Source organism: Chenopodium quinoa, unplaced genomic scaffold, assembly GCF_001683475.1.
Source record: "Chenopodium quinoa cultivar QQ74 unplaced genomic scaffold, ASM168347v1, whole genome shotgun sequence".
Taxonomy (NCBI): Eukaryota; Viridiplantae; Streptophyta; class Magnoliopsida; order Caryophyllales; family Amaranthaceae; genus Chenopodium; species Chenopodium quinoa.
This window is the reverse complement of record NW_018743448.1, coordinates 1,570,967-1,643,055: the sequence shown is the minus strand read 5'-3', so window position 1 is coordinate 1,643,055 and position 72,089 is coordinate 1,570,967. Positions and strand designations below refer to the sequence as shown.

The 72,089-nt window shown below is 38.2% G+C and overlaps 4 protein-coding genes and 1 long non-coding RNA gene across 6 annotated transcripts; 3 read left to right on the top strand and 2 right to left on the bottom strand.

Moving 5' to 3' along the window:
• The first annotated feature begins 17,775 nt into the window (after positions 1-17,775).
• On the top strand, positions 17,776-19,910 carry LOC110739194. 2 transcript variants are annotated; one of them, XR_002514751.1, is made up of 5 exons: positions 17,779-17,900; positions 17,997-18,165; positions 19,067-19,146; positions 19,334-19,440; positions 19,516-19,910. It is a non-coding gene; the product is annotated as an uncharacterized LOC110739194 (long non-coding RNA). The 2 variants fall into 2 exon arrangements; XR_002514750.1 differs by having other exon boundaries at positions 17,776-17,900; positions 19,067-19,440.
• Positions 19,911-50,954: 31,044 nt separating this feature from the next.
• Positions 50,955-52,442, top strand: LOC110739192 (translocator protein homolog). The gene has a single exon (XM_021919651.1). It carries the CDS (start codon positions 51,657-51,659, stop codon positions 52,218-52,220), a length of 564 nt encoding a protein of 187 aa, XP_021775343.1. The 5' UTR covers positions 50,955-51,656; the 3' UTR covers positions 52,221-52,442.
• A 958-nt stretch (positions 52,443-53,400) lies between these two features.
• Positions 53,401-55,302, bottom strand: LOC110739261 (xyloglucan 6-xylosyltransferase 2-like). The gene has a single exon (XM_021919728.1). It carries the CDS (start codon positions 55,091-55,093, stop codon positions 53,741-53,743), a length of 1,353 nt encoding a protein of 450 aa, XP_021775420.1. The 5' UTR covers positions 55,094-55,302; the 3' UTR covers positions 53,401-53,740.
• A 2,619-nt stretch (positions 55,303-57,921) lies between these two features.
• Positions 57,922-61,878, top strand: LOC110739332 (protein FAR1-RELATED SEQUENCE 5-like). Its single transcript, XM_021919799.1, has 7 exons — positions 57,922-58,054; positions 58,614-59,206; positions 59,455-59,768; positions 60,117-60,837; positions 60,880-60,983; positions 61,080-61,495; positions 61,793-61,878. The coding sequence occupies exons 1-7, from the start codon at positions 57,922-57,924 to the stop codon at positions 61,876-61,878; spliced, it is 2,367 nt and encodes a 788-aa protein (XP_021775491.1).
• Positions 61,879-66,279: 4,401 nt separating this feature from the next.
• Positions 66,280-68,192, bottom strand: LOC110739331. Its single transcript, XM_021919798.1, has 4 exons — positions 67,908-68,192; positions 67,584-67,640; positions 66,333-66,980; positions 66,280-66,291 (listed from the first exon to the last, which is right to left on the bottom strand). Exons 3-4 carry the CDS (start codon positions 66,969-66,971, stop codon positions 66,280-66,282), a joined length of 651 nt encoding a protein of 216 aa, XP_021775490.1. The 5' UTR covers positions 66,972-66,980; positions 67,584-67,640; positions 67,908-68,192.
• Positions 68,193-72,089: the final 3,897 nt, after the last annotated feature.

Below are 72,089 nucleotides of genomic sequence, written 5' to 3'. Positions count from 1 at the left end.
TTCAAAAAAGAAAAGAAAAAGTGCAAAAGCAGAAAGAATAAAAGAACAGACGGTTACCTAAAACTTAAGTTCTGAAAAAGCTTGATCGAAGTAGGCGCCTAGTAAAACAGTCGTCCTGGCAAGTCAGAAGTTGCAAAGTGTCAGAGCTCAAGTTCAGGGGTCCGAGAGTTCTCTTGAAAAGTTTGCAAATGTGAACAAAAGACTTGGTCAACATCTCTTTATATAGGGCAAAAGAGAATGTGAAGAGTCGCCTTCAAATTCAAAAAATGAGCGGGAAAAATGCTCGGCTCGTCATAGGGCGACTCCTGTAGCAGGCCGTCGCCTGTTACAGGCTAACACCTGTCACAGGTGACATGTGAACAGTCACATGCCACCTGTAAGGGGAAAATGATTAGGGGATTTTTCCCTAACCAATCATCGTCTGACAAATGGACCAATCAGGCCCTGCCATGTGTCCGTCACATGGGCCATTAGGAGTCTGCCACGTGTCAGGCATTGATCGGTCCACCATGGACCATTTGTGTCACGCCACGTGGCCTTCCCCATGCCAAGTGGGAAAACTGGCCACCTAGGCCCAAAGGCTTGTGGAAGCCCAATCAGTCCAAGGTTGACCTAAACCTAGGACTGGCACGCATCCCAAGACTATAAATACGTTTGCTAATCCTCATTAAAGGGGGGGACGCCAATTAATTACTCTCACCTAGAGAAAACACTTTACCTTTTTCTGCATTAATTACTCCTTAAACAAGTACTAACTTGACCGTCGGAGGCGAAGCTCCTACCACGCGGAGTCTTCGTTGTTTTGCAGGTACAGGCGCCCGGTTCCAGTCTCGGAATTGTAACTCTCCCGAAGGACATCAGAAAACCCCAAAACACCTATGTTTTTTTCTTTAGCTGTACCAGATGGTGATTGTGTTTCATGTGTCCGGTTTTGGAGGGGTGTTTGACTATGTTATTTTGGCCTTTTAGAATTCACTGCTTGTTTAATCTATACAGTATGGGTAGTTTAAGAACTTAAGATGTTTTATGTTTAAACTCCATATTTTTCGAGACATGATTATGCATCATTTTCTACATGAGAGGTCAGATTCACGGGATGAGTATTTTGATTGTGAAAACTATATTGCTTTTGGGATGAGTATTCTGTTAGTTGTCCTAATTGTTTCGAGAATGAAGAACAATTTGAAAGAATGTATGCTTATACAAGCAGTGGATTCTTCTGCCTAGTATGCGAGGGTCCGTTTACAGAAAGAAATATTTGGAGATGTATATGAGTTTAAACCTGTTGTTGCCTCTTCATGAAAATGTCTTTCAATTAGCTTGTAGAAGCCTTATTTTTTTTAGTGGAAAATATGAATCTAAAATCTTTGTTGGTTTTAAGCCTCTACATTTTTGGCATGTTGAAAACCTATTAGCTCAATTGGTCGAGCATCGTGTAATCACGGAATGTAGGTTATATACATATATACATATATATATATATATATGTATAGAAATAGGATCATATGAGACCACCCCTCTTATGTGAGAACCCTATTATATGTGAGGACATATTACAACCGTTGGATTAATTGCATCCAATGGCTACAATTTATCCCAATCAAATGTAATGTCAAATACAAACTTCCAGCGCTTTCGCTCTCCTCCTTCATTCGACGCTCCATTTTTCTTCCTCCTCCTTCAATTTCTCTGCTCAGCTCCCTTCTTACTACTCTCTTCCTTTGCTTTGATTCTTCATCAATTCTACTTCTAACTTCTTTGATTCTTTGACAAGGTAATTTTCGTTGATTTTAGTTTGATTTCGGTTGATTTTAGTTTGACTTTCATTGATTAAAGTTTGATTTTCTTTAATTAAAGTTTGATTTTCTTTGATTAAAGTTTGATTTTCGTTGATTTTAGTTTGATTACTTAATGTTTTTGTCAATTTTTTTTGCGATTTTTGGCGATTTTCGTGCGATTTTTGGGGATTTTCGAACTTATTAGTTGATTTTAGTTTTAATTTTGCTTCATTTGTTAATTTAGGGTTCTTTATAGTGTAATTCGAACTTTTATTTATAATTTTTGAGGTTATGAATGGTTATAGAGATTGATTTTGTAAATATTGGTACTTGCATTTCACTAATTTGTGCTTAAATTTTGATGCAAACTAAGTGTTTGACAATATTCCCCAATGAATCCTACTATTTTATCAATTTCAAATGTAGTACATATTTAATTGATGATCTTCTAATTTAATATTTACTAAGATTGTATTGAGTCTCGGCTTAGATCCCATGACCAATAACGTTGTACAAGAATTGAAAATCGAACCTAGCAAAGTTGTCTCAAGACTGATTTTGTTTTGGTGGGTATGGATGTGTGATTCTGGTGCTAAACAAGATTGATGGACAATCTTATGTAGTGAAGAAAGTCAAGCTTAGTGTAAACTTGGAAATTCGATATAATGATGTTGTCAGGTATTGTGAATCTTTTGGTTGATTGAATAGTATTAATACCGTAATCACACATCTAAAACTATAGTACATTAACAACTATTCTAATATTTTCTCAAACAATAAACTAGTTTACAAAAATAATATCATATAGTTTATTCTATCGTATACTCTAGCTTCTAGGTGTTGTGACATTTACAGCATCAATTTCTACGGTTGTATTGATTGTGGGTTGTCTTACATGTGTCTTTAAGTTTTGTTTCCTATTGATGTATGAGGCTTGTTATCCTCGTGGTGTCTCTGGCTAGTTTGGGTGTTAATTTGACCTTAGATAGTTGGATGCAAATATGTCAAGAACTTTTTTTTCTGCTGTATGCTTGTTAACTTTGTGATTATAAGACTAGACTTGTCTATAACCATTTAAGAATTTTCAAGCATGAAAGTGAGCTACATTAGACTGGTCACATTACAATATAATTTGGTCTTCAAAGTAAACATGGGCATAATATTACAGTGTATTTTACTATGTTTAGTTAAATATCTTTAGTTTAGCTAAATATCTAAATTGGATAACGGTTGAAAAGAGATTAGAAACCCAAGCCATTATTTCCTTGTCCTATCAGTCAGCTGATTCATTTGGAGCCTTAATATTTTGCTCATTTGTCAAATGAAAAATTATTTTTTGCTCATTTGTCAAATGAGCAAAAAAATCCAATGCTCCTTTGTCAAATGAGTAAACTATTTAATGCTCATTTGTCAAATGAGCAAATGATTCTTGCTCATTTTGTCAAATTAATGCTCATTTGTGAGTGTATTTGAATGTTTTAAATACGTTAGCCTACTAGCTCAATGGTAGAGCATTGTGCACATGCACAAAAGATGTGGGTTTGAATCCCACGTAGGTTCATTTAATTGTAAAAGTTTATATAGTTATAAATCATTTCAAACTAGTTTTTTGCTCATATAATTTAGTACGAATTTAATTTGTTTTTTTTTTTTGTATTAATTTCGTTTGTTTATAGAGATAACCTATATAGGAATTGAACCTACATCCCCTATGCATTTGCATAGTGCTCTACCAATTGAGCTAATAGGTTATATAATATGTTTTAAATCATTTTCTATGTTATAAATTTTTAATCAGTTCATTTGATAAATCAACAAAGAATTGTTTACTCATTTGATAAAATGAACAAAGAATTGTTGCTCATTTGATAAATGAGCAAAGATTTGTTTGTTCATTTTATCAAATGAGTAAACAATTCTTTGTTGATTTATCAAATGAACTAAAGATTTTTTTGCTCGTCTAATAAATGAGAAAAAAATTATGTGCTCAATTGATAAATAAGCAAATAATTGCTTGCTCATTTGACAAATGAGCAAGATCTTTTTGCTCATTTGACAAATGAGCAAGAATTATTTGATCATCTGACAAAATGAGCAAAGAATAATTTGCTCATTTGACAAAATGAGCAAAGAATAATTTGCTCATTTGACAAAATGAGCAAATAATTGCTTAGCTTGCTCAATTGATAATTTTTTTAATAGTCAATAATCATAGGTCATAATCAAGAAGTATTCACGAATTATATTTCTCTCCTCAGACTTATAGATTAGAAGAGACCAAGCATTCAATCCTAAACCATACACTAGAAAGAAACAATGCAAAAAAACCATGATAGCATAAAATATGAATTATAGACATTTATAACCTTAGTTCTTCTTAAAGCTCATAATTTGTCAGCCATGAGTTGACAATATGCATTTGACCCCTCTAAAGAAGTTAAACAAATTTGCAGTAAGTTAGCAACTTAAATATTTTTCATATGATATATTTCATTTGCACAAAAGATTTACTTTAAGTGGGCTTCCTGATGGCTTTCCTGTATTGAAACTCTCCTGCCTTGCTACCACTAACTAGATATTTACGATTAGTGGACCATGCAATGTTATCCAGAGTACCCAAATTTTGTGTCCTATAAAAGAAAAAACCAAAGTAGCTTAATGATACTAATAAAGAAAGACATAAGCAAATAGGAGTATCACACAAATGAAATACACACAAGAAAACAACACCATTATTAAGACACAAAAGCTCCCAATTCACTGAGCATTACTTCATTCACACATTCACAAACCTTTCTCCCCAAGTTTCCAAAATTTTGATAATAAAATCTTACTACTCATTTATCCTACACAAACATCTCTGTATAATGAACCAACAGACACAAGAACACAACACCATTAAATTTGCTACGGTTGCATAATGTACATGTCATTTCCAAAGTTCATTTTCCGCATCAAAAGTAACTGAAGCAATATCTACGAACTCTTTCAAAACAAATCATTGATAATAGAGTACCAAGTCACAAGATTTCTAACAAGCATTTTATCAAACACCTTGTATGCACTATCAGGATATTCATAAGTGTCATAAAAATGCCCCAATAACCCCTTTTAAACCAAGTTTTAATTGCATCACAATTACAGAAACAGTCACCTCCATCTCACGCGAACCAACAACAATAGCACATGTTCCATTTCTGCAAAAATTAATTTCCGAATGACTTGACACCAAAACGAGAACATTCAATAGGAAATTTAACAAAAACTAACAAAGATTAACATGCAATTAGAAAATGTTAACGAAAACCCTAAATTAAGAACAATCAAAGTCAAAAATCAAGCAAAAATTAGAATATCAAACTCGAATAACCAAAATTAAGAGCATTCATTCGAAATTTCAGAACACAAAAATCTAATGTTAGAACATCAAATTAAAAATTATACTAAAATAAATTAAGATCACTCAATTTGAAAATTTTAACGAAAATCTAAAAATAAAGAGCATGAAATTTGAAAATTACTAGCCAAAATTAAGAACATCACTTACTTGTTTATTGTTCAATGAAGCTTGTTGATTCTTGTTGTTACTGAAATCTGACATAAATTAAACGAATTTGTGTTCAAAATCCTTGAATCTCATTGAAATTGTGATTGGAGCTCATAAGTTCTTCTGCCTAGGTTCTTTTGATGAGCAGTAAGTAGTTTTCTATATAGGGGGAAAAGTTTGGTTTTATTACTATTTTGCCATTATAGAGGTGCGTTTGATGTGAGCCGTTGATGACGTTTGATCTTAAGGCCTAGATTTGTTCTCATATATTAGTAGTGTTCTCACATAAGGACCTGTTCTCACCGGATCCCGACCCTATATGTATATATACATATATATATATATACATATATATATATATGTATATATGTGTATATATATATATATGTGTATATATATATATATGTATATATATATATATGTATATATATATATATGTATGTATATATATATATTTATGTATATACATATATATATGTATCTACATATGTATGTGTTTCGGGGTTTTCTGATGTCCTGCGGGAGAGTTACAATTCCGAGACTGGAACCGGACGCCTGTACCTGCAAAAGCACGGACACTCCTGGTGGTGGGAGCTCCGCCTCCAACGGTCAAGTTAGTACTTGATTAAGGAATAATTAATGCGGAAATTAAAGTGATTGGGTCTCTCTAGGTGAGAGTGTTTAATGTATGTAATCTGCTTTTTTAGCGTGATCAGCATGTAATTCATGTAATTCATGTAATCCCCCTTAATGAGGATTAAGGGAGGTATTTATAACCTTGGGAAACGTGCCAATCCTAGGTTTAGGTTAACCTAGGGCTGATTGGGCTTCCCTCGGAAGTTGGGCCTGGGTGGCCGGTTTCTCCATTAGGCATGGAGTATGCCACGTGTCATGACATAATAGGTCCAAGGTGGACGAATAAGCGTGTGCCACGTGGCAAGCCCTGACAGTTCCAACTGGGGGACACTTGGCAGGACCTGATTGGCCCACGTGGCGCATTCCGATTGGTGGGAGCAAAATCCCCTAATCATTTGCCCCTCAAAGGTGGCACGTGACTGGTCACGTGTTACCTGTGACAGGTGTCGCACTGTAACAGGCGACGGCCTGCTACAGGTGTCACTCGGCGAAAGGCCGAGAGATTTTCCCGCCCAAATTATGAATTCTGGAAGTGACCCTTCGCCTTCTCACTTCGCCTATATAAGGGAGTGTTGACTTTAGTCATTTTCACACTTGAGAACTTTGTGAGAGAACATTCGGACCCCTGAACTTGCTCTGACATTTTGGACCCTTTCTGCCTACCGCCTGCTCTGACAAGCCGACTGCACAGGATTTTCAGAACTCCATCAACGTCACTCGTTCAGGTAACCGTCGGTTCTCTTACTCTTAATTTTCTCTTTATTTTATTCTTTTTTGAAATGGCACCACGGAAGCACACGACACGACCTAGGTTAGTGATCAGCCGGTCACCGGGGACGGCTGAATCTAGGACTAGGAGTGCCGCCTGCCCTTTTCTGGACCCATCTTTGCCCTTTATACAAAGTCCGACTGTATCTGTGTCTATGCAAAGTATGATGGCCAGAACAAAAAAGACTGCCAGGATCTCAAACTCAGACGGCTCCTCCCACAGGGTGCCGATTAGTGAAACATCTGACCAGGCGCCAGATGTGGAAGTGAAACAAAGCGGCTTGAAAGCCGACAGTTCTGAGGGAGGAGTCAAGGTGACCCCTTCCCATTTTACAGTTGACAATTCTACATTCTCTCCTGCTCCTTTTGAAGGAGAGGAGGCGGGCCCCTCCGGGAGAGGGGAGGAGTCGTCCTCTTCGGACTCGTCAGAGGACGATTCCGAGTCTAGCTCTTCTGGCCATGCTTCTCTGGACACAGAAGAGAAAAACAGTCGCCTGCAAGAGGCGAGGCTTTCTCACGCAGTTGAGAAGGGGGACGATTGGGCGGAGCCATCCGCCTCTCACCGAGAGCAAAATACCCCCTACTACTGCACGGTACCTCGGGGCCGGATCACGGCCATGCAAGAGAAAGTGGAGAGCTTTATCGCAAACCACACAATGGGCCCCGGCTTTTTAGTGTTTGTGTCGGATCCAGAAGACACAGTCGTCTGACCGGCTGGTACCAGTTATGATAGCGCCTGCTTTGGCTGCTACGAGGCGGCCATCAAGGCTGGGTTGCGCTTCCCATTACATCCGGCTGTTCAGCGGATCTTGGATGGGTATGAGTTGGGGTTATGGCAGTTAGCCCCGAACTCCTAGGTCAACGTACTCGTCTATGTGGCCGGGTGCGAACTTACGGGGTGGAGCCGAGCTTCGAGGCTTTCGCCCACATGAACTACCTCAGCCGGACCCCTAAGGCAGGCGGTACCGGCTGGTATCAATTGACGAGCCACAGGGGCTACCTCATGACGAGAGGTAAAGCAAACAAATGAAAGGACTGACGGTGCACCTTCTTCATCATTGAGAGTTCAGACACAGAGCTGAACAAGCGCTTCAACAGGTGGAACAGGAATCCGCCCCTTCTTGCAGGCGGCCGTAGCATGCCGCCTGTTCCCCCCAAGGCTAAGAAAGAGATTCTAGATAAAGGACTCTTTAAAGTAGAGTCGAAGGTGAACTCTACTTCAGGGGTACGAGAGCAAGTACCCCTGCACTGCGTCCCGAGCTTCAAATGGCTCTACGACGAGTACTTTTTGGCCGCCTGTGGCCTCAGCAGTCAGTGCTCAAGAGGTAGTCGGCCTGTCGAATACTCTGTTGTTCCATACATTTCTTGTTATCTTTTATTAACTTTGCTGTTTGTTTTTGCAGCTAACGCCATGAGCAAAATCACCGCCTCCAAGACTGCGGCGGCCATGTTGCGGGCCTCCATCATGCAACAAGCTTTAACCGACTCCCCCAAGAAGGGGGCACCCTTGGTGAGCTCCGAATCTTTCACCCTCTTTTTGGAGTTGTGTTTATGCATATACTGACTTTTTTTCTTCTTTTTTAGGCGGGTGCTCCAAGAGCTTCATCTTCCCAACAGCCGGACCCCAAGGCCCGGAGGACGACTGTTGGGAGCTCTCCTGGTTCTGCCAGGAAACATGTGGCGGCTGAGAAACAGCCGGCCACTTCTTCTAAAACTCCAGCTGGGCCGCCTAGAAGTATGAAGTTGTCTTTGTAAATTTTAGACTTGCTCCCTTTTTTACTAGGTCTAATCCGTTTGTTTATGCTTGATGCAGCCGGCCCTCAGGAGCCTGACTTGGTCGAGGAGGCCAAGTCTATGATCAAGGCCGTTCCTCCAGCTGAAAGGGAGGCGGTCAGGGGTGTCGCACCCTTGACCTAGACGGGATTGCAGGGGTCCTTGCTGAGGTATACATCATACTTTTGAGTATTTGAATTCCAGGTCGCCTGTTTTCTTTTTGTTTGGAAACTGACGCCTGTTCCTTTTTACTTAGGCCCTGCTCTGAGTGAACTACCTTCGCAAGCCGCTTGACCGGAAGAACAAAGAGGTAAAGGCTGCAAAAGCTATGGTCGCCTCTGACTGTGATAAGGCAATGTTTCAAATTGCCCAAAATGAAGTTCTGACCATTAATATTCTTTATTATCAGGCGCAGGCTACCGCCGCTATCCGGGCTCAGTTAGAGGCGGCCCAGAAGAGGAATAGCGAGCTGGAGGCGACCATCAACAATCTTAAGGCCGAGCTGAGACCACTTCGCCAAAAGATGTCCTCATACGAAGCCTTGGAGAAATCCTTGGCCAACGTAAAGGAACGCCTGGTGACCCAGGAGAAGAGTCTTACTCAGGAGCTCTCGGAAAAGGCCGAGCAAAAAAAGAAAGAGCTGGTCCGGGAGATGATGGAAGACTCTGCTCAAATCCAGCGCATGACTTGGGGCCGCCTCTTCCCCAATGCCGACTTTGCCTCATGGGAAAAAACGTACCGCCAGTGTTCTGATAGATATAATCAAGAGATCCTGGCGGCTGCTGAGGAAGAGGCGTTGGAGGACGCGTTGGAGGAGGAGGAGCAGCCGGTAGTGGCGCTTGTGCCGCTTGGGGGTAATGCATCAAAAAAGGATGCAGCTGAAGCCGAGTCCAGCAAGAAGAGTGCTGACCAGGCGGCAGCTGCTAATATTGAAGATCTGCCCCCTTCTTAAGCTTTATGTCTTCTTTCCACGGCCTGCGTGCCGTTTGTTTGTATTTACCCGGCCAGGGGGCCGGGGCTCTGAATATTTTGCCGGTCTTTAATGACCGGCTTCTTTTTAATGAATTTTTTTGTTTTGCTTGCTTCAAATTTGTTTAAGTATTGAATATTCTGATATCCAATTGTACACTACCGACTGTTTTACATGGCCGATAGTTGCAGACAGGTACGGATAGTTAGTCACGCCGCCTATGCCCCTGGACGACTGGTTGTATGTTTCCAGGCTAGACGATCAGTCGGCCATTTATCCAATCGATATTCGAACCATTTTAAAGACTGGATTCCCTTTAGGCAGGCGGTCCTGTCATTTGTAAAATTAACCAAGTAGGAAAGTGGTCTGACCAAGTAAACATGATTGTTACCTAGTTGCCAAGTAACTGAGTAGTAGAGGTATCAAGCGGTGGGTACCGGTTGTTCCCCTTTATTCGCCAATGTTTGTTGGCTTTTAACTCATAAGTTGTTAACCTAGCAGGAGTAGTGGTTGAGAGCCCCTGTTTGCTAAAAACAGGCGGACGACTCATACCTTTTAGGCTCCATACTAAGTTTGAGGGAGTGACTAAAGTTAACATAGGAGTTACTTAGTCTCCGTCACACTCTAGCTTGAGTAGTAGAGGTACCAGGCGGCGGAGGCCGGCTGATCCCCTTGATTCGCCAATGTTTGTTGGCTATTAACCCGAGTGGTTACCTAGTAGGAATAGGGGTTTGAGTGCCCCTGTTTGCCAAAAAACAGGCGGTCTACTCAAACCTTTTAGGTTCCATACCAAGTTTGAGGGAGTGACTATGAGTTAACGTTGGTGTTACTCAGTCGCCGTCACTCTTGCTTGAGAAGTAGAGGTACCAGGCGGCGGAGGCCGGCTAGACCCCTTGATTCGCCAATGTTTGTTGGCTATTAACTCAAGAGGTACCCCCTGCATTTATCCCAAGTAATACAGGCGGTCATCTGACTCAGATGTCAACTACTACCACTGGTTTGGTTAGTGATACAGTTATCCTTGTCTCAAAAACGGCTACGTGGTTGCCCTTGGGGGCAGTCGTATAGGTGCCGTGTAATTAGTTTATAGAGCAATGTTCCACACAAAAGGGAGCTGCTCTCTGCGACGAATTTCATCCGGAGGGATGCCGCCGGACGCCTGCTATGATGTTGGGACAAGTCGTATTAGTTTTGAAGATTGGATCAGTTGGCTGGGCGCCTGGTCTGATCATTCGGCCTGTGGCCTTGGTTATTTCTTGGTGAACGTAGGTGCTAAGTAAAAGGAGGGTAGCCGCCTGTTTAGGCACAGGGTCGGCCATGCCCTGATCATTTTTAGTTAAGTATAAGGGGGGGGGGGTTGCTGTGTGTTTGGAACCAGTCGGCCCTCTTCTATGGAGAGTAGCCGACTATATGTCCAGACGGCATGCCCTTATGGTGAGAAACTCAATGGAGAGTAGCCGTCTGTAAAGGTACAGACGGCATGCCCCTCTGAAGATAGAGTGAAATACTCAATGGAGAGTAGCCGACTGTAAAGGTACAGACGGCATGCCCCTCTGAAGATAGAGTAAAATACTCAATGGAGAGTAGCCGACTGTAAAGGTACAGGCGGCATGCCCCTCTTAAATATGAATAAAAATTAAACTTGGAGAGTAGCCGACTGTTTGTTAGTAGGCATGTCCCTCTTAGTACAAAATTGAATATCAAGTATGCAAACTTTTATTAAGTAGCCCTTGACTATTTACATCATTCAAAAGAAATATTTCTTAAGATTATCTACATTCCAGGTTCGAGGCAACGGTTGTCCGTCTGGTGTTCCCAGACGGTAGGTACCGTCCCTGACCTCTTCACAGATTCGGTAGGGTCCTTCCCAGTTGGGAGTTAGTTTGCCAGACTCATTAGCCCTACCAACTGCTTCCATTTTTCTAAGTACAAAGTCCCCCACTTTGAGTGGACGCCTGTGTACTTTTTTGTTGTATGATCTAGTCATTCTCAGGCGGTAAATTTCATGGCGCAAGACAACATTGCCCCTCCTTTCAGGAAGTGAGTCTAATGCCAGGCGCATGGCTTCCCAGTTTGCCTCTTCGTCATATAGCATTACTCGAAGAGTCGGCTCGTAGTGTTCTATTGGAAGAACAGCTTCCGCACCATAAGTTAGGAGGAATGGAGTTTCTCCAGTCGCCCCTTTTTCAGTCGTCCTAATGGCCCAGAGAACATGTGGTAGTTCATCCGCCCATAGGCCGCCTGCTCGTTCAATCTTTTTCTTGAGACCGTCTGAGATGATTTTATTAAAGGCTTCTACCTGGCCGTTTGCTTGTGGACGGCCGACAGATGCAAAGTAGTGTGCAATTCCTTGGTCACCCAACCAGCTTTTGAGAACAGACGTCTCAAATTGGGGACCATTATCAAAAACCATAGACATGGGAACCCCAAACCGAGTGATGACATTTTTCCAAATGAATGAAATTACATCCTTCGTCTTGATTCCCTTTACAGCCTCCAACTCTACCCATTTAGTGAAGTAGTCAACGGCAACAAGTATGTACCTCCTTCCGCCTGTAGCAGGCGTATATGGACCCAGAATATCCATGCCCCACTTAGAAAACGGTAGTGGGCTATGAATGGTAGTGAGGTCAGTAGCCGGACGGTGAATTAGCTTGCCAAACCTTTGGCACTTGTCACATTTTTTCACCATCTCCATTGCATCTGCTTCTAAAGTAGGCCAAAAGTAGCCCTGCCGCCTTGCCCGTTGAGCAAGCGTCCTACCGCCTATATGAGAAGCACAGTAACCAGAGTGAAGATCGTCTAGTATCTCTCGTCCCTTTTCTGGAGTAACACACTTTAAGAAGGGTTGAAGGTACCCCTTTTTGTGAAGTTCTCCCTTTATTATTTCAAAACTGGTTGCTCGTTTTTTCAGTGCTGCCTCCTGTTGATGATCATCCGGTAGGGTACCGTTTGTCAGATATGCCCTGATTGGATTCATCCAGGTTGAGCTTCTGTCTAGGAATGCAATAAGTTCTTCCTCAATGCTTCTCCTAACCATTACTTCCCAAAAAACAGTTCGAGGAGTATCACAGGAGGCGGATGATGCTAATTTCGAAAGTGCATCCGCCTGGTTGTTTTCTGATCTCGGCACTTGGGTCAGATGGAAATCCTCAAGGGAGCCGACTGCTTGTCGGACCGCCTGTAAATACTTGATCATGGCCGGATGGGTTGCTTCGTATTCGCCATTGTACTGACTCACTATCAATTGTGAATCGGAACAGGCGTCTATTTTTCTTGCCCCTGCCGCCTTGCACATGCGGATTCCGGCTAGTAAAGCTTCATATTCTGCCTCATTGTTTGAGGCCTGAAAACTGAAGCGTAGAGCATACTCGTACTTGTCGCCCTCTGGCGACTGACATATGACGCCTGCTCCACAACCATTTGAAGTAGAGCTTCCATCCACATATACCTTCCAGACTTGGTCTGGAACTTGAGAGTCAGGAGGACGAATCATCTCAACAATAAAGTCAGCAAAGGCTTGCCCCTTCACTGCTTTTCTAGGCTCGAAAGTAACTTCGAGGCTCTGTATTTCTATGGCCCATTTGATCATTCGACCTGACGACTCCATGATGGTCAGTGGCCGCTTGATAGGTTGGTCTGTATACACGACGACTGCGTGTGCCAAAAAGTAGGGCTTCTATTTTTTAACAGCCATGAAGAGTGCAAGACCAAATATCTCCACTAAGGGATACCTCAACTCGGCATTTTTCAGTACATGACTGACAAATTAGACCGGTAGCTGACAGCCGTCCCTTTCAGCAAGGAGAACAGCGCTTAACGCATGATCAGAGACGGCCAGGTACATGTAGAGTACTTCTTTGGGCAAAGGGCTGACCAGCCTCGGCAAGGAATGCAAGTGAACTTTCAATTTCTGGAAGGCCGCCTCAGCATCCGGCCCCCCATTCAAACCTTGCCTTTTTCTTAATTGCCTGGAAAAAGTATAGGCATTTGTCTCCTGATCGGCTTAGAAATCTTTCCAAGGCCGCCAGACAACCTGTTAACTTATGAACCTCTCGGATGGTACGAGGCGACTGCATGTCAATGACCGCCTACACCTTCTCAGGGTTCGCCTCTATTCCTCTCTAATTGATAAGGAATCCGAGAAATTTCCCAGACTCAACTCCAAAGACACATTTCTTGGGATTGAGCATGACATGGTGCCGCCTGAGTGTGGCGAAAGTTTCTCGGAGGTCCGACAGATGATCTTTCTGAAGTTTAGACTTGACAATCATATCATCAATATATGCCTCGACATTTCTCCCAATTTGATCAAAGAACACAGTGTTTATCATTCGCTGGAAAGTGGCTGGGGCATTCTTTAGACCAAACGGCATGACCGTGTAACAGTATAACCCCTGATCAGTGACGAAGGCCGTCTTCTCCTGATCTTTCTTCCATAAAGGAATTTGATGGAAACCAGAGTAGGCGTCCATAAAGCTCATCAAAGCATGGCCGGCTGTTGAGTCGACCAGGTTATCAATTTTAGGAAGAGGGTAACTGTCTTTGGGGCACGCCTTGTTTAAGTCTGTGTAGTCTACACACATTCGCCAGGTGCCATTCGGCTTTTTAACAAGCACCACATTTGCAACCCAGTCTGGGAAGTAACATTGCCGAATGAACCCTGCATCAAGTAATTTTTTAACTTCGGCGGCTACCGCCTGACTTCTTTCTTCGCCATGGTTCCGCTTCTTCTGCCGTATCGGCTTCTTTTTCGGATCCACGGCCAGTTTATGTACCGCCAGATCAGGACTAATGCCTGGCATTTCATGGACTTCGAATGCAAAGATGTCCTTGTATTCTTTCAATAGTTTGTGAAAGTCGTCACCAAGGTCTCTCAGAGCAGTCGTCCCAACTTTGACTGTTCGCTCAGGACGTGAGTCGTCTAAGATCAAGTCCGTATGCTCACCAGCCGGCTGAGGGCGGAATTCATCCGACCGCTCCTCTGCCAATGATTGCTATTTTTTGTCTTTTCTTGCGGCCCCTGTCTGGGATGCCTTTCTCTTCTTGCCGCCTGCTTCTTGAACAGGTGCACTCTCCTTGACATTGTCAAGGTCTGTTTTTCCACCACTTGACCCAGTGGCCATAACAGTGGGCTTGACATCCGAGAGATAGCACTCTCGGGCCATCTTCTGATCTCCCCTTAGGGACCCGACTGTTCCATTATCCCTCTCAAACTTGAGCAACATAAGAGATGGGATTATAACAGCCTTGGAATTATTCAGGGTTGGTCGTCCCAGAATCATGTTGTAGGCCGAGAGTTCTTCTACTACCAGGAACCGGACTACCATGTGTCGTCCTTCCCCTTTTTCGCCCAGGCGGATGGGTAAATCCACTCGTCCCAGTGGGTGGACGACTCCTCCTCCAAACCCTACTAAAGGGTGGGATGCCGGATGTATGCAATTAGTCTGATATTTTAGTTTCGACAGACATTTTCTACTGATGAGATCTGAGGAGCTTCCGGTATCTATGAGGATTCGGCCAACTCTCTGGTTGGCCACTTTACATTCAATAACGATAGGGTCGTCATGCGGCCCTCTTACCCCTCCTAGATCTTCTTCAGTGATGACAATCTCAGGAAATGAATATTTGGAGGGCCGTTCTTGGTGAACGGAATTTACATCTAACCGTCTGATGTTGTCTTTGTTGCCCCTAATAGTGGGGCCGCCTCCTGAGAAGCCGCCTGCAATGGTGTAGACGACTGCATCATCTGTATCGGAGTTGTCGGCCTGTTGATTCTTTTTGGCCGACTGCTTCTTTGAGGAAGTGTTCCCCGTAGATTTCTTGACATAAATGTCAAGATCACCTTGCTCAGCCAGGCGGTCTAGATACCGCATGAGACTGATGCAATCATTGGTGTGATGACCAACATCTTCATGATAAGCACATAATTTTTCTTGGTTCCGGTTGTTTGCAGAACCCTTCATGGGGACCGGCTTCTCAATTGAGATCCGTCCCTTGATTTCCTTTAGGATAAATTGGCTATCCTTGTTAAACGCATACTTTGGGGAGTATGGTTTGAATTCTTTTTCTTTTTCAGGGCCGGCTGTTTAGAGGAATCAGCCGCCCAGACCTCTTTTCTCTTCTCGTCTTTGTTTGACGACTGTTTCTGTCGTCCTTCTCTTTTGTCGAACCTTTTCCCGTCCGACAGTTTTACCGTACTACAAAGATCAGTCGCCTGTATATAGGCTTCCGCTTCAATCAAGGCCTCTTGAAGAGTCGCCACCCTCTTTCGGACCAAATCAAATTTGAAGGTCGACCCGTCTTTGAGACCTTTGAAAAAGTCAGTATAGGCTACTTCATCCGGTAACCCTTGAGTCTGTATTCTCATCAGGTTAAACCGCCTGATGTAAGAACGAAGCCCCTCCTTCTCGCCCTGCTGAATTGTTCCTAAATCAAGGGTCGTCTTCTTCGCAGGGATGTTCATGGCGAAGTTGGAGGTGAATAAATAAGCAAGCGTCTTGAAGCTATTTACACAACCAGTCGACAGGTTGCCGAACCATTGTTGTGCGATTCCTTTGAGAGTCGCTGGGAAACACTTGCACCAAGTGGGATCATCCAACCCTTGAAGGTACATCAGGTTGGTGAAGGCCATAAGATGGTCTTCTGGGTTAGTAGTGCCGTCATAGGCGCCTACTAATACATTTTTCACTTTGGCCGGCCGAGCGGCTTCAGTAATTTCCTTAGAGAAGGCCGACGGCTGTTCACCAAGTCTAAGCAACCGTAGCTGTCAGTCCATAGGTTGGACATTTTTTGCTGCATGTCCACCAAACGGAGGTGGCTGTAAAAAATACTGTTGTTGCGGCACAAACGGTAAGTTTGGTACCACCTGGTCGCTATGAAAGCCGGACTGACGGGAGGTGCCGCCTGACTGACTCTCATGATACGACTGAGTATGCCTCATTGAGGTATTTCGCAGACTGTCTTGGAAGTTTGAAGTAGAGGCCGACGCTGACAATCGGTCACTCTTCTTCTGCTCTAGCAGTAGCCGAGCGTCTGTGTATGATTTCCTCGACCCATCCGCCTGAATATGACGAACAGGTTTCCTATTTCCTGGAGTAGGAAAACGGTATTTTGTTAAATCAAGGGCAGTCGGCTCCCGCTTCCTATATTTAGGATGAGGAGTCGCCTCTCGCCCTTGAACTGGCTTCCTCTTCAGTGAAGTGGAGGGTTTCTTAGCCGACTGCTCCTTGTCAAGAGCAGGCGGCTTCTTGTTGATCAACTCTTGAATTTCTCCCTTGAAGTCCCTCATGAAGGTCATGAGTTCACTCCTTGTGATGGGAGCAGACCCATCAGTCGGCTGTTTCCGAACAGGCGGTGTGCCTGCTGGCTCGCTTCCTGTATGAAGATGTTCCCGTTCCCTCCTTTCGGTATGACGGGTACGTCGGGCCCTTAGGGTCCCGTCTGAAGCTGTGTGAGCTTCAACTTCAAATTCATTCTCAGTATCGTGGTCCGACTGAACTTGAGGGTCGTCTAGGGGACGCCTCTCTTTAGGAGTCGGTACAGACTTGGATGCCATCTCAGAAGTACTCTCCCCACAGACGGCGCCAAATGTTTCGGGGTTTTCTGATGTCCTGCGGGAGAGTTACAATTCCGAGACTGGAACCGGACGCCTGTACCTGCAAAACAACGGAGACTCCTGGTGGTGGGAGCTCCGCCTCCAACGGTCAAGTTAGTACTTGATTAAGGAATAATTAATGCGGAAATTAAAGTGATTGGGTCTCTCTAGGTGAGAGTGTTTAATGTATGTAATTTGCTTTTTTAGCGTGATCAGCATGTAATTCATGTAATCCCCCTTAATGAGGATTAAGGGAGGTATTTATAACCTTGGGAAACGTGTCAATCCTAGGTTTAGGTTAACCTAGGGCTGATTGGGCTTCCCTCGGAAGTTGGGCCTGGGTGGCCGGTTTCTCCATTAGGCATGGAGTATGCCACGTGTCATGACATAATAGGTCCAAGGTGGACGAATAAGCGTGTGCCACGTGGAAAACCCTGACAGTTCCAACTGGGGGACACTTGGCAGGACCTGATTGGCCCACGTGGCGCATTCCGATTGGTGGGAGCAAAATCCCCTAATCAGTATGTATATATATATATGTATGTATATATATATGTATATATATATGTATATATGTATATATATATATACATATATATGTATACATATATATATGTATACATATATATATATGTATATGTATATATATATATACATATATATATATATATATATATGTATAGGATCGGGATCCGGTGAGAACATGTCCTTGTGTGAGAACACTACTAATATATGAGAACAAATCTATGCCTTAGGATCAAATTTCATCAACGACTCACATCAAACGACCTCCATATCCATTTCGTCCTCTCCATTTCCAACTCTTTCCAGGTACTTCCTTTCTCCCTCCTCTCTATTTCCGCCATTTTTGGACCTCAAGCTTTTTTGCAAGCTTTTATACTAACAACATTAGAGCTTATTATATAGACGGAAGGGTACAATGGTCCGAAACCGACCACAAATTTGGTCGCTGACTGGGTCTCTGTCAACAACAATGTCGCTCGTAGCTTGCGAATTTATGTCGCGGTTTCTCTCTCCTCGCCGTCCTCTTCAATCGTATTGTTTCCGGCATTGCTCCCGTTGCCTATGCCAGTAGGTCAGTAATTTGACCGGCGAATTTCTTGAGATTGTGGTTTGATTTAATTGTTTTGCCTGTTGATTTCATTGTATTATCGCTTTGATTTTCGAATTTAGATGATCAATTATTATCTGGAATTTGTATTTTTGTTGTTGTTGCTACGAAAAATTCCACCTGAGATAAATTAGGGTACATGCAGTTTGATAATTGCTGCAGATGATATCGAATATTTGTTGTTTAATCATGTTTCTGATTATTGCATGAATGAATTGTATTATGCTGTAATTGATAGGACTAGTTTTTAAAGTTAAATATTGGTATTTTAGTTGATAATTGAAGGCATTTCAATGGTGAAGGTTATGAGAATAATTGAAGGCATTTCAATGGTGAAGGTTATGAGATGGTACTACCTAGCTTAGAATGTTGTGGAAAATCGTTCCTAACGTCCTATTTGGAACCGAAAACCAAAAATTTGATCTACGGAGAGTTGTGAATTGTGAGTTTTTATAGGAAGACTACAAGCTGTGCAAGTATACTATAATACTGCTAGCATCTGGAAAATTTTGCAAGTATATGTGAGTTACGTCATAAGTTACGTACTTATTTTGAAGGATTCTGTGATGCTGTATGGCACATTGGCATGAGCTAATAACAACCTAGTGCTCTTAAGAATAAGAAATTTCCATCAATGATGTTTGTTAATTGTCAATATCTTCTTCCTGATACGGTAAAAATGATGCATAGCTTGCATGCATTTAGTTTTTTCTGTTTTGAATGCATTCCATTATACTAGACATTTTAATCTATACTTATAAATATGTGTTTGCAGCTCACAGTGAAGGCCAGATCTGTTGGCTCTTGGATTGGCTGTTACACTGGATAGATGCAGTAGCAAGATCTAACAATCTACTATGTACAGGTTATGTAGAGGCCCAACAGTAGACTTGGAAGAGTTGCCACTTCTGCCATTGAGGTGTTTGTTGATGAGGAATGTTCAGGGTAAGTATTGATTATGCATTTTAGTAAAGTGAATGTAAGTTGTATAAATTTTACTAAATAAGTTCTTCAAAGAATTGTAACATGATCAAATACATCATTTTTAAATTGTAACATGAGAAAATTGCAACTCTTAGTTCTTAAATTTACAGTTTGTTGATTGCATGAGAAACCTATAACTCCCTGATAGGCTGGCGATTTATTTTTCACTATCTCGTACAAATTGCAACAAACTGGTGATTTTCAAAGCATTACAAGTTCCCAATTGAAGGACAGGGAAGAGGTTAACCTCAAAAGGTATGTTTTCCCAAACTGTTATTGAAGTGTTATTGATTTGGCATTCCAAATTACAACAAAAATACTATCTTGCAGAGAAACTGAATTACTTAAGGAAAACCCACTGCGTAACTTTCCTGCCAGCAGTTTCCCTCGATGATTCCATTCCTATACGGTTCCAGTCTATGCTCTCAATCTTTGGAGAATCTGGAGAAGGGAACAATAATTTTCCTAGAGCAGTTCCATTTTTAAGGGTGAAATCTTGCATCTTTTTCCTCTTTGTATAACACATGTCTACATCATACGACATAAACAATCTCTATGGTTTGTTTTTAAAATTCAAATAATGTTGTAATGTGCAACAAATACAGTTTGTACCAAGGCTTTGTATTCAATCTTTCTTGTTACCAAGAAAAATCACAAGGATACTAATTTGGTTTGAAAATCACAAAATCTATACTGTTGTTGCTTGTTTGCAAAACAACCATGGAATGCAAGATTGTAATTCATTTTCTTAGATTTTGATTTTCTTATGTTACTGCTTGTCAAATGAGAATAGCAAACTTCCTACATATTTCCAATTCCATATAACAAATTGCAGGCTTTATTATGAGGATCAAGAGGATGTTCATATGCGCTAGCTCAAGTACTCAACTAACCATAATATTTGCATCTAAATGTTGTATTATGGCAAGTCTGAACTGCCATTTTTGCCACCAAATACACAGGTATGCTCCGTCTTATTGTCTAATGATAATGTACCTTAGGGCTTGAATAATTTAGGTGCAATCAATAGGTGTATGTCAGTAGTGATCATGATTAGGGAAGAGCCCTTTTTGTATAGGTTTTCTGGAACATTTCATTTATGTGTAGCAAGACTCCTGCAAATCCATAGGAACACTAAATAGTCCACAGGTCCATATGTCCAAGTATTATTGGTGTTTTGATTGTGTTTCCTACCATTGTTGTTCTGATATAATTCAATAACTTCTCTGGTTAGATTGATTATAAAACCTATTAGCTCAATTGGTAGAGCACTATGCAAATGCATAGGGGATTTAGGTTCAATTCCTACATAGGTTATCTTTATAAACCAAATTAATTAAAAAAAAAATGAAATTCGTACTAACTATATGAGCAAAAAAAAGGTTTGAAATGATTTATAACTATATAAACTTTGTTACAATTAATTTGTCATACAAACTTGTGTCTCCACATTACATAAATAAACCTACATGGGATTCGAACCCACATCTTTTGTGCATTTGCACAATGCTCTACCCTTGAGCTAGTAGGCTAACGTATTTAAAATATTGAAACACACTCACAAATGAGCATTAATTTGACAAAATGAGCAAGAATCATTTGCTCATTTGAAAAATGAGCATTAAATAGTTTGCTCATTTGACAAAGGAGCATTGAATGGTTTTGCTCATTTGACAAATGAGCAAAAAATAATTGCTCATTTGACAATTGAACAAAAAAATTAATTGCTCATTTGACAAATGAGCAAATAATTAATTGCTCATTTGACAAATTAGCAAATAATTAATTGCTCATTCGACAAATGAGCATTAAATAGTTTGCTCATTTGACAAAGGAGCATTGAATTTTTTTGCTCATTTGACAAATGAGTTGCTCATTTGACAAATGAGCAACTAATTATTGTGTTGCCCCTGCTGCATCTTGGTCACCACCAATAACTCCTAATTGTGATGCCCCTGCTGCATCTTGGTCACCGCCAATAACTCCTAATTGTGTTGCCCCTGTTGCATCTTGGTCACCACTAACATTAGCAACATAATCTGTCTCAACATATGTCCTACTCATACAAAATATTAGAACTTCGTGGTGTCAAGGTTTAATGGTTAATGCAAGTGTTCTTTTTTCAGATCCATCCGAGGAATAATGCACCCTCATGGACCATCTCTGAGAGTGGGTCGAATATAGCCAAATTTTCTGAGAAATTAAAGAGAAAGGGTTAAATATACCCAAATTTCCTGAGAAATTGGCTATGTCCGGCTTATGCAAAAAATGTTATGAAAGTATGTAGCTGCAACCTGGGTAGCAAAAGAAAGAAAAAACGTTTCATTACCAGGATTTATATATAATTAAACGGCCAAGCAGTTCTAGAGCATCATATAAAAAAGCATTATATCTAGCACTCCTACAAATTCGTAAGTTTTGTCAGCTAATTTGATGGGTAAGGCATAGTAACATAGTGACTACAACTTATACCAAAAGTTATATTGAGTAAATTAAGTGAATTTTGCAGATTTAAACTGACATTAGAGCCCATGTCATAAAAACTCTTGGTGACATGCTTTAGCCTCAGCAAACTAGCAGACAGTTTTTACCAGCACTACTAAAAATAAGTTCCACAATTCCTTCTCAAAAACCAACTCCAAATACTGCAGGTGGTTAAGATGCTTGCCAAAGAAAACAAGTTTAAAGGAATAAGATCTTGGTTTAACAGTTCCAACTTTTTAATTTGCACTTCCTAGTTCTTAGTTCCTACACGGCCAAACTTTGAGGAACATGGAGCAGAAAAGGTGACTTGACATATTTAAGAATAAATTTTTAAGTAACTCAAATTAAATCTTCAAAAAAAAACTGCAACATCTTTTAAATAGTTTTATTTGTAGTCTTGTATCTAGCTACTTGGAATTTTAAACAGATATGCGGTCACACTGTCACAAAATTATATAGTATAAACTAAAAAGTATAAAACCATCTTTGATCCACAAAATAGTATATCTAACACTATTACCTTTAAAAGGGCAGGGGCACCCTCTTCCCTGACAATAGTCTTGACACAATTGACTATGCCATTGTACTGATTTGTAGATCCCTGTGGAGAAAAATTATAATGCCAAGAGTTACTATGAGAGACCATGCAACAAGCAAAGAAATGTGAAACAAAAATTGAAGAGCCATACAAATCAGATTAAGAACAATACGATACCTGGGTCATTAGCCTAGTCTTAATAACATCAAGAGGGGTAGTAATAGCACCAGTTAAAGCACCTGAAAATTTTGATAAGACTGATATAAAACCCTTAACAATACATGCCAATGATAGCTTTTAATATACCAATTTCAAATCATGCTCATGCAAGAAGACTTCAAACTGTTATTACAAAAAGCCATGGTAACCACAAAATGTCTGAGATAAAATCAGACTGTCTTCGGTCGCATCTGTACAGAAATTACACCTCAAATTCTCTTAAAGTTTCATAAGTTTACAGAATATCACATAGATGTTCCTCCAAATACTATAACTCACAAGAAAAGGAAATTTATAGCTGTTATCATAATACAATAATAGAGGACATGTTAAATGTTATGCTTGAATTTAATGGCAAAATTTGCAAGTCTTATTCCTATAAGCAAGTTTGCCCCTGTCGTACAAAATTAGAATATTATGTTCGGGTATTTAACTAGACAATGTTGGATGGACAAGTATCATGGAAATTAGCATAGTCAAGCTTTAGCCAGCATCTGTAATAACCAACTCAGGCCATGGAAATGATGTTCCAAGTGTTATCCTATTACAAAGGTTTCTCATCGGTTTAATTAAAAATCAACAAGTTTGGTATAAATATCTCAGGCTTCAGTTTCTAATCATTCATCTCAGTTAGCAAGCTCAAAGATGCAAACAGCACAAAAAGCATATGCAGAGACCTGCATTCTCCACATTACCGCACACACATCAGGAACCATACTGCCTATTCTAATTACTAGAAAAGCCACATTAACAAACATATGATAAAAAATTAATTGCTCATTTGTCAAATAAGCAATTATTTGTTGTTGATCTGGTGATTGACTCAACAAATTGTCTAAGAAGAACCGCACATACCTATTCACCTGCAAGCCGAATGAGAATATATTTAGGTTTAAGATGCAGAGACACAGGAAGTCTGTCTAACACTGGCAGCAGCACCAAGGGGAAGAACACAGGGTAGCAAGCTATGGAGGGGGAAAGGCAACATCAGCTAGTAAGGGGAAAAAAGACGCTAGGGAAGCAGGCTGGGGGAGGCGGATAAGACACTAGAGCAATAGGCAGGGGAGGAAGAAAAGACACTAAGGCAACAGGCAGGGGATAGGGAAAGGAAATAGCAGCTAGCAGGAGGGAAAGAAAAATGAAAAGAAATATATTAGTCCAAGACTTTAAAAGAAAATGTGTTATTTTCCTTATTCAAAACTATAAGCTTGTTCAGAAGAGATGAAAGCATTTAAGTGCAAACTTTAATCAAGAACAGTATCTGAGGGCACAAAACAGAAGATGTGTTATATGAATCTAGTGTTCTCTACCTAGCCTCACTTAATTGACATAATCCCTAGGGCTATGAGCAAAAATACCTGGTAGAACTAATCCTACAACCCCCACGAAAACCGAATACCATTCCTCTTTATAATCTGTTCCATACACATAACGCATTGTCAAGGCCCTGATCAACTCCCACACAACGTTCATGTGTGCCGGAATTAATAAATTAATTGCTCATTTTTAACAAATTATTTGCTCATTTTTGACAAATAAGTAAAAAATAAATATTAATTTTTGACAAAATGAGCCAAAAATATCTGCTCATTTGACAAATGAGCAAATACTTAGTTGCTAATTTAACAAATGAGCGAAAACTTAGTTGCTCATTTGTCAAATAAGCAATTAATTTCCTTGCTCATTTGTGAAATGAGCAACCATGATCATTTAATTAGAGAAATGGGCAATCAATTTTTTACTCATTTAGTAAATGAGCAAATAGTTAGTTGCTCGTTTATCAAATGAGCAAATACTTATTTGTTAATTTAACAAATGAGCAAAAACATAGTTGTTCATTTGTCAAATGAGCAAGTAGTTAGTTGTTCATTTGTCAATTGAACAAACATTTCTTTAATCATTCATTAAATCAACAAGCATTTCGCAAACATTTCTTTGCTCATTTGTCAAATGAGCAAACATTAATTTGCTCATTTGTCAAATGAGCAAATAATTAGTTATTCATTTGTAAAATAAGCAAACATTTCTTTGATCATTTGGGATATGAGCAATCAATTTATTACTCTTTGGCCTTTGTCTCATCATGAACTTTTTTACATTTTGGTGTATTTTGAGGAATTATGATGATTATTTCAAGATGAAAATCATAACCACAACTGGACATATATTTCTAGCAGAATCAAAATTCAGATCCTAGCAATTCAATCATAACATCATGTAACCAAGTAACCACTGTGTCTTAGGTAAAAAGGAAATTATATGTACCTTTTGTGTCTTTAGTCTTGCTTTAATGGTGTCCACAAGATATTTAATGTGGTTACAGGCGCTTTTTGCAATACAACTCTAATTTCCTCTTCTGAGACAGGGCCCTGGGCAAGTATGCCTAAAGTAGATGAATCAACCATCTTATCAAATGTAACACGAGCTGAATCCAAATCACCACTATCTACATACTCCACAACCATGGCATTCCCAGTAAACAAATTTCTAACAAGCATTCAATCAAAAATAATATGGACATCTCCCATACTATCCCCAACTCTGGCATGAGCACCCAAAAGAGCATTATAAGACACTACATCTCTGTGAGGCATTTCGTCGAGCACTTGGTGTGCACAACCTAACTTGCCACATTTCTCGTACATATCAATTAAAGCCAACGAGAAATGACAATGCTTGAAGTTTCGGGTGAGAGTACTAAATCAAACAATCAACCACATAAACAATCATTCAATTCGAATAGCAATTTCACAAACAAGATAGATCAATCGATTACATCAAACAAAAAATCAGTCGATTTGTCAAACATAAATAAATTGATTACATGAAACAATAATTCAATTCGAAAAACAAAATAAATGAAATTTATGCAATTTTATGCAGCTAAACTAAAAAAACAGCAAATTGTTGATGAATTTTGCAAATTTATGCAGCTAATTGGTAGGATATATAATCTAATTAGGCAAAAAAAAATTACCAAACCTAAACATCGATTTATTATACCAAATTCAAGCACAATTGAAATTTGTGATTTAATTCTTAAAAAAAATAAAGAAAAAAACAAACATCTTACCTCAGAAGCTGCTTCATTGGAGTACAGAAAGCAAATATTGAAAACAGCAAATACCTAACTATAGTTGTAGATTCAAGTCGAAATTCAAAGATATCTCAGCATTACGATCAAAGCAGTGTTCGTTCAGAAATTTTTGGGGAAAGAAGAGAGAGAAAGGCAAGACCTAGATCAATATCTTGAGAGAGAAAAAGCTGGACAATTTTTTTTTAATGTTTCTTATATACAATCTAAAATTTACAATAATGCCATTATTTTGATAGGGATAGATCTGGAGCGTTGGATCTTGTTTGATCCAATGGTTATAAAGTGTTCTCACATATAAAGTGTTCTCACATGATCCTATATATATATATATATATATATATATAGAGTCAGGATCCGGTGAGAACAGGTCCTTATGTGAGAACACTACTAATATATGAGAACAAATCTAGGCCTTAAGATCAAACGTCATCAACGGCTCACATCAAACGCACCTCTATAATGGCAAAATAGTAATAAAACCAAACTTTTCCCCCTTTATAGAAAACTACTTACTGCTCATCAAAAGAACTTAGGCAGAAGAACTTATGAGCTCCAATCACAATTTCAATGAGATTCAAGGATTTTGAACACAAATTCGTTTAATTTATGTCAGATTTCAGTAACAACAAGAATCAACAAGCTTCATTGAACAATAAACAAGTAAGTGATGTTCTTAATTTTGGCTAGTAATTTTCAAATTTCATGCTCTTTATTATCAGATTTTCGTTAAAATTTTCAAATTGAGTGATCTTAATTTAATTTAGTAATATTTTTCAATTTGATGTTCTAACATTTGATTTTTGTGTTCTGAAATTTCGAATATGAATGCTCTTAATTTTTGTTATTCGAGTTTGATATTCTAATTTTTGCTTGATTTTTTACTTTGATTATTCTTAATTTAGGGTTTTCGTTAACATTTTCTAATTTCATGTTAATCTTTGTTAGTTTTCGTTAAATTTCCTATTGAATGTTCTTGTTTTGGTGTCACGTCATTCGAAAATTAATTTTTGTAGAAATGGTGTGCTATTGTTGTTGGTTCATGTGAGATGGAGGTGACTGTTTCTGTAATTGTGTTGCAATTAAAACTTGGTTTAAAAGGGGTTATTGGGGCATTTTTATGACACTTAAGAATATCCTGATAGTGCATACAAGGTGTTTGATAAAATGCTTGTTAGAAATCTTGTGACTTGGTACTCTATTATCAATGATTTGTTTTGAAAAAGTTCGTAGATATTACTTCAGATACTTTTGATGCGGAAAATGAACTTTGGAAATGACATGTACATTATGCAATCTTAGCAAATTTAATGGTGTTGTGTTCTTGTGTCTGTCGGTTCATTATACAGAAATGTTTGTGTAGGATAAATGAGTAGTAAGATTTTATTATCAAAATTTTGGAAACTTGGGGAGAAAGGTTTGTGAATGTGTGAATGAAGTAATGCTCAGTGAATTGGGAGCTTTTGTGTCTTAATAATGGTGTTGTTTGCTTGTGTGTATTTCATTTTTCTGATACTCCTATTTGCTTATGTCTTTCTTTATTAGTATCATTAAGCTCCTTTGGTTTTTTCTTGTATAAGACACAAACTTTGGGTACTCTGCATAGCATTGCATGGTCCACTAATCGTAAATATCTAGTTAGTGGTATCAAGGCAGGAGAGTTTCAATATAGGAAAGCCATCAGGAAGCCCACTTAAAGTAAATCTTTTGTGCAAATGAAATATATCATATGAAAAATATTTAAGTTGCTAACTTACTGCAAATTTGTTTAACTTCTATAGAGGGGTCAAATGCATATTGTCAACTCATGGCTGACAAATTATGAGCTTTAAGAAGAACTAAGGTTATAAAGGTCTATAATTCATATTTTATGCTATCATGGTTGTTTTGCATTGTTTCTTTCTAGTGTATGGTTTAGGATTGAATACTTGGTCTCTTCTAATCTATAAGTCTGAGGAGAGAAATATAATTCGTGAATACTTCTTGATCGTGACCTATGATTATTGACTATTAAAAAAGTTATCAATTGAGCAAGCTAAGCAATTATTTGCTCATTTTGTCAAATGAGCAAATTATTCTTTGCTCATTTTGTCAAATGAGCAAATTATTCTTTGCTCATTTTGTTAGATGATCAAATAATTCTTGCTCAATTGTCAAATGAGCAAAAAGATCTTGCTCATTTGTCAAATGAGCAAGCAATTATTTGCTTATTTATCAATTGAGCACATACGAGAAAACAAATCTTTAGTTCATTTGATAAATCAACAAAGAATTGTTTACTCATTTGATAAAATGAACAAACAAATCTTTGCTCATTTATCAAATGAGCAACAATTCGTTGTTTATTTTATCAAATGAGTAAACAATTCTTTGTTGATTTATCAAATGAACTGATTAAAAATTTATAACATAGAAAATGATTTAAAACATATTATAAAACCTATTAGCTCAATTGGTAGAGCACTATGCAAATGCATAGGGGATGTAGGTTCAATTCCTACATAGGTTATCTCTATAAACAAACAAAATTAATAAAAAAAACAAATTAAATTCGTACTAAATTATATGAGCAAAAAACTAGTTTGAAATGATTTATAACTATATAAACTTTTACAATTTAACTCTCATACAAACTTGTGTCTCCGCTTTACATAAATGAACCTACGTGGGATTCGAACCCACATCTTTTGTGCATGTGCACAATGCTCTACCATTGAGTTAGTAGGCTAACGTATTTAAAACATTCAAATACACTCACAAATGAGCATTAATTTGACAAAATGAGCAAGAATCATTTGCTCATTTGACAAATGAGCATTAAATAGTTTACTCATTTGACAAAAGAGCATTGGATTTTTTTTTCTCATTTGACAAATGAGCAAAAAATAATTGTTCATTTGACAAATGAGCAAAATATTAAGGCTCTAAATGAATCAGCTGACTGATAGGACAAGGAAATAATGGCTTGGGTTTCTAATCTCTTTTCAATCATTATCCAATTTAGATATTTAGCTAAACTAAAGATATTTAACTAAACAAACTAAAATACACTGTAATATTATGCCCATGTTTACTTTGAAGACCAAATTATATTGTAATGTGACCAGTCTAATGTAGCTCACTTTCATGCTTGAAAATTCTTAAATGGTTACAGACAAGTCTAGTCTTATAATCACAAAGTTAACAAGCATACAGTAGAAAAAAAACTTCTTGACATATTTGCATCCAACTATCTGAGGTCAAATTAACACCCAAACTAGTTACAATTCCGATGTCCTGCGGGAGAGTTACAATTCCGAGACTGGAACCGGACGCCTGTACCTGCAAAATAACGGAGACTCCTGGGAGCTCCGCCTCCAACGGTCAAGTTAGTACTTGATTAAGGAGTAATTAATGCGGAAATTAAAGTGGTTGGGTCTCTCTAGGTGAGAGTGTTTAATGTAGGTAATCTGCTTTGTTAGCGAGATCAGCCGGTTATTACTGTGTGTAATTAATGTGTTTTTTCCGTTCTCCCCCCTTAATGAGGATTAAGGGAGGTATTTATAACCTTGGGAAACGTGCCCATCCTAGGTTTAGGTTAACCTAGGGCCGATTGGGCTTCCCTCGGAAGTTGGGCCTGGGTGGCCGGTTTCTCCATTAGGCATGGAGTATGCCACATGTCATGACATAATAGGTCCAAGGTGGACGAATAAGCGCGTGCCACGTGGCAAGCCCTAACAGTTCCAACTGGGGGACACTTGGCAGGACCTGATTGGCCCACGTGGCGCATTCCGATTGGTGGGAGCAAAATCCCCTAATCATTTGCCCCTCACAGGTGGCACGTGATTGGTCACGTGTTACCTGTGACAGGTGTCGCACTGTAACAGGCGGCGAAAGGCCGAGAGATTTTCCCGCCCAAATTTTGAATTCTGAAAGTGACCCTTCGCCTTCTCACTTCGCCTATATAAGGGAGAGTTGTCTTGAGTCATTTTCACACGTTGAGAACTTTTTGAGAACATTCGGACCCCTGAACTTGCTCTGACATTTCGGACCTTTTCTGCCTACCGCCTGTTCTGACAAGCCGACTGCACAGGATTTTCAGAACTTCATCAACCGTCACTCGTTCAGGTAACTGTCAGTTCTCTTACTCTTAATTTTCTTTTTATTTTTTGAAATGGCACCACGGAAGCACACGACACGACCTAGGTTAGTGATCAGCCGGTCACCGGGGACGGCTGAATCTAGGACTAGGAGTGTCGCCTGCCCTTTTCCGAACCCATCTTTGCCCTTTATACAAAGTCCGACTGTATCTGTGTCTATGCAGAGCAGGATGGCCAGAACGAAAAAGACTGCTAGGATCTCAAATTCAGACGGCTCCTCCCACAGGGTGCCGCTTAGTGAAACATCTGACCAGGCGCCAGATGTGGAAGTGAAACAAGGCGGCCTGAAAGCCGGCAATTCTGAGGGAGGAGTCATAGTGACCCCTTCCCATTTAACAGTTAACAAATCTGCTCCTTTTCAAAGAGAGGAGGCGGGCCCTCCGGGAGAGGGGAGGAGTCGTCCTCTTCGGACTCGTCAGAGGACGATTCTGAGTCAAGCTCTTCTGGCCATGCTTCTTTGGACACAGAAGAGAAAAACAGCCGCCTGCAAGAGGCAAGACTTTCTCACGCAGTTGAGAAGGGGGACAATTGGGCGGAGCCATCCGCCTCTTACCGAGAGCTAAATACCCCTATTTCTGCACGGTACCTCGGGGCCGGATCACAGCCATGCAAGAGAAAGTGGAGAGCTTTATTGCAAACCACACCATGGGCCCCGACTTTCTAGTGTTTGTGCCGGATCCAGAAGACACAGTCGTCTGGCCGGCTGGTTCCAGTTATGATAGCGCCTGCTTTGACTGCTACGAGGCGGCCATCAAGGCAGGGCTTTGCTTCCCATTACATCCGGCTGTTCAACGGATCTTGGATGGGTATGAGTTGGGGTTATGGCAGTTAGCCCCAAACTCCTGGGTCAACGTACTTGGCTATGTGGCCGGGTGCGAATTGCACGGGGTGGAGCCGAGTTTCGAGGCTTTCGCCCATATGAACTATCTCAGCCGGACCCCTAAGACAGGCGGTACCGACTGGTATCAATTGACAAGCCACATGGGCTACCTCATGACGAGAGGTAAAGCAAACAAGTGGAAGGACTGGCGGAGCACCTTCCTCATCATTGAGAGTTCAGACATTGAGCTGAACAAGCGCTTCAATAGGTGGAACAGGAATCCGCCCCTTCTTGCAGGCGGCCGTAGCATGCTGCCTGTTCCCCCCAAGGCTAAGAAAGAGATCCTTGAAAAAGGACTCTTTAAAGTAGAGTCGAGGGTCGACTCTACTTCAGGGGTACGAGAGCAAGTACCCCTGCACTGCGTCCCGAGCTTCAAATGGCTCTACGACGAGTACTTTTTGGCCGCCTGTGGCCTCAGCAGTCAGTGCTCAAGAGGTAGTCGGCCTGTCGAATACTCTGTTGTTCCATACATTTCTTGTTATCTTTTATTAACTTTGCTGTTTGTTTTTGCAGCTAACGCCATGAGCAAAATCACCGCCTCCAAGACTGCGGCGGCCATGTTGCGGGCCTCCATCATGCAACAAGCTTTAACCGACTCCCCCAAGAAGGGGGCACCCTTGGTGAGCTCCGAATCTTTCACCCTCTTTTTGGAGTTGTGTTTATGCATATACTGACTTTTTTTCTTCTTTTTTAGACGGGTGCTCCAAGAGCTTCATCTTCCCAACAGCCGGACCTCAAGGCCCGGAGGACGACTGTTGGGAGCTCTCCTGGTTCTGCCAGGAAACATGTGGCGGCTGAGAAACAGCCGGCCACTTCTTCTAAAACTCCAACTGGGCCGCCTAGCAGTAAGAAGTTGTCCTTGTAAATTTTAGACTTGCTCCCTTTTTTACTAGGTCTAATCCGTTTGTTTATGCTTGATGCAGCCGGCCCTCAGGAGCCTGACTTGGTAGAGATGGCCAAGTCTATGATCAGGGCAGTTCCTCCAGCTGAAAGGGAGGCGATCAGGGGTGTCGGCACCCTTGACCTAGACGGGATTGCAGGGGTCCTTGCTGAGGTATACTTAGCATATTTTTTAGTATTTGAATTTCTGGACGCCTGTTTTCTTTTTGTTTGGAAACTGACGCCTGTTCCTTTGTACTTAGGCCCTGCTCCGAGTGAACGACCTTCGCAAGCCGCTTGATCGGAAGAACAAAGAGGTAAAGGCTGCAAAAGCTATGGCCGCCTCTGACTGTGACAAGGCAATGTTTCAAATTGCCCAAAATGAAGTTCTGACCATTGATATTCTTTATTATCAGGCGCAGGCTACCGCCGCTGTTCGGGCTCAGTTAGAGGCGGCCCAGAAGAGGAATGGCGAGCTGGAGGCGACCATAACCAATCTCAAGGCCGAGCTGAAACCTCTTCGCCTAAAAATGTACTCTTACGAAGCCTTGGAGAAATCCTTGGCCAGCGTAAAAGAACGCCTGGTGACCCAAGAGAAGAGTCTTACCCAAGAGCTCTCGGAAAAGGCCGAGCAAGAGAAGAAAGAGCTGGTCCGGGAGATGATGGAAGACTCCGCTCAAATTCAGCGAATGACTTAGGGCCGCCTCTTCCCCAATGCCGACTTTGCCTCTTGGGAAAGAACGTACCGCCAGTGTTCTGATACTTATAATCAAGAGATCCTGGCGGCTGCTGAGGAAGAGGCGTTGGAAGAAGCGTTGGAGGAGGAGGAGCCGGTAGTGGCGCTTGTGCCGCTTGGGGGTAAGGCATCAAAAAAGGATGCAGCTGAAGCCGAGTCCAGCAAGAAGAGTGCTGACCAGGCGGCAGCTGCTAATATTGAAGATCTGCCCCCTTCTTAAGCTTTATGTATTCTTTCCACGGCCTGCATGCCGTTTGTTTTGTATTTACCCGGCCAGGGGGCCGGGGCTTTGAATATATTGCTGGTCTTTAATGACCAGCTTATTTTTAATGAATTTTTGTTTTGCCTCAAATTTGTCTAAGTATTCCATATTCTAATATCCAATTGTTCACTAGACCGACTGTTTTACATGGCCGATAGTTGCAGACAGGTACGGATAGTTAGTCACGCCGCCTATGCCCCTGGACGACTGGTTGTCTGTTTTCAGGATAGACGATCAGTCGGCCATTTATCCAATCGGTATTCGAACTATTTTAAGGTCTGGATCCTTTTTAGGCAGGCGGTCCTGTCATTTGTAAATTTAACCAAGTAGGAAAGTGGTCTGACCAAGTAAACATGAGTGTTACCTAGTTGCCAAGGAGCTGAGTAGTAGAGATAACAAGCGGCGGGTACCGGTTGTTTCCCTTTATTCGCCGATGTTTGTTGGCTTTTCACTCATAATTTGTTAACCTAGCAGGAGTAGTGGTTGAGAGCCCCTGTTTGCTAAAAACAGGCGGACGACTCATACCTTTTAGGCTCCATACTAAGTTTGAGGGAGTGACTATAAGTTAACATAGGAGTTACTTAGTCTCCGTCACACTCTAGATTGAGTAGTAGAGGTACCAGGCGGCGGAGGCCGGCTAGACCCCTTGATTCGCCAATGTTTGTTGGCTATTAACTCAAGAGGTACCCCCTGCATTTATCCCAAGTAATACAGGCGGTCATCTGACTCAGATGTCAACTGCTACCACTGGTTTGGTTAGTGATAGAGTTATCCTTGTCTCAAAAACGGCTACGTGGTTGCCCTTGGGGGCATTCGTATAGGTGCCGTGTAATTAGTTTATAGAGCAATGTTCCACCCAAAAGGGAGCTGCTCTCTGCGACGAATTTCATCCGGAGGGATGCCGCCGGACGCCTGCTATGATGTTGGGACAGGTCGTATTAGATTTGTAGATTTGATCAGTTGGCTTGGCGCCTGGTCTGATCATTCGGCCTGTGGCCTTGGTAAGTTCTTGGTGAACGTAGGTGCTAAGTAAAAGGAGGGTAGCCGCCTGTTAGGCACAGGGTCGGCCAGGCCCTAATCTTTTTAGCTAAGTATTAGGGGGGTGGCTATGTGTTTGGAACCAGTCGGCCATCTTCTTATGGAGATTAGCCGACTATATGTCCAGACGACATGCCCCTATTGTGAGTAAAATACTCAATGGAGAGTAGCCGATTGTAAAGGTACAGACGGCATGCCCCTCTGAAGATAGAGTGAAACTCAATGGAGAGTAGCCGACTGTAAAGGTACAGACGACATGCCCCTCTGAAGAGAGTAAAAATACTCAATGGAGAGTAGCCGACTGTAAAGGTACAGACGGCATGCCCCTCTGAAAATAGAGTAAAATACTCAATGGAGAGTAGCCGACTATTTGTTAGTAAGCGTGCCCCTCTTAGTACAAAATTGAATAGTAAGTGCGAACTTTTATTAAGTAGCTCTTGACTATTTACATCATTCAAAAGAAATATTTCTTAAGATTATCTACATTCCAAGTTCGAGGCAACGGTTTTCCGTCTGGTGTTTCCAGACGGTAGGTACCGTCCCTGACTTCCTCATAGATTCGGTAGGGTCCTTCCCAGTTGGGAGTTAGTTTGCCAGACTCATTAGCCCTACCAACTGCTTCCATTTTTCTAAGTACAAAGTCCCCTACTTTGAGTGGACGCCTGTGTACTTTTTTGTTGTATGATCTAGTCATTCTCAGGCGATAGATTTCATGGCGCAAGACAGCATTGCCCCTCTTTTCAGGAAGTGAGTCTAATGCAAGGCGCATGGCTTCCCAGTTTGCCTCTTCGTCATATAGCATTACTCGAAGAGTCGGCTCGTAGTGTTCTATTGGAAGAACAACTTCCGCATCGTAGGTTAGGAGGAATGGAGTTTCTCCAGTCGCCCCTTTTTCAGTCGTCCTAATGGCCCAGAGAACATGTGGTAGTTAATCCGTCCATAGGCCGCCTGCTCGTTCAATCTTTTTCTTGAGACCGTCTGAGATGATTTTATTAAAGGCTTCTACCTGACCGTTTTCTTGTGGACGGCCGACAGATGCAAAGTAGTTTGCAATTCCTTGGTCACCCAACCAGCTTTTGAGAACAGGCGTCTCAAATTGGGGACCATTATCAAAAACCATGGACATGGGAACCCCGAACCGAGTGATGACATTTTTCCAAATGAATGAAATTACATCTTTCGTCTTGATTCCCTTTACAGCCTCCGCCTCTACCCATTTAGTGAAGTAGTCAACGGCAACAAGTATGTACCTCCTTCCGCATGTAGCAGGCGTATATGGACCCAGAATGTCCATGCCCCACTTAGCAAACGGTAGTGGGCTGTGAATGGTAGTGAGGTCAGTAGCCGGACGGTGAATTAGTTTGCCAAACCTTTGGCACTTGTCACATTTTTTCACCATCTCCATTGCATCTGCTTCCAAAGTAGGCCAAAAGTAGCCCTGCCGCCTTGCCCTTTGAGCAAGCGTCCTACCGCCTATATGAGAAGCACAGTAACCAGAGTGAAGATCGTCTAGTATCTCTCGTCCCTTTTCTGGAGTAACACACTTTAAGAAGGGTTGAAGGTACCCCCTTTTGTGAAGTTCTCCTTTTATCATTTCAAAACAGGTGGCTCGTTTTTTCAATGCTGCCGCCTGTTGAGGATCATCCGGCAGTGTACCGTTTGTCAGATATGCCCTGATTGAATCCATCCAGGTTGAGCTTCTGTCTAGGATTCCAATAGGGTTTTCCTCGATGCTTCTCTTCTCCATTACTTCCCAAAAAACAGTTCGAGGAGTATCAGAGGAGGCGGATGATGCTAATTTTGAAAGTGCATCCGCCTGGTTGTTTTCTGATCTCGGCACTTGGATTAGATGGAAATCCTCAAGGGAGTCGACTGCTTGTCGGACCACCTGTAAATACTTGATCATGGCCGGATGGGTTGCTTCGTATTCGCCATTGTACTGACTCACTATCAATTGTGAATCAGAACAGGCGTCTATTCTTCTTGCCCCTGCCGCCTTGCACATGCGGATCCCGGCTAGTAAAGCTTCATATTCTGCCTCATTGTTTGAAGCCTGAAAACTGAAGCGTAGAGCATACTCGTACCTGTCGCCCTCTGGCGACTGACATATGACGCCTGCTCCACAACCATTTAAAGTAGAGCTTCCGTCCACATATACCTTCCATACTTGGTCTGGAACTTGAGAGTCAGGAGGACGAGTCATCTCTACAATAAAGTCAGCAAAGGCTTGCCCCTTCACTGCTTTTCTAGGCTCGAAAGTAACTTCGAGGCTCTGAATTTCTATGGCCCATTTGATCATTCAGCCTGACGACTCCATGATGGTAAGGGGCCGCTTGATAGGTTGGTCTGTATACACGACGACTGCATGTGCCAAAAAGTAGGGCTTCAATTTTTTAACAGCCATGAAGAGTGCAAGACCAAATTTATCCACTAGGGGATACCTCAACTCGGCATTTTTCAGTACGTGACTAACAAAGTAGACCGGGAGCTGACAGCCGTCTCTTTCAGCAAAGAGAACAGCGCTTAACGCATGATCAGAGACGGCCAGGTACATGTAGAGTACTTCTTTGGGCAAAGGGCTGACCAGCCTCGGCAAGGAATGCAAGTGAACTTTCAATTTCTGGAAGGCGGCCTCAGCATCCGGCCCCCATTCAAACCTTGACTTTTTCTTAATTGCCTGGAAAAAGTATAGGCATTTGTCGCCTGATCGGCTTAGAAATCTTCCCAAGGCCGCCAGATCACCTGTTAACTTCTGAACCTCTCGGATGGTACGAGGCGACTGCATGTCAATGACCGCCTGCACCTTCTCAGGGTTCGCCTCTATTCCTCTTTGATTGATAAGGAATCCGAGAAATTTCCCAGACTCAACTCCAAATACACATTTCTTGGGATTGAGCATGACATGGTGCCGCCTGAGTGTGGCGAAAGTTTCTCGGAGGTCCGACAGATGATCTTTCTGAAGTTTAGTCTTGACAATCATATCATCAATGTATGCCTCGACGTTTCTCCCAATCTGATCAAAGAACACAGTGTTTATCATTCGCTGGAAGGTAGCCGGGGCATTCTTAAGACCAAACGACATGACCGTGTAACAATGTAACCCCTGATCAGTGAAGAAGGTCGTCTTCTCCTGATCTTTCTTCCATAAAGGAATTTGATGGAAACCAGAGTAGGCGTCCATAAAGCTCATCAAAGCATGGCCGGCTGTTGAGTCGACTAGATTATCAATTTTAGGCAGAGGGTAACTGTCTTTGGGGCACACCTTGTTTAAGTCTGTGTAGTCTACACACATTCGCCAGGTGCCATTCGGCTTTTTAACAAGCACCACATTTGCAACCCAGTCTGGGAAGTAACATTGCCGAATGAACCCTGCATCAAGTAATTTTTTAACTTCGGCGACTGCCGCCTGACTTCTTTCTTCGCCATGGTTCCGCTTCTTTTGCCGTACCGGCTTCTTTTTCGGATCCACGGCCAGTTTATGTACCGCCAGATCAGGACTAATGCCTGGCATTTCATGGACTTCGAATGCAAAGATGTCCTTGTATTCTTTCAGTAGTTTGTGAAAGTCGTCACCAAGGTTTCTCAGAGCAGTCGTCCCAACTTTGACTGTTCGGTCAGGACGTGAGTCGTCTAAGATCAGGTCCGCATGCTCACCAGCCGGCTGAGGGCGGAGCTCATCCGACCGCTCCTCTGCCACTGATTGCTATTTTCTTTCTTTTCTTGCGGCCCCTGTTTGGGATGCCTTTCTCTTCTTGTCGCCTGCTTCTTGAACAGGCGCACTGTCCTTGACATTGTCAAGGTCTGTTTTTTCACCGCTTGACCCAGTGGCCATAACAGTGGGCTTGATATCCGAGAGATAGCACTCTCGGGCCATCCTCTGATCTCCCCTTAGGGAGCCGACTGTTCCATTATCCCTCTCAAACTTGAGCAACATAAGAGATGGGATTATAACAGCCTTGGAATTATTCAGGGTTGGTCGACCCAGAATCATGTTGTAGGCCGAGAGTTCTTCTACTACCAGGAACCGGACTACCATGTGTCGTCCTTCCCCTTTTTCGCCCAGGCGGATGGGTAAATCCACTCGTCCCAGTGGGTGGACGACTCCTCCTCCAAACCCTACTAAAGGGTGGGAGGCCGGATGTATGCAATCAGTCTGATATTTTAGTTTCGACAGACATTTGCTACTGATGAGATCTGAGGAGCTTTCGGTATCTATGAGGATTCGGCCAACTCTCTGGTTGGCCACTTTACATTCAATAACGATAGGGTCGTCATGCGGCCCTCTTACCCCTCCTAGATCTTCTTCAGTGATGACAATCTCAGGAAATGAATATTTGGACGGTCGTTCTTGGTGAACGGAATTTACATCTAACCGCCTGATATTGTCTTTGTTGCCCCTGATAGTGGGGCCGCCTCCTGAGAAGCCGCCTGCAATGGTGTAGACGACTGCATCATCTGTATCGGAGCTGTCGGTCTGTTGATTCTTTTTGGCCGACTGCTTTTTTGAGGAAGTGTTCCTCGTAGATTTCTTGACATAAGTGCCAAGATCCCCTTGCTCAGCCAGGCGGTCCAGATACCGCATGAGACTGATGCAGTCATTGGTGTGATGACCAACATCATCATGATAAGCACATAATTTATCTTGGTTCCGGTTGTTTGCAGAACCCTTCATGGGGACCGGCTTCTCAATTGAGATCCGTCCCTTGATTTCTTTTAGGATAAACTGGTTATCCTTGTTAAACGCATACTTTGGGGAGTATGGTTTGAATTCTTTTTTCTTTTTCTGGGCCGGCTGTTTAGAGGAATCAGCCGCCCAGACCTCTTTTCTCTTCTCATCTTTGTTTGACGACTGTTTCTGTCGTCCTTCTCTTTTGTCGAACCTTTTCCCGTCCGACTGTTTTACCGTGCAAAGATAAGTCGCCTGTATATAGGCTTCTGCTTCAATCAAGGCCTCTTGAAGAGTCGCCACCCTTTTTTGAACCAAATCAAATTTGAAGGTAGACCCGTCTTTGAGACCTCTGAAAAAGTCAGTATAGGCTACCTCATCCGGTAACCCTTGAATCTGTATTCTCATCAGGTTAAACCGCCTGATGTAAGAACGAAGCCCCTCCTTCTCGCTCTGCTGAATTGTTCCTAAATCAAGGGTCGTTTTCTTCGCAGGGATGTTCATGTCGAAGTTGGAGGTGAATAAGTAAGCAAGCGTCCTGAAGCTATTTACACAACCAGTCGGCAGGTTGCCGAACCATTGTTGTGTGATTCCTTTGAGAGTCGCTGGGAAACACTTGCACCAAGTGGGATCATCCAACCCTTGAAGGTACATCAGGTTGGTGAATGCCATCAGATGGTCTTCTGGGTTAGTAGTGCCGTCATAGGCGCCTACTAGTACATTTTTCACTTTGGCCGGCTGAGCGGCTTCAGTAATTTCCTTGGAGAAGGCCGACGGCTGTTCACCAAGTCTAAGCAACCGTAGCTGCCAGTCCATAGGTTGGACGTTTTTTGCTGCAAGTCCACCAAACAGAGGTGGCTGCAAAAAATACTGTTGTTGCGGCACAAATGGTAAGTTTGGTACCGCCTGGTCGCTATGAAAGCCGGACTGACAGGAGGTACCGCCTGACTGACTCTCATGATACGACTGAGTATGCCTCATCGAGGCATTTTGCAGACTATCTTGAAAGTTTGAAGTAGAGGCCGACTCTGACAATCGGTCACTCTTCTTCTGCTCTAGCAGTAGCCGAGCGTCTGTGAATGTTTGCTTCGACCCGTCCGCCTGAATATGACGAACAGGTTTCCTATTTCCTGTAGGAAAACGAAATTTGGTGAAATCAAGGGCAGGTGGCTCCCGCTTCCTAGATTTAGGATGAGGAGTCGCCTCTCGCCCTTGAACTGGCTTCCTCTTCAGTGAAGTGGAGGGTTTCTTAGCCGACTGCTCCTTGACTGGAGCAGGCGGCTTCTTGTTGATCAACTCTTGAATCTCTCCCTTGAAGTTCCTCATGAAGGTCATGAGTTCGTCCCTTGTGATGGGAGCAGACCCATCAGTCGGCTGTTGCCGAACAGGCGGTGCGCCTGCTGGCTCACTTCCAGTTTGAAGAGGTTCCCGTTCCCTCCTTTCGGTATGACGGGTACGTCGGGCCCTTAGGGTTTCGTCTGAAGCTGTATGAGTTTCAACTTCAAATTCACTCTCGGTATCATGGTCCGACTGAACCTGAGGGTTGCTAGGGGACGCCTCTCTTCAGGAGTCGGTACAGACTTGGATGCCATCTCAGAAGTACTCTCCCCACAGACAGCGCCAAATGTTTCGGGGTTTTCCGATGTCCTGCGGGAGAGTTACAATTCCGAGACTGGAACCGGACGCCTGTACCTGCAAAATAACGGAGACTCCTGGGAGCTCCGCCTCCAACGGTCAAGTTAGTACTTGATTAAGGAGTAATTAATGCGGAAATTAAAGTGGTTGGGTCTCTCTAGGTGAGAGTGTTTAATGTAGGTAATCTGCTTTGTTAGCGAGATCAGCCGGTTATTACTGTGTGTAATTAATGTGTTTTTTCCGTTCTCCCCCCTTAATGAGGATTAAGGGAGGTATTTATAACCTTGGGAAACGTGCCCATCCTAGGTTTAGGTTAACCTAGGGCCGATTGGGCTTCCCTCGGAAGTTGGGCCTGGGTGGCCGGTTTCTCCATTAGGCATGGAGTATGCCACATGTCATGACATAATAGGTCCAAGGTGGACGAATAAGCGCGTGCCACGTGGCAAGCCCTGACAGTTCCAACTAGGGGACACTTGGCAGGACCTGATTGGCCCACGTGGCGCATTCCGATTGGTGGCGCATTCCTGATTGGCAGTATGTATATATATATATACATATATATATATATGTATATATATATATATATATACATATATATATATATGTATATATATATATATATAGAAACATATATATATATTTATAGTCATACAATGAAAAACTAAAAACAGATGATCTTGACATCATATTATAATCTGACGGCTAATATCTCGCTCAACTGATTTTATTAATTGATCATGATTTTATATACTACAAATCTCACTCTTTCTCTCTCCTGTTTCAGATTTGCTCACTTTCTCTCTCCACCATCTTGTTTGAATCTGAGTGGTCTTTCAAATTTGTTCACTTTCAGACTCCGACAAACACTACCAGCAACATCACCGTGGCTATGGTGGTTTTGTGGCAAGAAGGGAAGCAACATCCATGGTTGTTTTCGTGGGTTTCATGGATGTGATTTTCGTGGGTTTGTGGGTGATTTCGGTGATTTTTGGTGAGTTTGTTAGTGGTTATGGTGGGTTTGTGGGTAGTTTCGCTTGGTTTGTGGGTGGATTTGATATTTTTGGTGGGTGTCGATGGTGGTGGTGGTCTAGGTTTGGGGGTTTCGGTGGTGTCTGTGGTGGTGGTGGTCTGGGTTTAGGGTTTCGATGGTGTTAGTGGTCTGGGTTTGGGGGTTTTGGTGGTGGTGGAGGTCTAGGTTTGGGGGTTTTGGTGGTGTTGATGGTTGTGGTGGTCTAGGTTTGGGGGTTTCGCTGGTGTCGATTGTGGTGGTGGTGTGGCATGGAGAGAGGTGGAAGGGGAAGCTCCTGCAAGCCTGAAAGTAGTGGGTAAGCTGGGGAGAAAGGTAGCAGTAATGCCAGTAGTGCATTTGGGATTAAAGAGAGAGATGGAGGATTGGTCAATGGCATTGTTGATTCTCAACCAGCTTGGGCTCCCGGCAAGCGACATGTCAATGAGATCTCTCTTTTAATCACTGCCTATTCAATTAGTTTATCATCATCATACTATTTACTTATAGTATACATGTATAATCACATCAATTTGAAAAAGTGCTTTTTTGATGATTATGCATTTTTTTTTTATTAACAATTAGTTATTCGGAACCCAAAGATAGATGTATAATCTGGGGTAAATATGTTTGTTTGTGGGTATTGGTTTACGGAGGGAGTAGTATCAAGCATGGGAAGAAATTCATTAATGTTTTGGCTTTCTTAATTAATCTATCAAGTCATAGTGTTTTGGTGTGTGAAACTATTGATGACCAATTGCGGTATGAATATGCAGGATGATGCCTCTGTTTCATGGATTTTCAGCAACATTGCCAGCTATAATTAATATAGTTTTCTTATCTTTATATATAGTGACCTTATGTAAATGTGGTCATATAGTTACCTTACTTTTGTACATAGTGATTTCTATGAGAATATGATCAAAATTGATATAGTTATCCTATTTTTGTATATAGTGACTTTAATGTAAATGTTGTAAAAATTGATATAGTTACCCTATTTTTGTATATAATTATGTTATTTTTATATATAGTGACTCTACGTTATTTTTTTTAAACCGTTAGATCTTGTTAGTAATAATGGACAGTTGAGATTTTCTGTTTTTAGTTTTCACCATAAGCCCTGTTTTCAGCGGAACCTCCCCGAGTGTGAATCATGTGAAAACAAGTCTATAACTGAAAACATGAAAACGGACAATCAAGACCGTAGATTTTAACCCATCAAATCTCACGGCTGAGATTAAAACACATATCCTCCCTCAAACACCTTAACCCACCGTCCAAAATTTTCTCTCTTCTCAAATTTGCAAACCTCTTGTCTTTCTCTCTCCTCAAATCCCAAAATTGAACACAAATTGCTGGAAATTGAAGAATTTTTGTTCAAATTTCGCATAAACAACCTAAATTGCTCAAATCAGATACGATTTTTTTCCGAATTTGTTCAAATTTTCATGAAAAACGCATGATGTTCAACTAGATTTTGCGATTTTTCAATTTGATTTTTCCGATTTTAATTTTTGCGATTTTTGTGATTTGATTTATGCGATTTTCAGATTTTTAATTTTCAATTTTATTTGGCAATTTTATCAAAAAAATTAACCTGCGATTTTGTTCGATTTCTTGTGCGATTTGCGTGTTTTGTTCATCAATTTTGTTTGATTTCCAGTGCGATTTTGTGACTTTTGCTCATCAATTTTTTCGACTTTTTTCATCAATTTTGTTCGATTTGTTTGATTTTGCGATTTCTTGTTCGATTTTGTTCGATTTCCTGTTTAATTTTGCTTGGTTTTTGTTCGTTTTCATTTGTGATTTTTGTTCAATGGCGAAAACCTAATGTTCCTGAATTACTTGATGAAGTGAGAATAGGTCAGAATGTTGTTGTCATTTCTTGTAAATTGAAATTGTGATTATTTGCGGATACTACATTCAGAAATGTAAATTGAAATTGTTCTTGGTAATTGATTGTTGTTGATCGCTCGTATTGGAATTTCAGTTTTTGGTCAAATCTGGTTTGTATGAAAGCAATGACGACGCGGCGAAGAGGGAAATTGAGAATTGGGAAATTGTAATTGAAAACGAGTGGTGGTAAGCTTATGGTTGTTGATTCTCAAATAATTATGTTATTGCTGGAATTTTTCATATATTGATTTTGATTTTTGTTTTTCAATTTGTAAAAATTAATTGAGTTGTGATTGTTGATTCATGACTACAAATCTCGCATTGAGAATAGCTTTCTGATATTTGTGACGGTATTTTGAAGCTTCTGGATACTAAGCTTATTCCTCCTGCTAGTAGTGGTGATTCTAAGGTCTTTTATTTGAAGATGATGGGAGATTATCATAGGTATTTGCGGCTGAGTTTAAGACTGGTGCAGAGAGGAAAGAAGCCGCTGAGAGTATTCTCAAAGCCTACAAGGCTGCTCAGCTATAATTAATTTTTTCCTTTTTTTTGTTTGGTAGATCTGTTAATTAGGGTTTGGATTTTGTTTTTGTTTGTGATTTTTGCGTTGATTTGCTATGATATTTGCATTTTGCTGGAATCATTGAGGAATATTCAAGAATTTGATAAGCTTTTTATGAGTTTTTGCTTCAAGAACAACTCATCTTCTGTGAGTGGCTCTTGTTTTACCATCTTTATAGGCTCCTGGTGCTTTTGTTGTTGATTACAGGAGTTATTATCGCATTCATCTTGGACATCTGCAGTGTAAAATGTGAAGGATTAGTAATATAAATTAGTTTTGAAAATCTGTTTTTCTTTATCAGATAGTAGGAAGATAATATTTGATGAATTATAGGATGTTTGATAAGCTTGTTTGTTTCTTTCTGTAACCAAGAGGATTGATGGTTGTTCTTGCAATTGTGGTTTAAATGGTGTTTGAACATGTGAATATATATGTGTAAGAATCAAATGGAAAAAAGAATATGGACAGGAAATGAATAGATTTGTTTGGATCAGAAACTCGTAGAGGATACATATCCTCTAGTCTCTGATGGTATATTCTTTTATTGGGGAATTGAAGTCTTTTTTTAAGAATTGCTCTTGAAAATTTTAGGCAAGTAATTGCTTACCTTTTTCAGTTATTTGATGCATGATTTGTACTTCACCGGGTATCAATTTTCCCTTTGATCTTCAATAACTGTTGATACTTTATTCTCATCTTGAAATATGCAGGGTAAAGGACATGTTAGTTAAATGGTAGAAGAGTGTCTTTAGAAATTTATTTCTAGAATTCGAGTATGCTAGTTTGCGTTATTGCGAGCTCTATCATGCCTGATCTTACCTTGTCAGCTGAAGTTAGTGTAGTAACCTTCTTCAGCCTTTGTGAAGATTTATCTCTGATTGTATGATTTTTGGCGCCTGCCTGTTCAATATCTACATTTTGTTGGGATTCCTCATATACAGGTGGCTTGCTCGTATCATGATATCCTGGTATGCTTTTATTTGCCTCTGTTTCTGTCCTTGAAACGTTGATCTTGTCAAGCTTGTTTTGCTTCAGTCTGTATGATGTTGGTTTGTGATGTTGGTATGCTTTTATTGGCTGTTTTGGCATGTTGAAAGCCTATTAGCTCAATTGGTAGAGCACCGTGTAATCACGGGATGTAGGTTTGAATCCTACATAGACTTTTTTAATACTTATTTTTATATTTATTGACCTCTGGGTAAATGGTGTCAAATTGATATAATTACCCGAAGTTTATATATAGTTACCTTATTTTCGATATAATGACCTTAGAATTATGGAAATGTTGTAAATTTTGTTTCAGTCACCTTATTTTTACATATAGTGGCCTTTATTTTTTGTATATAGTGATCTTTATATAAATGGTGTCAAAAACTCAGTCGATATAGTTACTTTATTTTTGTATATAGTAACATTAATGTAAATGTTGTAGAAATTGTTATAGTTACCCTATTTTTGTATATAGTGACCTCTATGTAAATATGGTCAAAATTGAAATAGTTACCCTAATTTTGTATATAGTGACCTTAATGTAAATATTGTAAAAATTGATATAGCTACCCTATTTTTGTATATAGTTACGTTATTTTTATATATAGTGACTCTATGTAAATATCGTCAATTTAGATAAAGTTACCTTATTTTAGCATGTAGTGACCTTTAAAACGGTTGAATTGATTATATGTAAGGTTGGAATGATCTTAGGGCTTTAGAACCGTCTGATCTTTTGTGCTAATAATGAATGACTAAGATTGCTTGTTTTTAGTTTTCACCATAAGATCTGTTTTCAGCGGAACCTCCTCGTATATATATATATATATATATATATGTATATATATATATTAGATTATAATTTACTAGTGTATGTAGATTAGAGCATATCTCATGAGATGATTTGAGTAGTTAATCCATGGAGGTGATACGGCTAAGGTCATTGAATGGCAATTACCTAAATGCTAATGAAGATCAGAAATCAGTCAGGCCTTCACGATCATGTTGCATATAAGCCTATACCGCAAAGTACAGAGTGGAGAGTGACTTGGTTAGGACCTCAAAAATTGCGTCTCAACAGCATCTACGACAAGGTGCTCACTATTCGATATATGGTGACGGCCTTGATGGTCGGACAAGAAAACTGGCCTGTATTTGATGGCGCCGGCGACTTGTACGTGGAGATTAAGAACAATTATCGGCAGTTCAACAGTAATATCAAAATATTTCAGGTTAATCTCATACTTGTCAATCATAATTTGGATACCTTTGAAGACGGTTACGGACCTAACGGTTTCCATTTGCAATTGAGACCTAGGGTAACACTGACATATGTACCTTATATTCAGTATTTAAGGTTATTGTTTACTCAGTCAGGGTGGAATAATAATATAAGTTGTTGATATGACTCAAAAGAGTAACCATATTTTATTTTTAAATAATCCTGACTCCGCCACTGACAGCTAAGTAAAAGGCAAAGCAAAGTGTAAGCAGCCTTGAGCCCAATGATACATGCCTCATACTCTGCAGCATTGTTGGTTGTTAACACCTTAGCTACTTCAAGTATAGGTAGAAGTGCTACTCCCCCTATCAGGTATGACAGATGGTTTTTAATAATGTCCCTGATGTTATTGGTGGAGATAATAGTGGTGGTGGCGGCTCGTTTTTGATGAATTCAGGACATAACGTCAATGAATCTGGTACAAAGACTAATGGAGATGTTAATGTGCATACCAAGGTTGGTAAACAAGGAAATGTTTCTGTCTTTTTTAACAAGCAATAACAACCTTCCTCATCGATCGTGATTAACTACAGATTATGCCAGTATTTTATCTATGTTCTTATGTAATTCTCTTCTTTTTATTTATGTATTTATTTATTTATTTGAATGTTTGTAATTCTCATCAGTCATCATATTGGCTATGCTAATATTTGCAAATTTTACCTTCTTTTTTATTTAGACTGTTATATTATTGATATCTTGACCAAGTAATCAAGTATATTCTTGAATCTTGATAGCTATTAGAGTTTCATTAGAATGTAAATATGTTATGTATTTTTTAATCTCGTGACGTCATTGTTTATTACCATTTTGTTACTCTACTCTATCTGGTGCCACTAGCCACTAGGCCCACTATGTTCATTCAGTTGCTTGCCTCTGTTCATTGCTAATATTTTACTTTAAACATTCTTATTTACAATGACTAAAGTAACCTATGTAATTCGGATGTTATACACTTATACTTGGGCAATTGCCTCAAAAAACTTCAAAAAAAAAATATACTTGGTCAAATTGGGATGATTGCCTCAATAAAAAATTAAAAATTAAAAAATTAAAAAAAAAATTAATCAAATAAAATAAAAATAAAAAAAAGAAAGAAAAAGAAAAAGAAATTTCCGATCCAAATTATTTCTTGAATTTCACAGGCAATCATTCTTTTTAAACCAATAATAAAATAAATTTGAAAAATTCTCAAAGGTGACCCACAACTTTTGCTACGCACACATGGTAACCCTTCAGAAAATTAATTATAATAAATGACCTTTTTAAAGAATTTTATCCCACTTATAACCTTATTTCATTAAAATGTTAATTAAATTTAACTATGGTTAGATTTATTTTAAAAAAATAAATAAATAAAAAAAATAATAAAAAAAAAAAAAACTTAAAAAATTAACCACCACTAATCATCTACCTCCACCACCTTCTTCACCGAAACCCTAACCCTACCACCTCACCTAAGCCACGACAAAGGGCTAGGTTGTCAAAGGAGAGAGAAGAAGGGAGGTGTTTAGGGTGGTTTGGGTCTGAGCGGAGGAGAGCGAGGGGCGGAAGGTCGTGGGTTGTGGTTGGAGGAGGGGCGGCACGATTTGAAGGTCGCGATGTTGGGTGTAGTTTGTGGCAACGGTGACGAATTGGCGGCTGGTGGTGTTGGGTAGATGATGAGGGTTGCTGATTGGTGGCAGCAGGTTTGATGTGATTGTGTCTGCGGCTGCAATTTGATGCAAGGAGCAGGGGAATGGTGTATGCGGGAAGGTTGCAATTATTGGTGAAGGTACAACGGTGTGCTCGCTGCCATTGTAGTTTAATGCGGGAAGTAGGGCAATGTGAGGTGGTGTTTGCGTGATGGAGGTGGCGTAGGAGGAGGATGAGAGAGAAGGAGGGTTGTGGGCATGGTTTGGGGTTTTGGCTAGGTGGTGGTCAGGTGCAGCTGAGGTAGTGTCACTGGCAATTGGGGGAGCCTAGGGTAGCGTCACCGGAAAGGGAGATGGTGGCTGGGTAAGTCACTACAAAAAAATGTCCATATAGAAACAGAATTCTAACGATGGAATTCAATCCGTTTCTATATAGAAACAAAATTAAAAAAATCCGTCTCTAAATTAATTTAGAAACGGAATAAAAAAAACCGTTTCTAAATTAGATACGGATTTTTTTTGTTGCTAAATTTAGAGACGGATTTTTAATTTCGTTTCTAAATTATTTTCGAATTGAATTATGTAAAATATTACTTTAGTGACGAATTATATAAACTAAAATCCGTCTCTAAACTAGAAAAGGATTTTTAAATCCGTCTCTAAACTAGAAACGGATTTGAAAATCCGTTTCTAAACTAGAGACGGATTTTAAATTCCTACTCTTATATTTCTTTCACTTACTATCAATTATGTGCGTAGAAGTAAACAAATAATATTTGGTATAGTTGGTAAGAGTTTCACTATTTGACTTTGAGGTCACGGGTTCGACTCCTACCTATTGCAATTCTTGAGATTGGAAACTCAAGGAGCCTTACATGCAAAGTTGACTCGAGTGAGGTCGAACCAAATAGCATCTACTTTTAGACGCAAAATAATTTTTTCCGTTGCTAAATTTAGAGTCAGATTTTTTTTTTTTTGTTGATAAATTTAGAGACGGATTTTTTTTTCCGTTGCTGATATGAGCGACGAATTTTTTTTTTCCGTTGCTAAAACCAACGACGGAAAGAAAAATCCGTTGCTAAGTTCAGCAACGGAAAGCAAATACAACGTCACTAGTCTCATTTAGCGACAACATTTTTGCCAACGGAGTAATTCCGTTTAAAAATCTGTCGCTACCTATATTTAGCGACAGAAAAGTACAATCTAGCAATGGATTTGATCTGTTGCTAAATGTCTATTTTTTTGTAGTGAGTGGGGAAGGTGGTGGTGGCTGCCTAGGTGGTTGAGTTAATTTTTTTTATTTTCTTTTTTGTAAAAATAAATAAATAAATCTAACCATAATTGACTTTAATTAATTATTTAACGAAATAAGGTTATAAGTGGGATAAGATTCTTAAATAAGGTCATTTATATAATTGATTTTCACCATGTGTGCGTAGCAGAAGTTGGAGGTCACCGTTTAGAATTTCCCAATAAATTTCCTTTAGAATAAACAATATGAACATTAAAAATATTGTAATCTACAACGAATTCCCTATTCCATATTTTTAATCATTTTAAGATGTTAATTATTCAGGTTAATTAATATTTCTAAATTCTGATGACTACTTTCAAAGTTTCAATCCAACTTTTTTTTTTTTTTTTCTCATCTATCTTTTTCGAAAACAGTTCACCTAGTAAAATACTTCAATTCGATTATTAGCTTATTGAGGTCAACAAAAATTATGACTTTTCATTAATTATTGTTCATACATTAATTGACCTTCATCAACAATAAGCTTATTCTAATTGAATTTAATTTGTATTAAAGGATCTTGAATCAACCAATTACGACTTATGTTCATTATTTGAATGTTTGGCAGCACAAAGGCTTGGTGAACACTATAAATTTCTCCTGCTAAACATTATTAGACATATATAGCCTTTATAATTGCTGATGAACATATATTGAACTTATGAAAATTTAATTTTCCTTAATGGATGAAAATAAGAGGAATAAAATATGACGTCAATTATTAAGGGTGCTTATGATATGAAACAACTCGCGGGCTACTCGAGCTCGACTCGAAATAAAGCTCGTGAGAAACTCGAATTTCCTTATATAATACTCTTTCCAAATTTTATTACCTGCTCCGTTTCTTCAGACATGAACTTTTAGAAGAAATTGTAGTAAGTATTACTTTATGGAAGTTGGGTTGGTTGAAGAATAAAAAAATCTAAAAAAGCAAAAGTGAGTAAAAGTGGAGAGAAGAGAAAATATGAAAATATTAAATATGATATAAGGGGATCATTAATGGAGGAAAATAGTAAAATATTGTTAAAGGTTTCCAGAAAAAGGAAATTGAGCAACTAATAAAATACAGCCGCAAAAGGAAAGTGGAGCAAGTAATAAATATAAATAAAATACGAATGATGGATTATATTTTTAAAAAAAAATTGATTTAAAAACTTTTTTTAAACAATAAAAATTAATAAATATACTACCTATGTTACATATTAGTTGCAACTTTCCATTTTTTTTTTCTTTTTTAGTAAGTTTTTTTCAATGAAAGTACAAAAATACCCTGACTAAATATTTTATAAACACAATTAGTTACCCAAATCAGATTTCATTAAATTCCTAATCTAACTTATTTAACATAATATTGTTAATTTGTTACCCAATTAAATCAACAATCATAAAAAATCATTCAGCTTCCATCTTCATCTCCCACGATATAATTAGACCACCAACTTTACCGTCACCGTCACCGTCGCTGCATCTACCCACCATCTTCAACACCGTCGATGCTCATCGCTATCATCAAAGTCGTCGTCGCCTCCTTCTCCATTGTTCCCCCCCCCCCCCCCCCTCTCTCTCTTTTTTTTAAAAAAAAGAATCGTTTAGATTTGATGGATTGCGGGGTGGGTTGGCTAGTTTGGGGTGGCTCGAGGCTGTTTTTGGGTGGTTTAGGTAGAGTGAGGGCGGTTTCGATGTGGTTCAGGGTGAGTGGGGGTAGTTTTGGGGCGATTCATTGTGAGTGTGGCAGGTTTTGGGGGTGAATGACGGTGGTTGTTATGGGGTGGATTTGGAGGAGAAGGTGCAGTTCCAAGATGATTTGAGTTGAGGGGGGTAGTTTTAAAGTTGTTTGGGCTGAGAGAGGGTGGTTTCGTGGTTGTTCAGGTGGAGAGGGCGGTTTTACGGTTGTTTGGGTGTGTGTGGGTGGTTTTAGGGTGGTTCGGGTAAAGATGGAGTGATTTCAGGGTGGTTCAGGTTGAAATGGGGTGGTTTGAGGCTGTGAGGTGGGTGGTTTCGGGGTGGCAGCTATTGGACTACGGTGGTGGGCTCGGTGCTGTTAGTGGTGGTGGTTACTAATTGATTAATTACCTTCACTTTCTCTCTCCTACCCTTAATTTATTATTCTTTAATTTATTAATCAGCCATTATGAAAATTTTTTCTTAAAATCCGTCTCGAGCTCAAAGTTGCAACTAATTCGAAGCGGAGGTAGTACATTATTTATGTACTACTCATATCACCACATGTATATTTCTCAAAAGACAAAATTAAAGAGAAGGAAGACATTTTACACTAAATAAGGAGTTCTACGTAGAAGAATCAAATTGAAAGTTACTTGAGATTGACTCGGTCAAATTTGGTCAAACCAAAACTCGACTCGATTAATCTTGACTTGATCATGCTTGTTTGACATCCTTTTTTGTTTTTAGTTCAAAAAATTGAAAAATAAGAAAAATTTATTTCCACTCTTTTGTTGTCAATTTTCAAAATTATCATGATTTTAATAAGTTTTAATAATTTTTAATTCTTTTTTTTTTAAGAAACTAATTTTTAATTCAACATATAACTTATATAATATGATTTTACAAAATAAAAAACAGAAAAATTCAACGAAACCAAACGAGTCAAGTCGAAGTACCTCAATTGTCAAAAAAAATAAAAAAATAAAAAAAAATAAAAAATAAAAATCGAAGTAACTCAAACTCGAACTCGTTTCACATCATAACTACCCTATTAATCATTATTCATTACAATAATGGGTCGCATCAGCAATGGGCCTTCAGCAATGGGCCTTGAGCGGTGTCGGTAAAGACCTTTCATCACGAACAGCCACGTGCATGGCAACGCAAGTACTGTAGTTCTATAATATATCGAACTTACTAACTTAGCGGATAATACTATAATAAAATTCAAGTATGCGACCACTCAAATATTCAATCAATTTACTCATTACACATCCTAGAATAATACGGACGTAATAACTTTGATCAAGTGTCATCATATAAATATTACGTATTCCCGGGTATAATACTAATCCTAACTTTTATTCAAATCTACTGTATATTGCAACGGTGGCAATTTGTAACATCCCCTACCTGTCTAATCTTTTATAGCATTGCTGTCATTTTTATGTTTGTTCCCTTATTACATAAACTTTGTAGTCATCCTTTCTTCTTCTCTAGTTCTTCATAGTTCATACATCTTCATACAAAACACTATACTTCTTCCTACCTCAAATTTTACAAGTAAAAATGGATACTCAAAACCTTAAGCAAAGGACTACTAGGTACGAACCCACAACCGCAAACGACGAAAGCGTTCGAGGGGCTGGGCAGAAGATGAAGAGAACCATGGCAAAACGCGGTCTTAAATCATTGAGTGTAGCATTAACAATCCCGGTGATTCTAACACTTACCAACATCTACATGTTTGGTACAAGTGACAACTACAAGTTGTTCAACAGACCGAATTGGGTACCTCCAATATGGGCTTTGCACATGGCTTGTTTGGGCTCAGCTTCCTTATTGGGCCTTTGTGGGTGGCTCGTTTGGGCTGAAGGTGGGTTTCATAAGAACCCGAATACAGCCGGGTTATATTTTGGTCAATTTGGGTTGAGTCTCCTTTGGGATCCCTTGATGTTTAAGCTCGGTGCGAACTGGGCTGGTTTGTTGGTTGCAGTCGGAGTTTGTTATGGTTTGTATCAGTGTTATAGGGCGTTTAAACAAGTGAGCGACATCGCCGCTGATTTAGTTCTGCCGTGCTTGGGATGGTCTGCACTTCTTTGTTTTATAAGCCTTAAGTTTATGCTGAACTAAAATTATTGGTGTAACATGAATCTGTTGTTGAATGTCTGTAGATATAAAGCTCTTTCGCAACCATTTTGATGTCGTTTTAAACGTGTTTCTTCTTATCTTTTTACTTTTCTTTCGCTTTATAGTTACTCGTATTTGCTTATTATGTGAGTTATAATGTTTGTATGTACTAATTATCTTCAAGTTTGATGAAGTTTCTTAATATTACAGAAAAAAGTTTAAATATATTTGGTTGCTGCCTTGCTGCTGTACTAATACAAGAGTTTGAGCAAAGAATTTCAGCATCTGCAAAAAATCGTAAGGAGTACACTGTCCACTAGACAGAAACTAGAGATATAAATCTATTAAATGTTAAAGTTATACACTTTTTGGGCCTTTGAGATGTTCAAAGAATATTTTCAGTTATCTAAGGCGGTCTATTTAAAAATTCATATTGTATTAATAATAAATCTAAATATAGATAAACCAAAGTCTTACGTGTTAATATTGATAAATGAGCGGGATGATAAGCGTAAAACTGATAATGTGAAAGATATCTATTACCAAGACCATCATTATCGACAATCCAATGCTTCAACTGAAGATCAGAGTGTCTTTGCTTGCCTTCAGTGAAGGCCTTTCCATTGCTCGTTAACAAATATGTAAAATGTCAGATACACCAATAAGCTCCTAGAAGTAGTAAATATCTATTTTCCAAACCTAGTCTCATTTTCGAGATCATCACCAATAACATGAGAGAAATCGCGATAACTGGCAGCAAAAAACATATGCCTCTTAAGTCTTAACCCAGAATTGTGACAGACATATAGTTATAAGCTGTGACCTTCAAACAGGGGTAAATAATACTAGGAACCCATCAGTGTACTCTGCATACTGGTTATGATAGGGGTGTACATGACTGGCTTGATCAACACACGTTTGGCGTGTGTAGTGCCTAAACCGGTGTGCAGTAATTCATGCACCCAAGTGGTAAACGCCGGGAGTCCTAGTATGTAATTATTCAACTGCCCAGTGATTCATGTCAGCAGCTCATCAAAAAATACCATTCACATGATCCACTACACAAGTATTATTGTTTACTGCCCATCATAAACCCAATCACCATTAAGGTTAACCATGACACCCTATATTTGAAGACTTTCCATAGAATAAGAAACCATTGCAGAAAGAAAAGGCAAGAAACTAAACATGGATTATGTACTTAGATTTCTGAAAGATGCTAAACATGGATTATATACTCAGATCCCCCGGTAACAAACACCGACAAGATCAGTGTTAATACATCAAATTCACTAGATATTTATCAAGCAACAGCAGCTGAGAAGAGAACCAAAAAAACATGGTACTTATCTCTTTCAAGTGATACGAGTATGGTTTCCTAAAAAGGAACAAAAGAATATTATGTACAATCCTAACAAGCACATACACAAACCCTCATACGAAACCTATGATGTCATACACAAACATGAAATAAGAGCTGAGAGATCACAGATAAAAGAGAGGGATGACAAGCCAGCTCAAGATCATGATGCCTTCGTTGCCTCAATCCCCTGCTTATCTTTAACCTCGTCCAGTTTCAGGGTCTCATCTCGTAATTTCTTAACTCTCCTGCTAGCAAGTGACACATGAGAAAATCCATACATTTTCAAGACCTGGTTGTCCCCAAAATTGAACGCTCTCTCCATATGTTTCAAACATCTTTCCACAGGATAATCACTAATCACTCCGCAAGGCTTACAACCCACGAAATGAGTCACCAACGGCCACCTATCATCACCTAAACCCGGATGATGATTCTCAAGCATCTCTTCATATTTATCAACCAAAATCCCCCAATAGCCGTGCAAGTAATACGAATTCTCCAAATAAACCTTCTCACCCCACTTCTCCTTATTCTTTGCCAACAAATAAACCATAGCAGATTGATCATCCGCTTCAAATGGAGGTCGACCCTTCAACTCCTGACTAAGAACCTTCCCCGCCTCAACCCTTGTCTTCCCCTTCGGCCCCATTGGAGCCCACGCGTCAAGAAGGTCCAACGACCATTGACAATTCCGAATCAAAAAACTCCCAGTATTCAACCCAATCCAATTCTTCTGTTCGAAAACCATCTCCTTCCAACCATGCATAATCAAATTATAACCCTCATACCTCTCCCAAGGCAACTCAAATTCCATATCAGTAAACATAGCATCACTATCCATCCACCAAAGAAACTCGATTTCGGGGTTACCCAACAACAGAGTCCTAATCAACGGCAATTTCGACCAAAACCCGGACATTTCAGCATCCAACAATGCCATATTATAGAAAATCTCAATCCCATGTAACCTACAATAATCAATCTTATTCTTTATCGACTTCAACAAGTAATAATCACCTACAGGACTCTCACAAGGTTTCGGAGACGAACCAGTTACTAACAAAACCCTAGGCTTCTTCTTCTCCCCAATAAAATTGGGCATTTCTGGGTGTTCTTTCAACCAATTCTCTCTCCTCCCATCCCAATCAACAACTTTAAGACCCAATTTATAAGGCAATAATCCAGAAGACGAAGATAATTCAACATCAACACCAGTATCATCATCATAATAAAACTTCTTGTAATCAAAATTAGCGTAATTAAACGAATTCGAATTCGAAGGAGACAATGATTTTACCTCTTCAAGAAGATGATGAGGTTCAGAAAGCTTACGAGATGAGAAATGGTTGCGAATTTCGAGGAAATCTTGCTCTGGAGTTCCGAATTTTCCGGCCCCAATTGTGCCGCGAAGAACGATGATGGTGAGAAGAAGGCAGAGGAAGGTGACATTGCAATGGCGGAAGAATCTGTAGAGCTGCCTAGCCTTGCGAACTCCTAAGCACTTCTCTAACATTTTTGGAGATTAATGGCGGAAATTCAAGGAATTAGGGAAGCCATTAATGGCGGCAATTGAAAAAATTGGGGATTTTTGAAGGTGAATTAAGAACCCTCGGACAGAGAAGAGAGGAGAGACCGAGAGAGATAGTGTTGGGAAGAGTGTCGGTGTTTTTGGATGGGGGATTTTTGTGTTGTTATTACAATCTGTAAGAATCATTACATTATTTTAGAGGTGATTAACAATTTAACATGGGTTCCGCCCAATCTGGCTTGAAAATAGGGCGTGTTTGGATAAGGTTAAAATATTTTTTACTTAAAAATTCAAATTCGTTGATAAAAGTCCGTTATATTTTGCGAGTTCGAGCATGAGATATAATGTTAAGGCTAAATCTGGTCCGACTTTTTGATCACCTTCTTTTTAAAAAAAAAAAAAAAGAAATAAGTTGTTGAACAATTTATTTATTTGGATGGTTGCAATATTTAATTGATTAAGGTAATCAGTGTTAGTGTACTTTACATAAGTTAAATGAAGGTGCTACACAAACATAATTACATAATACACATGGAGTAATTTAGTGGAGGTTATGAGGTACACATGGTGGAATTAAAGAAAAAGGGTTAGTGCCAAATATTGTACTACTCATACAAGTATCTTATGTATTTGACATCTCGATTTCGAATTACTATTAACGTTAGACATTGCATAAAGTTTAATAAAAGATTGAATCTTATGATATAAGTATAGCTAGCAGATATTTAACTGTTAGTGCCCTTAATGAGAGAGATAAATAATACAGTACTTGTTAGAAAAATAATTTAAGTGAGGTAGGTGAGAGAGAAATAAAATATGTGTATATATTAGGTTATGTTAAGTTCACAATCTTATTTTGTTAGATTTGCATACATGTATTTTATACATAACCTAATAGTTTATACAAGTTCACCTTATTTAAATATCTTATTTTAAATAGTTTATTAGATTTATATACAAGTAATTTTTTTTTTAATTTAATTTTATATTTATTTTCATTGCAAAAATTAAAGATATAAAATGTACCGATAAAGAATCTCACATAAAACAACTAAGTATGTTTAAAACTTATTTTGTCTAATCTAATAAAAATTAATTACATGATTTTGAAATAAGGTGAACTAAACATAATCTTAACGAGTCCTTATTAAATAAGCAATGTTGCAACTATAATGAGAGAGAGAGAGAGAGAGAGAGAGAGAGAGAGAGAGAGAGAGAGAGAGAGAGAGAGAGAGAGAGAGAGAGAGAGAGAGAGAGAGAGAGAGAGAGAGAGAGAGAGAGAGAGAGAGAGAGAGAGAGAGAGAGAGAGAGAGAGAGAGAGAGAGAGATATATTTAAACAATATCACATGCTCATAATTTTAATAATATATAATAAGATACATCCCGTCTTGTGTGTGGCTGGGCATAACGTGTGGCCATTTATAAAAGAACAAAGTAACCCCCATAACATTGATCAAGTGACCCCTATAATACTGACAGAGTAACCCCGATAACACTGACTGAGAAATCCTGTAACACTGACGAAGTAATAACTCCTATAAAACTGACCAAGTAACCTCAATTACACTAACAAAGTAATAACCCCTATTATGGCTGGCCAACCACATATATAAAAATTTGTGAATAAGATATACACTTGATAACCAATTAATCACGCTAGTAATTTAATAAAACTCAAACTCTATTACAATAATATTTATCTATTACCTTCCTCTATTACAATAGTAGTTATCTATTACAATAATATTTATATATCACTCGTATCAAACCTTGAGTGATAAAAATAATGCATTGACAAGCGTGAATGGAAAAGTGTTACATGTAAAAACAATTAAAAACAGATGATGATCAAAAGTATTAATTAAACAAATACAACTCAGATACGAGTCAAACGCTAGTAATTGACTAATTTCCACAATAATCCACCATGGTTCACTGGCATAGACGAAGGTGAAAATTATTGATGAAATTAAGCAATAATTAAACACATCCTATACCTATCTTGCAAATCCTCTAATCAATATATCAATATATATATATATATATATATATATATATATATATATATATATATATATATATATATATAGGGTCGGGATCCGGTGAGACCATCCTCCTATATGAGACCATCTCTTATATGAGACCAAATCTGGGCCCTTGAACTAAGATCTGACGGATGAAAAAGCGCATAGTAATGGAAAAATCAGTAAATACACCACCTAACTGTCATCTCTCTCCACCTAGCTAACTAACTTCTCTCTCCACCACGAAGCTTCATCAATGGCGCCTAATCAGTAACGCTGTTTCTCATTGCTTCAAATTGCTTCATCAATTGCTTCATCAAAGTAATCATAAGCAAGTTCACACCGACCTTGCTCGCCTTGCGCTATATTCGCCAGGTTATTGAATTTCATGTTAATTGGATGATAATTTTTGATTTTTTGGTTTGTTCTGTTCTTATTAATTTGCATATTTAATTGCATCAATCACCAGGTTATTGAATTGCATGTTAATTGCATGATAATTTTCGATTTTTGAGGTTTGTTCTGTTCTCATCGAATTGCTTGTTTAATTGCATCAATTATGGATTTGATTGAATTTACTTCTTTGAAATATTTTGAATTAAATCAAAAATTTAGGTTTGATTAATTTGATAGAAATTGAAAATTTGCAATCAAATTTAAAACGAGCAAATGAATTGAAAATGAGCAAACCTAAATATTTGTAATAATATAAAAAACATATAATGAGCAAACATAATTAAATTGAGCAAATATAAAAAGGAGCAAATGAGCAAAATAAGTTGGTAATTATGGTGGTGGTAGGGTGCAAGGGACAGGGGTGGCGGCGAGGGAGTGAGAGTGAGACAGGTTGTGGTGGTGATATCGGTGGTGGTAAGGTACAGGGACAGGGGCAGAGGAAGGAGAGAGAGTTTGGTGGTGGTGGTAATTGTACAGTGTAAGAAAGAGGGTGAGAAATGGGATTCAGCTCATTAACATGAGTTGCAGAAGCAGTGAAAGTGAAAGAGGTAGCTGTAGCTAATGAGCAAATATTTAGTTGCTCATTTATCAAATGAACAAGTGGTTGTGCTTCTTAGACTGAGCACTTCTGTGTGCTGTGATAATCTGAAATTACTGTGTGTATGTGTGTGTGTGTGTGTAAGTGAGTGTAAGAGTGCATGTGTTAGAGTGTGTGTGTGTGTGTAAGAATGTATGGTTTTTGTAGGCAAATATGCTATACTGAATGCTATATATGCTAGGTTTTGCAAATCATATTGAAGGGTAGCATTATCAAGTTTTACTCCTTTTCAAATCATCTAGTTTCTGCTATCAAAGCATTGAGTTCCTTGGTTTTCTTGCCTACACACAAGCCCCACCCCCCTTCTTTTTGGTCTATTTCCTGCACACCAACCACACTCCCTTCTTACACTTACTTATACAAACCTATTCCCCCCTCCCCCCTCATCTTTCTGTTTGCAATTCTGAATTCTGAATCTGATTTCAGAAATGATGAGCAACAACGAAGAACTTGACAGTCATTCTAGTACCATCACAAATGTGGCAACTACTCCTACAATAGTAGTTTCTCCTAAAGTAGCACCTTTTCTCACTCCTGGAGGAACAAAAGAATGGCTTCCAATATGCCCCAATGAGTTGAAACCAGCTATAGGGATGAAGTTTAATAATCTTGAAGAGGGCCTTGAATTTTATAAAAGATACGCATTTGCTGCTGGATTCAACACAAGAAAATCTACAACTAAAAGGCAAAGAAGAAGCAAAGAATTGAAATCACAGTATATCTTATGCAATAAAGAAGGATACAAAGAGAAAAGAAAGCCTACTGTTGAAAAAGATTTAAATAACAACGAAGGAGAAAGCAATGAAGAAAAAACTTCAATCAAAAGGAAGAGACTCGTTACTCGTGTTAAGTGCAAGGCACATATTATCATAAAGCATTGTGATGATAACAAATTCATAGTGTCACAATTTCATGAGGGACATACTCATCCACTTTATACACCTAGTTGCAATCTCTTCCAAAAAGAAGGAAGAAAAATGAACATATTGCACAAAAAAATAATTGTGAATAATTCTAAGGTACGACTTTCAAAGTCTCTTATCTTTCATGAATTCTCTGTTGTTCTAATAAAAGTAGTATGCTCATTTGAAAAATGAGCATTTAATTGTTTGTTTATTTGAAAAATAAGCATTAAATTGTTTGATCATTTTAAAAATGAGCATTAAATTGTTCAAATGAACAAGCAAATAATTGAATTGTTTGCTCATTTTAAAAATGAGAATTAAATTATTTGCTCATTTGACAAACTGTTTTGTTCTTTAAATAGGTGAATATTGGTCCTGTTACAACTTTTCGAATGATGAAGGAAATTGTTGGAGGATATGATAACATCGGTGCATCTAAGCAAGATTTCAAAAATTTTCATAGAGATTTGAAAGCATACATTCAAGGAAGTGATGCTCAAATGTTCGTGGATAACTTTACCAACAAAAAGTTAATGTGGAGCGCTTTTTTCTTTGATTTTGAGATGGATGATGATTATTGCCTTTGTAAAGCATTATGGGCTGATCCCCTTTGTAAAAAGAGTTACGCTCTATTTGGTGATATGGTATCCTTTGATACCACATACCAAACCAATAGGTAATTCATAAAAATCACAATTCATTTTTATGTTATAACTATAGCTTAAATTAATAACTTTGTTTTAAATGAACTTAGTATAACTGTTTGTTTATTTCACAAATGAGCATTGACTTATTTGCTCATTTCAGAAATGTGCATTCAATTATTTGCTCATTTGACAAATGAGCATTGAATTATTTCAGTAGCTGATGACAATTCTGATTTCATAATCTGATTTCAGATTCTATCACAGATTGTGAGTGCGTGTATGTATGTGTATGTCTGTGTCTAAGTACGTGTGTCTGTGTATTTATGTGTGTGTGTAGTTATTTGATCATTTAAAATTTAATTTGTATGTGTAAACAGGTACAACATGGTGTTTACTCCATTTACAGGGGTTGACCATCATAAGAGCTGCATTACTTTTGCTGCTGGTTTCATAGCAAAGGAAGATATAGTGTCATTTGAGTGGTTGTTCAGATCATTTCTCAAGTTAATGGGTGGAAATGAACCGAATTGTATGATTACAGATCAAGATCCAGCAATGAAAATTGTTGTTAAAAGTGTGTTTAACAAGACTGAACATCGCTTCTGTATGTGGCACATAATGAAAAAGTTACCAGATAAGGTGGAGAAATCAATCATGCAAGAAGAAACTGGTTTCCTAAAAAAATTATGTGCTTGTGTTTGGCATCTTGAAATTGAACCTGCTGAGTTTGAAGAAAGGTGGAACAAGGTGATGGTTGAATACCACTTGGAAGAACATGAGTGGTTAGGTTATATGTACAAGATAAGGAACAAGTGGATTCCGGCGTATTTCAGAGATGTGTTCCTTGGAGGAATAATGCGTACAACATCAAGATCCGAAAGCGAAAACAACTTTTTCTGCTCCTTTATCAATCCTCATGTGTCATTTGTTGAGTTTTACTTGAGATATGAAGCTGCAATTGATGCCCAGAGACACACTCAAGGTCAGAATGATAATGATTCAAAGCACAAATATCCTGAGTGCAAAACACCACTAGGGATAGAAAAGCATGCCTCACATTTATATACTAACTCTGTCTTTTATGAGTTTCAATATGAGGTTGAAATTGCTTGTTTTTCTTGTGGTGTTGATGAATTGAAGAAAGAAAATGGATTGGAAGTTGCAAAAGTAAGTGAAGGAAATCGGATTAGAACATTTGATGTTATGTTTAATCCAACTAACTTTGACACCACATGTTCTTGCAAGTTGTTTTTTAGACAAGGAATTCCATGTAGACATATGATTTGGGTTTGGAAAGCAAAAAGGTTTGAAACCATTCCTGAGTAGTATATGCTACACAGATGGACTACTATGGCACTGAAAAAACCAATTTTTGACTTGGGTGGAAACCTGTTGGAGCAATGTGCTAATTTAATTGACAAGAAAAAATTGTTAAATGATTTATGGTCAGAGATACACAATTGTGTAAGTTTGGCAGAAGGCAATGATGAAGATATTCAAGATCTTGTGATAAATCTTCAAGGAATAAGAAAGGATTTGGAGGCTAAGAGGATTGCAAGGAATAATGAAACAACAGGAAGTGCAAACAACAAAGGACAAGACATTGAGCTATTGATTGGAGCTAGTGTGCCAACTGAAATAATTTTCAAACCTCCAAAAATTTCAAAGAATAAAGGGACTGGAATTCATGTATCAAATGTAGAGACTTCAAAAGAGAAAGGGGTTGAGATTGATGTGCCAAATGTTGAAACAAGAGGTAGAAGTGCAAAAAGGCTGAAGGGAGAAAAAGAAAAGGCTGTAGAACAAAACCAGAAAAAGAAGAGATTATGTAGAGGTTGTGGTGAATTGAGTCATCATGATATTAGAAATTGTCCAAACAAAGTATAATGATACTTTTATACAAATATAAAAGTTAATATTTTTATATAAATATATGATTTAGCATTTTGTGTTTTAAATTTTGTTGAAATGAGCAAATATTTTGCAAGCTCTGTTATCTATCATACACACATATGTAATTATACCAAAGCTATTGTAATGTCCTTGGTAACAGAAATAGTCCAATCCAAGATATTATACAATGAGTTCAGTAAAGAGAACAACCCAACATACCTTAATCTTCAAAATCATAGAGGCTAAATTAACTAGATATTTGCTGATATTTGTATAATGATACTTTTATACAAATATAAAAGTTAATATTTTTATATAAATATAAGATTTAGCATTTTGTGTTTTTAATTTTGTTGAAATGAGCAAATAGTTAATACTCATTTGTCAAATGAGCAAATAGTTAATACTCATTTGTCAAATGAGTAAACATTCCTTTTAATAATACATTAAATCAACAACCATTTCTTTGCTCATTTGTGAAATGAGTAAGCATTAGTTTCCTCATTTTTTAAATGAACAAATAATTAGTTACTCATTTAAAAAATAAGAAAACATTTCTTTGCTCATTTAGCAAACGAGCAAATAGTTAGTTGCTCATTTGTCAAATGATCAAATATTTATTTGGTCATTTGGCAAATGAGCAAATAGTTAGTTGCTCATTTGTCAAATGAGCAAATAGTTAGTTGCTTATTTGTCAAATGAGCAAATAGTTAATCAGGAATTTAACAAATGACAAACAACTTAGTCAATAAGATAGAAAATGATATCCATTACATTGACATAGCAAAATTTATACTTAGAAAATCCTAACAACATCATAAAAACATTAGATTAACTAAGAACATTTATCACATTTGTCCTATTAAGAACATCATAAAACTAACACTTCTATTGTTCTGTACAAAAACTATACAAATCCTAAGAACAATTGATCAACTTCAGTCTTCAATTCTCTCCGTTAATTGCTCTTGGATTGCTGCCCCTAGCTTTCTTCAGCATTAATTGCTTCCTCAGCCTTTTTTTTCTTTTGGACAACTTGTTTAACAGGTTTAACAGTATTTACTTCACTTGAAATAATTGAGAGGGTATACTTCAAACGAAGTTTTTCAATGATTATGTCCTGCAAAGAGAAAAAATGAAGCAATAATTCAGAGTAAGTATAAGGTAAGTAATGGCTTCATGAATGTATATCAACAAGCTGCTCACAAATTTTAATCTAAAAAGTGCAGATTTCTCATTCCATAAGAAGCAAATTATAAAAATTGCAATTAGACTTTTTCTGGTTAGACTTACATTATTTTTCTTTAAACCTGAATTCCACTTTTGCAACCCATATATGTTTCCATATGCCTCATCATTGCAACACCGCAATGCAAATGATTATCATCTGAAGACTTCCAAGGTAAATCAACCACAACAGACTCCATAGACTTGATTGACAAAACAACACTTTGTATACTTCCTTCACCATTCATGAAATATGAAAATGCACTTTTCTGAAAATGAACAAATAAGTTAAAATAAGAACAAAAACAGGTGGAACAAATATAGTTAGAACAAGCAGAACAAGATCAAGATAAAAAACTAAACTCAAATCATTTTTCTAAAATAATCTAATAAAATCTTGAGCCATTACTGCCACCTACCCACACAAACCTACCCACACATTACACAATTCTGATTCCAGAAACTAATTTCAGAATCTGATTTCAGATTCTATTACAGGTTGTATGTGTGCTTGTGTGTGTGTTGTGTGTGTGTGTGTGTGTATTTGTGTGTGTGTGCGTGTGTGTGTGTGTGCGCCTGTGTATGTGTGTGTGTGTGTGCCTGTATACAATCAGAAACTCTCAAACACATTGTTCAAATGCAGAGATGCACATTATGTAGAAAAATAAATCACAGAGTTTTGCAAGTATCCTCTAGAAAAGTTTTACATGTCATATATACATATACATTTGATAATTCACAATATAAGCCATTCCAGGACAACATAAGCCACTTCGCAATATAAGCCACTCTAGGACAAGATATCTCTTCACAGGGAAATAAAATGCAAGTATTCTCATATCTAATGCTAAGACAGGTTTGAGAAGATTATAAGGATGCATAACTAAATGCTTCATGTTTTAGTACAGTCGTCGTACAGATCTGCTGGACCAAAAGGGAGAATCTTAAACAATCAATAGGGCTTCCTACCTTTCACCTTTTTTCATATAAACAACTAATATATCTTCCATCAACTATAAAATTAGCACAAACAAAATAAAGAGTCTATGAAGAAACCATATTCGTGCTTCCTAAAAAGTGTAGGTAGGTGCAATAAGTTTCTGTAATTGAAAGCAGCAAAGCCAATAATCCATCTGACTTGGAAATTATCCCGAAAGAATCAAGCTGACCATGAATAGATTCAAAGTGAGGTCAGAGACAGAGACTAACAGGAAGTTATTTAAGACTTTGCTTGTGTGTGTGTGTGTGTGTGTGTGTGCGTGTGTGTATGTGTGTGTGTATGCGTGTGTGTGTATGTGTGTGTGTGTGTGTGCGCGCCTGTGTATGTGTGTGTGTGTGTCTCTGGCGTGAGTGTATGTGTGTGTATTTTCTTGTTATGGGAGAAAGGAGAAATTCAGAGGAGAATCCTCTAAAAGGGTTAGGGTACCAGTGATATAATGAGAGGAGACATGAATAAGGAATCTGGTAACAACATGGCAGGCATCAATAAGGATATTAATGATGAAGAAGAAGTGGCAGAAGACATACCAAATTTTTAAGCAATTTCTTATTTTCTCTAGGACCTTCACTGTAATCAATAACCTCGATTGTACCACAGTCTGTGGTGGTGTTAAAACATACCAGATAATAATGATCCTTTTCAACTACTCGGAAAAAGAAAAGCTCAATATCTTTCTTTGGGATGATTGTTTTGCTGAATTCCAACTCCACAACCTCACAAAACATTTTATTCCTTTCTTGAGCACGATCACTTTCGTATTGAAAAAGGCAATCCTAAAAAAATAAATAAAGAAAAATACATAAATAAGATGAATATAAATGAAAAGAGTAAATAACAAATGAGTAAAGTGAATATGAAATGAGAAAAGTCATATAAAATGAGTAAATTGAAATGTTTTTTACAAATGAGCAAGTGAATGTTTTGCTCATTTGACAAATGAGCAAAAAATTAACTGCTCATTTGGCAAATGAGCAAAGAATTAATTGCTGCTATCATTCAATTATTTATGTAATTACAGAACATGCAGAATGTTAGTTGTCAGATAGCATCATAAACATAAAGAATTAAGTCCTTTGGTTTAAGCTTTATTTTATCAGCCTCATTTGTGCTTACACGGATATCTGCCATGAGAATTACGAATGTAATTAGAGGTCATGCTTTAATATATGAAAGTTAGTTCATGCTAATGCTAGTTTATGCTTTAATCTTGTTCTTTTAATATTTTAAAAAGAATAAGATTGATCTGATATATGATAGTTCATGCTTTAATATATAGTGATTGTGGCATATATCATGAGTTCTGAATACAGCAGTTTGCTGGCTTTCCAAAATTCACACAACAAAAATTCATTTGCTAATCTTGATTGAGGAATTCCTAATAGCTCAGTGAACTAGGACTCATTTTCTGAACACTTACAACCTGCTCTCCACATTCATCCAATGAGGCAGTGTGGTGGATGTACATAGAACATATAGAATTATAGATGCAGCATGTCTGTGAATTCTCACTCGTCACTGATTCAGACCATAATACAGGTCATAAATAAGAGTCCGAATTGTGCAGGACCAAAATTAGACCATAATACAACTCATAAACACTGATTATACATTGATTCAGACCAAGAAAGTCAGAATTTATATTATTATTAGTTCTATATTTCAAATATTTTATCAAAATCCAATAAGAGACTTGAATTAGTTCAGTATTTATTTTTTTCTCATTTGACAAATGAGCAAGAATATTTGACAAATGAGCATTGAATAGTTTGCTCATTTGACAAATTAAATGAGCAAAGAACTAATAATAGTTTTTGCAAATACAAAACAACATCTACATTCAAATATAAAAAAATTATATGAAATGAGCAACATGAACATGAACAAAATAAAACAAAATAAAATGAACGAGTTGAACTTACAACAACATTAAGACCGAAAAAGAAACATCCACTAGAATTGACATCTTTATATTGCTCATTAAAATTCAGAACAGTAGACCATGCATTAATGATATCGCCATGAATTTTGCTCTGAGTTTTTAGCATTTCAAGTTGAAATAGCATTACTTCATTATCAGGCTCACCCTCGCATAAAAACCCTGCATCACTACATATAAGATTTAGGGAAGTTAAAATAATTTCAATCGTAGATATGTAAAGTGAGAATATAGAGCTAGACTTGTTATAAGAAAGAAAAATAAAGTCAGTTGCCAAAATTTCCAGAACTGAAAAAATTGAATAAATACTTACAAACGATTTTTCTTCTCATGAAAAAATGAATCCATAACACCTTTCTGAACTGCTGTTAATGGTGTATATATGTTAATAATCCGAGACTTAAAAGGAGATCTTATCTGCAACGATGGTTGCACTTTACGCTTCTTTGGAATACAACTCTCATTTTCAGCATCTCCTTTTCTCTTAAGATTGCTGCTGAATGTGTTCACATAGCAAGGGTCTTCTTGAGCATTCACAACATCAACATCATCAACTGATTTAGAAGCACCAACTTGTGCACTGACAGGAGAAACTACAGGTTCATCAGTAGGTGCAATGCCAGGGGACTTCTCCTGAGAATCATTTTCTTGAGAAGAGATTCCTAAGATGAATGAAGGAGTTCCACATCCTTTGGCAACTGAACTTCTTAAACTATATCTCGTACTTGACTCTCCAAGTTTTTTAAATACATGTTCAGCAACCTTAGGCTGTATGATAACAGATGGATCTTCAACATCAGGTATACCACTTGCTATGTGAACACATTCAGCAGCAATCTTAGTAATATCAATTGGTTCTAATTCAATCAGTTGATCAACCCTAGCATAAATTGTAGATTCAGCATGCTTGTCATTGCCTGAAATCTTCGAAAACCTATCCCAAGCTTCAATTACAGCTGGATCTTGCCAATACTGTTCATCTTGGCCAAATGAGAGAGGAATATCTTCAGTCAAAGCTTTAGAGCTCATCTTCTGCTCATCAAACACAGTCATTGCATCTTCCTTCAGCTTTTGAATCTTCTCATTGTTTGGAAAATACTTAACAGCAGTTTCATGTCTTTCACTGAAATCCATGTATGCCAAGACTAGATTTGTAGATGTTGTTGCAAGCTCCATAAGGCATTTCTATAAAAAAAAAAAAAAAAAAATTGATTCATAATAATGGAAAGAAGCCAAGACCATCTTGAATACTTAAAGGAGTACCAAACTTTAGAGCAAAATCATGATCAGCTTGTTAGAGTTTTCTTTTGCTAACAATTAGAGGATCATTTAACACTACGCCTAGATCCTTAAATCCATTTCCCCAATAGCTAAAATTCATTTCATGCAGTAAATTAAAACATAGATGCTCATTTGTCAAATGAGCAATCAATTTTTTGCTCATTTACCAAATGAGCAAATAGTTGATTACTCATTTATCAAATGAGCAAACACCTACACATGTTAATGAGGAGGTTTTCCCATCTGAGGTGTTTAAAGCTAATCAGATTTATGTTTAAAGCTAACCAGAAGATGTATCTTAGGGAGGATAGGGATTGGGCTGATAACAACTCGCACACCCCCAACCTTTTAACCCCCTACTCTTTCATCGCACGGCAATCCCCAAATTCACAAAACAACAATACAAATTCACAAATTAAGTAAAAAATAACAAAAATTAGGGAAAAAAAAAACAAAAACAAAAAATGAGCAAATTAATATAAGTTTCCAGAAAAGTCATATAAATACCTTCTTCGGATCTTGTTCAATTTCTTCATTTTTTGTATGAATTGGATCAGATTGTTCCTAAAATCAAGCAAAAACAAAAAAAACAAAAAAAAAATTACATAATTGTGTAATTTTCATCCAAATCACACAGTATCAAATGAGCAAAAAATAATTGCTCATTTGACAAATGAGCAAATATTTTTTTTGCTGATTTAGGAGGTCCATTAATGTGCTATAAAAGCACCACATTGCATCATTTTCCTTAAAGCAAGATTTGTTCCAATTCAATTCTTCAAGCAATGAAAAAGACATAGAAAAACTAAGTATTGGTTACAAGTAAAATACCAGTTTTGGTTGTTTGCTGCCAGAAGGACCAACAAGCTTCTGATTTTTATAAAAAAACTCCAAGCCTCCCCTTAAAAATTTCCAATTTCTCACGACTTGAGAACATATTGGTTGTCCAACCTTTGAGAACTGGAGTTTCTCGTTTGGCTCTAACTTCCTCAATGACAAACTGATCAACGTATAAAAGCTACAAACAAGTAAGATAGAAAAAATTAGTACATTAAAATTAAACAAATAAAAATTAATACATACAATAGCTACAAACAAGTAAGAAAAATTAATTAGTAAATTAAAAATCAACAAATAAGTAAAAAATACTACATTAAAAAAACAACAAAAATTATAGTAATACCATAAGAAACAGTAAAGATCCAGGAAAAGAACGAGTTTGACGTTCTTCCCAGAAAAGCTTGGCCTTCACAAGTGAATCAAGGATATACTTGCACCAATTCAAGTCCTTTATTTTATCAACATTAGAAAGAAATGTGAGAATATCAGAATTGATATTCACATTTTGTTTCCCTGAAAAAAAAAATGAGCAAAACAAAAGAAAAATGAGCAAAAGGAAATTTAAATGAACAAAATATAATATAAATAAGCAAACAAAATTGAAAATTAGCAAACTCCTATAAAATTTAAACCATGATGTTGACTCTCCACCTTTTCCTGATGATATAATTAATTTATAATATAACTTGAAATTTTTTGACAAGTATGTTAATATGAAGTATGTACCAAATCCTATTCCAAATTTGTTCACCCATCTCATCATTGACTAACAACAATAATCCATCAAAATATAAATACATAGAACAAAAGATATATACATATATATATATATATATATATATATATATATATATATATATATATATATATATATATATATCTTATTCTGAAAGTGTCAATAGTCTCTATCTAATGATGTATAGTTTCAAGTAACTGATTCTATACATATATGACCAACAACTTAGATAATATAATTGCTATATATAGCACACAACTGCTAAGTGTTAACTATAACTAAAAATAAGCAAAATAAAAATAAAAAGTTTACCATCCATCAATGTAGAAACGCATAGCACTACAAAGTTCCTTTTGAACATAAGACCAGCTGAGTTATGCTCTTTCAGAAACTCTTTCAGCTCCCCTATTTTGATAGAGAGTGAGTTGCTTTTGAATTGCTTCTTCCATTGCTGAATCACTTTCTTATCTCTGGAAAAATTATTTTTGTCAATTTCTATACCACCCATTGGCAGCCCAAGTACCTGATGCACATGCTCTTCAGTGATACAAAAAGGTTCAGAATCTAGAATGTTTAAAGAGCATGTGTTAGCATCAAAGTGATGAACCAACCATAAACCGAGCTGCAAAGGCAGTTGGGTCACCTTCAAGAACTCCATAGACCCGAATCCTATTGCTTTAATAGCTTTCAACTGATTTTCTAAACATTTTTCAATAACTTGAACTATGGATGAAGGGGACATCCGACTATGTAATGTCCCATAAACATGAGACTTCAAATCTTCCCATTCGTTGCTGGATTTCGTCTCCTCCAGCTTAATCTTTTGTTTTTCTTTTAATCCTTTTTCAACCTTTTTACCTTTGACCTTAGTACCAACTAATACCTCTGATGAACCAACATCAGGACCTGCTGAACCAACATTAGCAGCAGGCCTTGCTGAAACAACATCAACAATAGCACCTGATGAACCAACATCGGCAGCAGGCTTTTTTTCAATAGACTCCCTGCTCATACAAAACAATTAAAAAAAAGTAAATAATTAGTTGGTAATTTTATACAAATGAGCAAAAACATAGATACTCATTTGTCAAATGAGCAAAAACATAGACTTAAATGAGTAAATTCCATTTACTGCAAGACCATAAATGACAAAACAAACAGGAGAGAATGAGTAATTATGGAGTACATTTCATTATATTTATTCTCTGATATTAGATTTTTGTTCTGTTATTAAAGCTTAATTTCAAATGAATTAAGCTTTATATACACATAAACAAGGCTAATAATGCTTTTTTTTTCCTGAATGCAGCAAATTTGTCATTGAGATCTTAAGCTGGAAAACACTCTCTTAGATGGCAGTTCAGAATCGCGTCTCAAAATCTGCGACTTTAGCTACTCTAAGGCAGGGAAACTCCTCTGAATCTATCATTTTTTTTATAATCAATTACTAATCATGACTAATCTTTGTTAATTATAATAGTCTGCAGTGCTACATTCTCAACCAAAATCGACGGTAGGAACACCGGCCTATATTGCCCCAGAAGTCTTTTCCCGAAAGGAATATGATGGAAAGGTAGTGTAACAACTAGTGAATAGTGATAGAGCGCTCTAGAAAAGCTCAGTAAGGTCAGGAGATTAAACAAAATTCAGCAAGTTAGGTAGACTACATGACATAAAGGTGCAATTACACATCATGGAGGACCTTACAAAAGACTCGGAACCATCGACTTTACTAGTTAGATAATATAACACATTCAACACTCCCAAATGAGCAAAAACAATTAAAAAAAAAGTAAATAATTAGTTGGTAATTTTATACAAATGAGCAAAATCATAGATACTCATTTGTCAAATGAGCAAAAACATAGATGCTCATTTGTCAAATGAGCAATCAAACATAGATGCTCTTTAAGTGACAAGCAAAATTTTTGAGCAATGTATCTTGTCTGCAATAGTATTGTTGCTATTAAGGTTGTGCTATTGAAAATAAGTGTTTAACAGTTTGAGCATATGACGACTAGAATTATTTTCCAAATTTTACTCTCGCCTGGGTTTTAACATACTCATACATGAAATCCTAACAACTTAACATTCCAGGGTCCAGCATACAAGATCATATTTAGATGGCTTTTTGAATAATTTGACTTAAGTTGTTAAATGTTTTGTGCAGGTGAATGTCACAGCTGATCACAGAATCATCTACGGGGCTGACTTAGCTGCCTTCCTCCAGACCTTTTCAAATATCATCCAAAACCCAGACAGTTTAACAATGTAGATCACAAAAATAATATTGAAAGATAACATTACCTAATTTCCAGCCTTGAGTTAATGTTGGACAAGAAGCAGAGGAGTTATTACTTTTATACAATACTAGAGGATTGTCAGAACAATATGGGCAACATCAGAATGCAGTTACACCTTCAGGATTAGCGCTTTGCTGCTATGTTTCTATTAGAAATACATAGATTTTTTTTGGTTTTGATAGCATCTTACTGTACTATCACCATTTATTTATCAATTTTACAAATTGTTGTTTCCAATACTAGACAAACAACATTTTACAAATTTTTGAGAAATTACATAAAACGAAAATCAATCAAAAAATCGCAACAAAATCAATCAAAAATTAGAACAAAGTAAACAAAAATTAACCTAAAATCAGAGATGAGCTAAAATTAAACGAAAAGCAAAACGAAAATCAATCAAAAATCGCAACAAAATCAAGCAAAAATCGCAACAAAACAACATAATATCGCAAATACAAAACCAAAACAAGAACACTTAGTAAAACAAAAATTCAGGCAAAATAAAACTAAAATTTACTGGATAATCACTCAAGAAAACGAAAATAAAGCTAAAATCAACAAAAAATAACAAAATAAAACATAATCGACACATTGCATGTTAAATTAATGAGCTAAAATCAGAAAAAATTAAACGAACATCAAAACGAAAATAAAACAATGAATTAACCTAAAATTAATTGAAAAACAGCAAATGTATGAACAATAGACTCACATTAACGAAAATTGATGAAGATTGAAGAAGTTTTGATGAAAAATCAGAGAGCAGCAGAGTATGAACACCGTAGAATTGAAGGAGGAGAGAGAAAAATGAGCGAAAAAGAAGAAGGAGGAGAGAGAAAAAAACGTAGGAAATAAATTTTGAAATAAATTTTTTTTGTTTTGTTTGTTTTACCGGGTTGTATTATAACCCTTGGATGTAGTTGATCCAACGGTTGTAATATGTACTCACATAAAATAGGGTTCTCACATAAGGGGGGTGGTCTCATATGATCCTATTTCTATATATATATATAATCCCTTCGTTTGATAAAATATAATACTATAAGAACATTCTAATAAAACATAGACAATCTTGAACTAATGAAAATTCAAGAAACTAGTACTTAATTATCATGATAAACCAACCAATCC

Excerpts from the sequence above, each read along its gene's own strand:
- LOC110739192 (XM_021919651.1), top strand. The coding sequence starts at position 51,657 with ATGGATACTCAAAACCTTAAGCAAAGGACTACTAGGTACGAACCCACA.
- LOC110739261 (XM_021919728.1), bottom strand. The coding sequence starts at position 55,093 with ATGTTAGAGAAGTGCTTAGGAGTTCGCAAGGCTAGGCAGCTCTACAGA.
- LOC110739332 (XM_021919799.1), top strand. The coding sequence starts at position 57,922 with ATGGTGGTGGTAGGGTGCAAGGGACAGGGGTGGCGGCGAGGGAGTGAG. Across the intron at positions 59,769-60,116 it reads ACCACATACCAAACCAATAG|GTACAACATGGTGTTTACTC; the intron begins GTAATTCATAAA and ends ATGTGTAAACAG. Across the intron at positions 61,496-61,792 it reads GCCAAATGTTGAAACAAGAG|AAATAGTCCAATCCAAGATA; the intron begins GTAGAAGTGCAA and ends CCTTGGTAACAG.
- LOC110739331 (XM_021919798.1), bottom strand. The coding sequence starts at position 66,971 with ATGGAGCTTGCAACAACATCTACAAATCTAGTCTTGGCATACATGGAT.